Source organism: Triticum urartu, chromosome 7A, assembly GCF_056163025.1.
Source record: "Triticum urartu cultivar PI428250 chromosome 7A, HENAU_Tu73, whole genome shotgun sequence".
Taxonomy (NCBI): Eukaryota; Viridiplantae; Streptophyta; class Magnoliopsida; order Poales; family Poaceae; genus Triticum; species Triticum urartu.
Window position 1 is genome coordinate 683,709,581 of NC_141879.1, and position 69,429 is coordinate 683,779,009.

Here is a 69,429-nt window from a genome sequence, read left to right on the forward strand (position 1 = left end):
TCAGGCCAAAGCTCGAAGGAGAAGGCACCGAAGCCTAAGTATAATTTGCCTCGCACCGTGGAGGTTTGGGCGTGTGAATGGCCTTCCGAGGATTTCTTAAGAGCAACCGGGATTTATGAAGATTTTCATGAGCTGGCTCATACTGCAGGCCTTATCGCTTTTCTCCACGACCAATGCGATCAGTATCTCTTGCTCACAAATACCTTTGTGCAAAAATTTCATTTTCATTCTAAGAACTCACCACCTACGATGGAATTTCATTTATATGATGAGCATAAGGAGATGTCACTTTATGATTTTTGTCGGATTTGTTTAGTCCCTTTTGGGGGCAAGACATAAGAACCACATCGTGATGATGTGGAGGGATTTATTGACACTATCACTGTAGGGGAAACAAGGAAGGTTTCCGATGCACGAATCACTAGCATACATTTTCATGTTTTACGCTACTTTGCATTATTTGCTAGTCGTTGCTTAATTGGTCGTGGAAACTGTGGAAACCTGAGTATCCCTGATATTATTATTTTGCACCACGGCTTATACGGTGATAACTCTTTTAGTATGGGCGGCATTATTGCTAGACGGTTAAGTATGAACCGTACTAAGGGTCCCATCTTTGGAGGCATCTATGCTACACGCCTAGCTGCACATTTTAACATACCTATTAGGCATGCTGAGAAGGAAGAAAAAATGCTGCCTCGTGTTTATCTAGATTATAAAAGTATGGTGACACATGATTTTATTATTAAGAATAGGGCAGGAGAGCTTAAATATCAATTGTTCTTTAATAAACATCATCCTGAGACTATTACCTTGCCTGCTCCTTCTTTGTTTGATTTTACTATAGGCACGTACCTTGTTCCGTTGACGGCTATTCACGCCTACGGGAATCCTGCACCAGCCGAGGAACCAGAACCGGAACCATAATTTGATCCTTCACGACAGTCTAACTATCAGTGGGATCCGGAGATGATTGCCAGCCAGTGACAATCGGAGCCTTCTTCTTCCTCATCACAGTACGATCCCAACAACTATTATTAGGGATATCAGCCAGGCCAGCCGTGGCCATAAACCAACTTAGGCCAAAAGCCTAAGCTTGGGGGAGTACGTATTTCTCACCGACATTACATTTATGTTCACACACACTCATTGCTAGATGTCGGTGCTCATACTTTTTCATTGTGTCATCCATGCTAGTTTATTTCCTTTTATGCTTTCTTCTTGTGTGTTTGATAAACCTTAAGAAAAAACCAAAAAACTGTAGTAGTTTACTTTTCTTGCTGTAGTAATAATTAAAAAGAAAACCCAAAAATATTTCCCGTTTTTCTTTTGCTTGTTGGGAGCTTTCCCGTGTAAATAGTTTTATTTCTTTTCTTTTATTTGAGGGTCAGTAGGAGAAGACCGTGATTAAATTGTTGAAGTGGCTCTTATATGCTTTATTGTTGATTTAACCAAGAGCCCATATTGCTTTGTCTTCTCCTGTTTATTGAATGCTCGCATATTCCAGCTTAGTCCAATGCACTTGCACTCTTATTATTATTCACATCGTTCGGTCGTGCAAGTGAAAGGAAATTATGATGATATATGATGGACTGACTGAGATGAGAAAAGCTGGTACGGACTCGACCTCTTTTGTTTTTGTAAATATGATGAGTTCATCATTCTTGATTCAGCCTGTTATGAATAAACATATTTGCAATGACAATTAGAGATCATAGTTGCTTGTGCCATGCTTGATTAGCTATGAGTTATAATGGTTTACCTTGCGTGCCAACATGCTATTGAGATGGTTATGATGTGGTATGATGGGGTGGTATCCTCCTTTGAATGATTTAAGTGACTTGACTTGGCGCATGTTCACGCATGTAGTTGAAACAAATCAACATAGCCTTCATGATATTTATGTTCATGGTGGATTATATCCTACTCATGCTTGCATCCAATGTTTATTAATTTTAATGCATGTACATGGCTGTTGTCGCTCTCTAGTTGGTCGCTTCCCAGTCTTTTGCTAGCCTTCACCTGTACTAAGAGGGAATACTGCTTGTGCATCCAATCCCTTAAACCCCAAAGTTAGTCTAGATGAGTCCACTATACCTTCCTATATGCAGTATCTACCTGCCGTTCCAAGTAAATTTGTATGTGCCAAACTCTAAACTTTCAAATAATCATCCTGTTTTGTATGCTCGAATAGCTCATGTATCAACTAGGGCTATCTGTATCTTCCATGCTAGACGGGTTATTCTCAAGAGGAGTGGACTCCGCTCCTCACTCACGAGAAAATAGCTAGTCACCGGGATGCCTAGTCCCATGCTTTATGCAAACTAAATCAAAATAATTGCAAAACAAAACTCCCCCTGGGACTGTTGTTAGTTGGAGGCACTCGTTGTTTCGAGCAAGCCATGGATTGATGTTTGTTGGTGGAGGGGGGGGTATAAACTTTACCATTCTGTTTGGGAACCGCCTATAATGTGTGTAGCATGGAAGATATCGCCATCTCTTGGTTGTTATGTTGACAATAAAAGTATAACGCTCAAAATATTATTCACCTCTATGTCAAAACCGAGCTCTGGCACCTCTACAAATCCCTGCTTCCCTCTGCGAAGGGCCTATCTATTTACTTTTATGCTGAGTCATCATCCTCTTATTAAAAAGCACCAGTTGGAGAGCACCACTGTCATTTGCATTCATTACTGTTAATTTATATTGGGTGTGACTATGATTGGATCTCTTTTACCATGAATTACAATGTCTAGTCAGTCCTTGATCTTTAAAGGTGCTCTGCATTTATGTTTTGCGGTCTCAGAAAGGGCTAGCGAGATACCATCTTGTTATATCATATTATGATTGTTTTGAGAAAGTGTTGTCATCCGAGATTTATTATTATGGCTTGCTAGTTGATTATGCTATTGATATGGGTAATCATGAGACCTGAGAATTATTGCAAATATAGTTAGTTATAATCTTTGTTGAAAACTTGAATGCTAGCTTGACATATTTACAACAACAAGAGCAAACAGAGTTTGTAAAAGTTTTTCTTTATTTCTTTCAGTTTGTCAACTGAATTGCTTGAGGACAAGCAAGGGTTTAAGATTGGGGGAGTTGATACATCTCCATCGTATCTACTTTTCCAAACACTTTTGCCCTTGTTTTGAACTCTAACTTGTATGATTTGAATGGAACTAACCCGGACTGACGCTGTTTTCAGCAGAACTGCCATGATGTTGTTTTATGTGCAGAAAACAAAAGTTCTCGGAATGACCTGAAACTCCATGGAATATCTTACAATAAATAATAATAAATCCTTTCCAAAGATGAATACCAGGGGGCCCATACCCTATTCACGAGGGTGGGGGGCGCCCCCCTAGGGCGCTCCCCCTACCTCGTGGCCCCCCTGGAGACCTCCCGACTCCAACTCCAACTCTATATATCTACTTTTGGGGAGAAACAAATAGGAGAGAATATTTCATCACGTTTTACGATACGGAGCCGCCGCCAAGCCCTAAAACTTCTCGGGAGGGCTGATCTGGAGTCCGTTCAGGGCTCCGGAGAAGGGGATTCGTCGCCGTCGTCATCATCAACCATCCTCCATCACCAATTTCACGATGCTCACCGCCGTGCGTGAGTAATTCCATCGTAGGCTTGCTGGACGGTGATGGGTTGGATGAGATTTATCATGTAATCAAGTTAGTTTTGTTAGGGTTTGATCCCTAGTATCCACTATGTTCTGAGATTGATGTTGCTATGACTTTGCTATGCTTAATGCTTGTCACTAGGGCCCGAGTGCCATGATTTCAGATCTGAACCTATTATGTTTTCATCAATATATGAGTGTTCTTGATCCTATCTTGCAAGTCTATAGTCACCTATTATGTGTTATGATCCGTTAACCCCGAAGTGACAATAATCGGGATACTTACCGGTGATGACCGTAGTTTGAGGAGTTCATGTATTCACTATGTGCTAATGCTTTGTTCCGGTTCTCTATTAAAAGGAGGCCTTAATATCCCTTAGTTTCCATTAGGACCCCGCTGCCACGGGAGGGTAGGACAAAAGATGTCATGCAAGTTCTTTTCCATAAGCATGTATGACTATATTCGGAATACATGCCTACATTTTGATGAATTGGAGCTAGTTCCGTGTCACCCTATGTGATGACTGTTACATGATGAACCACATCCGGCATAATTATCCATCACTGATCCGATACCTACGAGTTTTCCATATATTGGTTTACGCTTAGTTACTTTACCGTTGCTATTGTTACAATCACTACAAAATGCCAAAAACATTACTTTGCTTTCGTTACTCTTTTGTTACCGTTACCACCACTATCATATTACTTTGCTACTAAACACTTTGCTGCAGATACTAAGTTTCCAGGTGTGGTTGAATTGACAACTCAGCTGCTAATACTTGAGAATATTCTTTGGCTCCCCTTGTGTCGAATCAATAAATTTGGGTTGAATACTCTACCCTCGAAAGCTGTTGCGATCCCCTATACTTGTGGGTTATCAGTATTCTATTTGGACTTCACGGAACAAATAGACACATGATGAGGAAGGGTACAACCCAATACAGACGATTAAATGGGCCCGAGATGATCTAGCTCTTTTGGAGCTTCCGAAGGACCATCGCTAACTGCGTAATAGCCAAGGGTGAATTCCACCAACTCCGGGCTGGATCAAAATCAACACGGACGGGGCGATTGACATCCAAGCTCGAACTGGAGGTGCAGGGGGGGGGGGTGGAGCGATCACATCTCTCCTTCATGGGTGCTTGGAGTAAACCTCTCCCCGGTGTTACAGATCCCTTCATTGCTGAAGTTTTGGCCATGCGAGAAGGTGTTATATTTGCTCAGTTGAGGGGCTACTCGTGTGTGGTAATGGAGGTTGATTGCCTAGAGGTCGTGAATCTCTCGAACTCGCATCACAATCACAGGTCGATTGTGATGCCTATCTTCGATGAAATCAAGGGAAGAGCCATGGAGTTTGCTTCTTTTTCGGTTCGGCACGTCAATAGGGAAGCCAATGCCAGGGCTGATTTATGTGCTAAACATGCTACTACTTTATTAGTTTCTGATTGTTGGTTGGAGGCTTCTCCCTCCTTCATAGCTGCAAGCCTTATGGCTGATTGTAATAGAATTTCCATTATGCAATAAAGATCCCTATTTCTCATCAAAATAAAAAATAAAATAGCCAATAATCTCTCCTACTTAAACAAGAATAGCGTTTTCGACGCTCCTTCCTTGGCCTGACATCCTTTATCTGATTGCTTGGGACAAACATATCCATGAAGATGTAATTTTCGTCATGGAAGAGTGCACATCTATGACAAAAAACCAAAATTTGTCACTGATGTACATTTTTTTTATGATCGTCATCTATGTACATCTATGAGGCACCTACTAGCACAGTCTGATTTTTTTTGTCACCAAGTGGCGCACAACCCCCTGTTTTTCCCTTTTCCATTTTTTTCTTATTTTTTATAAATTAGTGATTTCTTTCTCAAATCCATGATTTTTTTGAAATATGTGATCATTTTTCAAATTGGTGATTTTTTCAATTTCATGTACATTTTCAAATCCATGAACCTTTTCAAATTCACCAACAATATTGAAATTTATGAACATTTTTCAAGTTCGCAAGCATTTTTTAAATCCATGTAATTCCTTTCAAATTTCTGAACGTTTTTCAATATCTGTGAACCTTTACAAATTCATATTTTTTGTGAAATTTTTTCAGTTTGAAGATTTTTTTCAAATTGTCAATTTTTTTCCAACTTTTGTAAGGTATTTTGAAGTGAGAAGCTGGTGTTGAGAAATGACATCTTTCAGAATTATGATTTTTAAAATTAAAACGATCGACCGGTCAATCGGCCACTGGTCAAGGAGTTGTGCTTCTTGGCGCACAAGGCGCCGAGGAGGAGCTCCCCGGAAAAGAAAAACAACTTTTTTTTAGGGGTGGAAAAGGAAATAACTTTTTTTGAGCAAAAAAACTACTATTTTTGAGACAAGAAAAAACAAACTGGTAGAACCCCCCTGACACGGGCCTTGTCCAGCGGGCTCCCTCATGGCCCCTATTTAACAACGTTGGCCGTGGCGGCCTGGCCCAAAGGCCGAACCCTCGCCTCTGTCGCCAAACCCTCGCCTCCTGATCCCGTACCCTGCCAGCAGAGGTTCAGGCACGGCGTCCGTCCACCTCGTGACGGTTCTAGTGTCTTCAGGTTACCGAGACTAGTGTTCCGGCAAGGTCCGGCGGCGGATTTCAATCCCGTTTCTGAATCTCAGCGATCTCCGTCTAGTGTGTTGGAAAATCGCCAATCTCCATCTCAATTTCTCACCTGTCCCGATCCAGAAACCACCCTTCCCCGAGCCACCTTGAATCGAATAGGTAGACCACTGAAACAGAGCAAGTTCTAGCCAGCCATAATTCCCAAATCCAACACCAAATCCGCCCCTTCTCGCGTCCACACCAAATCTTTCTCTTCTCAAACCTTTTTCTCAGGATTTTTTGTACAGCTAGAACTCACAATCCAGTCAAACCCTAGGCGGGAGGCGGGGAGGAGCAGGCAGCGGTGGTCTCCTATTGCGGCCCTGCAGGGCGGCACCCAGCGGCGGCGTAGGCGGCAGCCTCCACCCATCTAACAAGTCCACACAGGCAATGGAGGGAGTAGAGAGGAAGCTCCATTCCCTTAAACTCTCAGAAGCAGAGAAGAAGGGAATCAAGCTAGGAAGAAGGAATGCAAACCATACGGGAATAGAGAAAATGCAAGCAGTCGGCAAGGTGATGTCTGATAGGCCAGCGAGGGTGGATGCGCTGGTCAGTACTTTGGGAAGGATTTGGGGTTCGTTCAAGGGGATCGAGTGTAAAGATCTTGGTATGAACCGGTTCCTGTTCACCTTCCGAGAGATAACAAGGAGAGATAAAGCTTTGAATAATGGGCCCTGGATGTTCAACAAAAGCTTGCTGGTGATGGAGAAATTCAACCCGGCCAAGGCCCTGGATGAATACGAATTCAGGTACATACCAATATGGGTTAGAGTTTATCATATTGCTATGGGGTGGATGAGTAGAGAATCTGGTGAAGAAATAGGAAAAGAAATAGGCGAAGTACTCGACGTAGATGTCGATGATTGCGGCATGGCCATGGGGGAGTACATGAGAATCAAAGTTCGACTAGACATCAGGAAACCACTGATGAGGGGAATCACGATTTTTGAGGATGATGACGAAGAAGGTGAGGAGGAGGGAAATGACAATATAATTGAAGATGTGCAAGAAGAGAATGAAAAGGAGGGGAAAAAGAAGGGACGTGCGGTTGTTTTTAAGTACGAACACCTACCCGACTTTTGCTACATTTGTGGCATAATTGGCCATAATGACAGAGCTTGCCCAAGTAAACAAAAACTGGGAGCAAAGCAGGAATTTGGGCCTTGGTTGAAGGCTGTTGTGTGGAGAAAATCACCCAGCGATGAAGATAGAGGCAGAGGCTCTCAAGAAAAAGTAGGCTTTTGGAACAGCAACAGCGGAGGAAGCAAAGGAAGTGATGCCACGTCCTGGAGGAAAGACGCCTCTGGAAACAATGAACCAGCAGCCCCCCGAAGCAGTGAAGAGAAAGAAGCTATGAGCCTTATGAGAATACAGGGGGCAGAACAGAAAGTTTGTGCGGAAGGAAAAAAGCCGAGTTCTGATGAAGAGCTAGGGGGCAAAAATAATATTCAGAATAAGGAGAAACCGGATGAATATCTACTGAAAGAATTAAATGCAAGCAAGGCCGACGAGGAGACATCTGGGACACATGAGAGGAAAACGGAGGCAGAAGAAATCAGTGAGCAAACTTCAGGAAAGGAGATAGATGGGCTGATGAAGGAAGGAGAAGTCAAGGTGCACAAAAATAAAGGAAAGGGTGGCACATTCAAACGCTTACAACGCACCAAAACATCTCAAACTAGTAGTGTGAGAGAGCCAGACCCAAAGAGGAGAGGAGCTATTGCCATGGAGATTGAAGAAGAAGCGGACAATGCAAAGAAAGCAAGGATGATAGTGGATAGTGAAGGAGGAAAGGAAATACAAGTGAATAATTCATTGGCGAGCTCCGAAAATTGCCTAGGAACAAAAAATGCAGTTGTAGAACACAAATTTGACATGAAAGCGGGGCTGAAAGATCAGTCCCGCGGGACAAAATGAGAATAACAACATGGAACTGTCGGGGCTTGGGGAATGGCCCGGCAGTTCGTGGCCTTCTGGATCTCCAGAAGCAGGTGGACCCCGACATCCTCTTTCTCTCGGAGACAAAATTGGATGGAAGGAGGATGGAAAGATTCAAATGGATACTTGGCATGAGTAATATGGTGATTAGGGATTGTGATGGAAAAAGCGGTGGCCTGGCCTTGATGTGGAAGAAGGGAATAAACATTGAGCTGCACAATTATTCAAGATATCATATTGATGTCGAAGTGGTGGAAAGTGACGGTTTCAGATGGCGGTTTACTGGTGTTTATGGAGAACCCGCAAGGGATAGAAAGTGGAAAACATGGAAACTTATGAGGATTCTTCGTCAACAACTAAACCTCCCATGGTTGTGCGCAGGTGACTTTAATGAAATCTTATATAGTCATGAAAAAAGAGGAGGGCCACCCCGAGCACATAACCAAATGGAGAACTTTAGAGCAGCACTAGATGACTGTGGGTTGCGAGACTTAGGATATATTGGTGATAGATATACCTGGCGCAACCATAGCCATACAGCAGTCAATTATATTAAGGAAAGGCTAGACCGGCGGTGGCGTCAAGAAGCTGGTGCATGAGGTTTCCTGAGTATAAGGTCCTAAATGGAGATCCTTGTCATTCTGATCATAGGCCGGTTACTGTATTTGTGGAAAAATCAAGCAATGCAACAACAAGGGCAAATAATGCACACGGTTTCAGATTTGAAGCCAAATGGCTACAGGAGGAAGAATGTGAGAAAATTGTAAATGATGCTTGGACATCAGCTTCACTTGGAGGAGGCCGAAGCATCTCACAACTATTAAAAGCAGTGGCTCATGACCTCCAAGATTGGGACTCTAATGTCTTGGGCGACCTTCCGAAAAGAATAAAGGAACTAAAGAAGGATCTGGAAAAGGTGAGAAGACAAGAAATCAATCAACAATCCATAGCTAGAGAGCACTTCCTGAGAGATAAGCTAGACAGGCTGGAACACCAATGGGATACTTTTTGGCGCCAACGGGCTCACGTCAAGTGGCTTCAGTCAGGGGATAAAAATACAGCTTTTTTCCACGCATTTGCATCAGAAAGGAAGAAAAAGAACACACTGAAGAGACTGAAGACAGAGGATGGCCGCTGGATTGAAGGAAACGAGTCTCTAAAGGAGCATATAGCAGACTACTTCTTCAGCATTTTATCCTCTACGGCAAGCCAAAGCAATGGGGTTGTTCTGCAATCTGTCCATCCGAAGATAACTGCAGAAATGAATGAAATATTATGTGCAGATTATTCAGAGGAAGAAGTGAAAGCTGCTCTAAATGATATCAGTGATCTAAAAGCCCCTGGTCCAGACGGGATGCCAGCAGTTTTCTTTAAACGTTTCTGGCATATGGTGGGCGAGCAGGTTACAAAAGAAGTCCTCAATGTTCTAAGAGGAGGAAAAATACCAGAAAACTGGAATGACACATTAGTGGTTCTTATTCTAAAAAATGCCAAGCTAGAGAAGATCAAAGACCTGCGACCCATAAGTCTATGCAACGTGACATATAAGCTAGTATCCAAGGTAATTACCAACCGCCTAAAGTTAATTCTTCCAGACATAATATCGCCAAACCAAAGTGCCTTTGTACCAGGACGACTGATATCAGATAACATCCTCTTGGCATATGAATTAACACATTTCCTGCAGAGAAAGAGAAAGGGGTTGGTGGGCTATGCAACAGTCAAGCTGGACATGAGTAAGGCTTACGACCGTGTAGAGTGGAGTTTCTTGAAGGACATCATGCATAAACTCGGATTTGATAGTGGCTGGATTGAATTAATAATGAAATGCATCACCATTGTAAGATACCGAATTAAGGTAAACAAGGATGTTACAGACATAATAATTCCACAAAGAGGATTGAGGCAGGGGGACCCCCTATCCCCTTATCTTTTCTTACTATGTGCTGAAGGTTTCTCGTCCATGCTATATGCTGCTGAACAAAGTGGAAGACTAAAGGGAGTCAAAATATGCAATGGAGCACCTAGCATCAGCCATCTCCTGTTTGCCGACGACTCGTTACTTTTGATGGAAGCGAATGCTAGAAATGCCCAAGAAGTGAATCACATTCTGGAGACATATGAAGCTTGTTCAGGACAGATGATCAACGAAGACAAATCATCAATCCTCTATAGCAAGAATACAAAACCATGGCATAAAGAGGAAGTGAGGCAGATGTTACATATATCAAGGGAAGGATTATCCTCAAAATATTTGGGACTCCCAACCTATGTTGGTAAATCAAAAACAAAAACATTTGAATATATAAAAGAGAAGGTGTGGAAGAAGATACAAGGATGGAAGGAAAAGATGTTGTCAAAGGCAGGAAAAGAAATACTAATAAAAGCAGTAGCACAGGCAATCCCAGTGTATACAATGGCTTGCTTTGACATTACAAAGTCCCTATGTGATGATCTGAGTTCCATGATAGGGCGTTATTGGTGGAGCCAAATGGATAAACAGAAAAAGATACACTGGGTGTCATGGGATAAACTTTCGAAGCCAAAGAAGGATGGAGGATTAGGCTTTAGGGACTTGCACTCATTCAATTTAGCTGTGCTAGCTAGACAGGCATGGAGACTGCTACAAAACCCAACGTCATTATGTGCCAAAGTCTTATCTGCAAGATATTATCCAGGGAAATCAATATTGGAAGCCACCCCCAACAAAGGTATCTCCTATGTATGGCGTAGTATATTGAAAGGTTTGCAATTACTGAAAAAGGCATCATATGGAGGATCGGGGATGGGGAAAATATCAAGATTTGGATTGATTCTTGGATACCAAGGGAAAGCACCAGGAAAGTTATCACGAAAAAAGGACACAATATCATAACTAAGGTGGCAGAACTAATTGATTTCAGCACAAACACATGGGATGTGCAGCTGGTTTAGCAAACATTTATTCCAGAAGATGCTACCATAATTCTGCAAATCCCTATTCAGGAACATGCAGAGGACGTCGTCGCTTGGCACTTCGATAAAAAAGGTATTTTCTCTGTGAAATCTGCCTACAAGGTAGCAGTCGATGCTAGAGACCGTGAGTCTTGTTCAGGTCTAACATCTTCTTCCAGTGCAGCTGCTGAAGAAGGTGATTTTAAGTGGAGAAGACTGTGGGAGCTTCCTCATCTCAATAAGATACTACACTTTCTATGGCGGGTGACGACATACATCCTACCTCTACAAACGAAGCTTCGAAGCAGAGGTATGGAAGTGGACACCCGATGCCCTGTATGCGCTAGATTAGATGAAGATGGAGGCCATTGTTTCCTTAAATGCAAAAGAGTGAAGGCCATATGGAGGCAAACCCAACTTGAACATGTTAGGCTCCAACTCTTAGCTTGCCCAGACTCCTTTAAATTCATGGAGGAAGTGCTCAATCTAAAGGAGGAGGAAAAATTAAAAACTTGTTTGCTCCTATGGTTTTGGTGGCATCAGAGAAATAAATGCAATGCTGGAGATGCTATGAAAACAAATGATGAAATCTCCTTTTCAATTAATCATCAGCTTGCTAATGCAATCAATTCTATGCAGCAAAAAGACAGTGCAAAACTCAAATGTACCTCAAAGTGGGCTCCACCTCCTGCTGATATCCTGAAGATCAACATAGACGGGGCCTTCCACGAAGAATTTCATTCAGGAGGCTGGGGGTTGACTATAAGGAACAACAAAGGCGAGCTTTTGGCAGCGGGAGCAGGTAATTTGGAACATGTGACTGAGCCTCTACATTCAGAAGCATTGGCGATGCTCCATGCCGTAAATGCAGCAATTCAGCTGGGATGTGATCGAGTAATCTTTGAAACCGATTCGTTGGTGCTGAAGCAGGCTATCACATCTGAAGATTATAACCTCTCTGCCTTAGGTGTGGTGTTTAGGGAGATCAAATTTCAATTACAGATTGGCCTATCTGATGTATGTATTAAACATGTTTCAAGGTCGTGTAACCAAGCCGCGCACACCCTTGCTGCGTACGGCACAGTCATGAATGTAGGCACTTTTGAGTGCTGGCTTGATCAGTTTCCAGATTTTGTAAATGACTGTGTAGCTGGCGATTTGTCCAGCAATCTTATGTAATGGAATGCATCAGTGTTCCTTTCAAAAAAAAGAGGTTCAGGCACGGCGGCACCGGCGCCTCCCACCTTCCGGAGTCCACGGTCGCTCTGTCTCTAAGGGCACGTCGTCGACCCGGCCGCCCCCGACTCCGCCGCCGCCGCCGCCGAGGTTGGGTCCAGCCTCCGCCGCCACCCCCTGCTTCCCCCTCCTATTCGGTTTGAAAGCCTGATGTCCTCTCTGTTTCGTGCCTGGATTACTACGTGTTTACATGTGGATTGTAGGAGGTGTTCCATCTATTGTCCTAGTATATAATATTCTCATCACCCTGATCGCAGAATGCCGTTGTTACATTGCTCTGTTTGCTATTGGGTGGAGTATCCGGTCTATGCCTCCCCACCTGCAAATTAAATAATTAATCATGGATACACTTATGGAAATACATAGAGACGAATAGACCGATCACATGAATTATGAATGGTCTCATTGGTTGCATATGAATCAAATAGCCCTGACACAACCTCTCGAGACAAGTAGCTGGTATGTAAGGGGACAACGCTGTATGGTCTCATTCTGAGTTAATGGAACCGGGGAGAGGCCTCCCTGTTCATCGAAAAAATAGCCCTGACACTTGGTTTTGAGTGTCAGCGAAGCCGATTGTTATCCTAGTATTTCTATTGCTCATCGGAGCTATATACTATGCTTATGCCATCTGCTGAAACAAGCTGACTATTACTTTAATGTTCTGACATTAAGTGCCCCGGGTCCTAGCTTCGTCCCGCCCCTCCCGAAATCTCTAGACCTGCCCTGCGTCATGGGCGCCGGTGGCAAGGGATATAAGGCCCCGACCCTGCAGCTGGAGAAGCTGCTGGCGCTCGGCCTCGACCAGCGCACGACGGAGAACGCGCTTGTCAATAGCAAGGTCACCGCCAACCTAGGCGCCGTAATAGCCGAGGTAAAACTATTGCTGCAAGTTAAATCAGTGCCATTTATCTCTTCAAAGCATACAATGTTTCCCCTTAGGACCCTCGCATGTCTCTCGCCCTCGCTCTCGCGACGCTGCACCTCCCGCCCGCCATAGCCGCCGCCGCCCCCGCAGATCCGGCACCGCAGCATGCCTCCGCGTCGCCGGGAGGCGCGGACGCCGACCGCACCCACACCTCCCCTACCCCAGCCACTTTCCCCCGCCACCTACGAGAGATTCCCCGAGGTTTTGTGGCTAATCTCTCCGATACCGCAAGCAGTGCTCATGGCGACTCGAGCGGCGGGGTGGAGGGAGCGCGCAACCAGGATTCGGGATGCCACCTTCGAGTGGATCCGGTGCGTGCAGGAGTGGAAGGCGGCGGACCAGGCGGTGGCGACGGCAACCGAGCCGGTGGCGAGATCTGCAACTGTGAAGGTCGCGGAGATCTGTCAGAAGAGGGCAGAATTGGAGCAGAGGAAGCTGGCGCGGTGCATCTTCGAAGAGGCCACACTGGAGGAGAGAACAAGGATGCCCCCATTTCCGCACTCGCCGCCGGCGGAGTTCGTGATTTGGGCACAGGCAGAGGCGAAATCAAGCGATCAATGACGGGCGCTCTGGTGGGAATGCATCCTAGGCGTGCTGCCACCGAGCGATTGAGGACTACGGTGAGGAGCGGGGGCCGCACCAACCCCCCGCCGTGCCACGGCGCCCTCGAGCCGCCGTGGTTTGGTGACCGCGGCGAGGTTCCTTCTGGCGCTCGTTCAAGGTCATGCGAGGGGATTTGTATCCCTGGGAACCAGATGACTGCTGTGATTCATCGAATTGAAAGACAGGCGACTGCTGGGCGGAGCTTGTGCTCAGAGAAACAAGGGCTCTCGCCAGCGGTGACGCAAGGGCCACCGGAGTTGGGGGAATTTTCCCCTGTAATTCAAACAGGCCTGGCCCTGCGGAGTGGCGTGGGCCCTATTGCCACGTCGCTTCCACCAATCAAGTGCAGACGGGTGAAAACGCCTTTGGAGTTTACGCATTCTGCTTAGGGAGACACGGATGAGGCTATATCTAGGGTTTTCGGACAGCTTTGGTCCATTCCCTCCCCTCCCCGCCGCCACCCCCATCCTCGTCCCCCAAGTCGAGCTGCATCTACCCTGGGATGGCTCAGGAAGGATTTAGTTCGTGCTGGTTGTTTCTCCTCGTCTGATTTGTTCTCGATCAAGAATCTCCGGCTCTTTGATCCTCCACCGATACAACTCAAGATCGTCAGAGAAGGGATTGGAGGTGGTTCCAAATCCTTTGCTCAGGTGGTTGCCATGGCGGACAAGGGTGCGCCAAGCGGAGTGCAGAAGCAACATGCTCCACCCCCGCAGAAGAACCCAGCTCGTCGTCAAGGGACCGGTGGGGCGCGTCCCAATCCCGCTGCCCCTCCCCCCAAAGGCGCTGCCCCTCCCCAACAAGCTCTGGTAGCGCCTCCGCCGCCGGCTCCACCTGCCCCGCTCGTCCAGATCCTCGACGAGCGGTACAAAGACATGGTATGTTTCAATTGTGGCGGCCCTGGTCATTACGTGGGTAACTGCATTCAGAAAAAGATCTGCTTCATCTGCGGGCTGGAAGGCCACAACGTGAACAATTGCGCTGCCTGGGCTCAACCCCATCTAGTGGCCACTTTCTTTGGAAGCTCGGCCCTGGGGTTGGGGTTCTACCATATCGATGCACCAGTGGGACGTGAGGCAAACTGGCTCAACTTCAGGAATTGTGGAGAGGTCTGGGTGATGAAAGGTGAGATCAACAGAGCAGATCTGATCAAGAACCTGTCGGGCATCTTTTGCAAGAACAAGAACTGGTCCTGGCAAGTCAGACAGCTAGCAGATAAAAAGTTTCTGGTCAGGTTTCCCCCCTGGAAGGATGTAGATGAGCTAATTGAGTTTCCAGCCTTTGAGCTGCCCATTGATGGAGTTTCAGTGTCTGTGGAGAAGTGGACTGGGGCGATCGACCCTTTCAACGAACTGACTGAAGCTTGGGTGATTGTAGAAGGCCTGTCTTCCAAATGGTGCACGTGAAAAGTTCTATCACAGATTGCTTCATGCTTTGGGATCCTGGTGGACGTGGACTGGAATGGTCTGATGAAAAGTTTCTATGAGAAAGTGAGGATTAAGATCGCTTGTAGAAACCCAGCAAAAATTCCCTTTGAGCGAATCATGGAAATGAGGAAGAAGTTGTACATTCTGTCTTTCACTGTGGAAGGGTTCGAGCAAATTGGTGCTGATGGTCCCAATGATGACAATGGTCCAACTGATATAAATGTGGATGAGGATAACAAGGATTTTGAAGATGAGGAAACTGACAGGGATATCCTTGACGATGATGAAGAACCTATCGATGACCTGGACCTGGCCAACAGGACTAACAAAGTGAAATCTCCAGTTGGGAAACAGAAGAACGATGAGGGTAGTGCTTCCTTCCATCCTGCTATCTTGGCTGAAGCTTGCATTTCTCCTGTGAAAGTGGACAAAGTGACAGATGAAACACCACAAGTACAAAACGATTGCTCTGTGATACCTTTCTCTGATGCTATCAAGGTCTTAAGTGTTCCCAGCGCTGAGGGTCGTGACAAATCTGCTCCCTCTGCAGTCCAGGAGTGTTGTGTAACTCCCTCGATGTCCAGCCAGAAAAAGTACTGCTCAGAGTTACCGAAAGAGTTAGATGATGTTGATTCTGACACTACTAGCGAAGCTGCTGATTCTGAAGAGGAGATGGGCACTTTGGATGCTTCTGTGGTCGATGGCCCGAAACTTATGGCCCTGGTGGAAAAACTGCCCCTTCCCAATGAGCAACCTGCTAACAAAAATAAGTGGGGCCCAGTGATTGCTACAAGGCCAAGTACCAGAACTCACAACAGACAAAATATCATGGAGAAGGCTGCTGCCTACAAAATGAAAAAGAACCTGGAGGTCCCCAACACTTTCAAAAGTAAGTCTTTTACTTCCGAATCTACATCTAGTTTAGGAGCTTATGCTTCTGCTGTGAACATAAAAATTGGGGATACTGATAGTGAAAAAGATCAGATCATTGATGACTTGATTAGAGGTGAAACTAAAAGGTGTTTAGTTTTTGCTTCTCAAAACCCTGAGATATCTTTGCCTGACAATTTAGACACTGACATCTATGGGGAAAATGGAGTTTGTACTCCTGTCAGTAGCATTCCAGACAAAAACACATTAGGGGGCACTTCTGATGCTGTTTTTGACTCTGGGAATGCAGTAAGAGGTGGACTTTTTAGTCTGACACACCCCTTTAAAATACCATGATTGGTGTCTTTTGGAATATTAGAGGTTTAGGGCAAAAAGGTAAACTCCAATGCCTGTCTGATTTGGTTAGTAAATATAAACCTAATTTTTTAGGTTTTCAGGAAATTAAGAGAGAGACTTTGTCAGACGCCTTCCTTAACACTTTAGCTGGTTCCACTGCTTATGAGTGGCATATACTCCTTGCAGTGGGCACTGCTGGTGGTATCCTTGTGGGTACAAATTCTAATTTCTTTGAGGTCCTAGATGTAAATATGAAAAAATATTGTATTAGTGTCACCTTGAAGAATAAGAATGATGGCTTCTGTTGGCACCTGGTGGCAGTATATGGGACAACATATGCTGTGGATAAAGTAGATTTTATTGCAGAATTGCATGAGAGCATGGAGGGCTTATGCTATCCAGTTTTATTTGGGGGAGACTTTAATCTAATTAGGGAGGCCAAGGAAAAAACCTCAGGCAATATCAATAACTCTTGGGCTTTTCTGTTCAATGATTGGATCAACAAATGGGGGTTAATGGAGTATAAACTGTCAAATAGGGTTTTTACCTGGAGTAATAACCAAGATAACCCAATTTTTGCTACTATTGACAGAGTTTTCTCTGCTACTAGCTGGGATAGCCATTTCCCTCTTACTTCTCTGTGTGCCCTGCCAAGGGTTGGGAGTGACCATGCTCCCATCCTGTTAGACTCTGGGGTAGGTGCACACCAGCTAGGCCTTTTAAATTTGAGAAATAGTGGATTGGCAGCCTGATTTTCAAGCTCTAGTTGAAAAAATATGGGCTACACCTTCCCCTTTTACATCTGCCATTGAGACCTGGCAGTTTAAAACTAAGCTTTTTAGGAAACAAGTTAAAGGTTGGAGCATTAATATTGAGGCTGCTATGAAAAAGAAGAAAAAGGAGCTTCTCCAGGAGTTTGATATTTTAGACATTTTCTCTGAAAAAAACAGAATTAATAGTGAGGATATCCTTAGAATGAAACAAATCAAGGAAGAGCTTCATGAGATTTGGAGGAAAGAAGAAACTGCCATGTGGCAGAGATCTAGGGATAGGAAAATCAAAGAGGGAGATAGGAATACATCATACTTCCATGCTGTGGCTAATCAAAGAAGGAGGAAGAATCAGCTGTCCATCTTAGAAGGCCCTGATGGACCTGTATACTCTACCAAAGATATTCTGGAAGTGGCAACTAACTTCTATAAAAACCTTTTTGGGTTTGAACCTAAACCTAACATTCACCTGGATGATCATTTTTGGTCTGAAGAGGAACGAGTGACTATAGCTGAGAATGAGATATTAGAAAGGCCTTTTTCAGAAGAAGAAATTAAGGAAGCTATTATGGGCTCATATGCCAATGGAGCCCCTGGGCCTGATGGTTTATCCTTTATTTTTTACCAACATTTTTGGGATATTATTAAAGGAGACTTTATGGCTCTTGTGAGGGATTTTGAGAGTGGGTCTCTGGATATCCAGAGGTTAAATTACTCTATAGTCACTCTCATTCCTAAAGAACCAGATGCTAAGAATATGAAAAAAATTCGGCCTATTTGTTTAAGCAACTGCTCTGTGAAGATTTTCAGCAAAGCCATGACAAATAGGGTTTCCCCTATAGGACATAGGCTGCTGGCCCCCTGCCAGTCTGCTTTTGTGCGAGGTAGATTTATACTCGAAAGTGTGGTGTCTGCCCATGAGGCTATTCATGAAGTTCATAAATCTAAAGAGCCTGGGATTGTTCTCAAGTTAGATTATGAAAAAGCATACGATCGTGTCAACTGGGATTTCCTAGTGGAGATGTTAACTTCCAGAGGTTTTGGCCCTAAGTGGATTAGGTGGAACTTGTCAATTCTTAAACAAAGGTCTTTCTGTGTTAAAATTAACGATGTTCTAGGTCCTTATTTTGTGGGGGGAAAGGGCTAAAACAAGGAGACCCTAGTTCCCCTATGCTATTCAATTTGGTGGCAGATGTATTCTCCCGAATGCTGATGAAGGCGGTCAATAACAATATAATATTTGGGATTGTTCCCCATATTATCCCACGTGGTCTTATCTGCTTGCAATATGCAGATGACACGATATTGTTTCTCAACCCTAAAACTGAGTATGTAAAAAACTTAAAGTGGTTGCTTGCCTGTTTCAAAAACCTTTCTGGGTTGAAAATCAACTATGATAAGTGTGAAGTAGTGCCAATTAATATGAATACTGATGAGGCTAAATTGTTATCCCAAATTTTCTACTGTAAGATGGGAGATTTCCCTCTCAAATATTTGGGGGTTCCTCTCCACTACCTTAAACTAAGAAGGGAGGATATACAATACATTATAGATAAAATCATCAAACGGATTTGCGGTTGGAAGGGGAGGTTACTCAGTTATGAGGCAAAACTTGTACTGCTTAAAGCATGTATCACTAGCATTCCAATGTACTTGATGTCTGTGATAAAATTTCCTAAATGGGCTATAAATGCTATTACATCTCAGATGACTCACTTCTTCTGGGGTGACCAGGGAGATGAGCACAAATATCATCTTGCTAAATGGGGAATGATTGCTCAGAAAAAAGAGTTTGGAGGTCTGGGGATTCCCAACTTAAGAGAGTTCAACATGGCCTTGCTAGCCTCTTGGGCAAAAAGATACTTCATAAACCATGATAATGATTGGGGGAGACTAATTGATTATAAATATAGAACTGATAAACCCAATTTACTTTGGGCCAAACAGGGTGTAGGGTCGCCCTTTTGGAAAGGGGTTACCTGGGCTTTTGAGGGTATTAGACCTTTTTTCAGATGGAACTTGGGAAAAGGGGACAAAATCAGTTTCTGGGACGACACTTGGGCTGGGGATTCTTCCCTGAAAACTCAATTTTGGGAGGTATATGAAATTTGTCAGCAACAGAAATGTGTAGTAGCTGAGGTGTGGGATGGTACTAATTTGAAACTCACGTTCAGTAGATGTGTGGATTCTGGCTTTATGAGTAAATGGCATGACCTGATTCAGGTAATCTCTACTAAGACCTTAACTGATGAGGAGGACCAGCCTGTCTGGCTTTTGGAACCATCTGGGAATTATTCTGTTAAATCCTTCTACAACATGATAAACTGGGGAGGGGTGTCTACCCCAATTTGGAAAAACTTCTGGAAAATTGTTGTTCCCAACAGATACTTGGTCTTTTTGTGGTTAACATATAATAACAAAATTCTTACCAGAGACAATTTAAGCAAAAGAAGGGTGGTTGATAACTTGTGTTGTTTGTTTTGTAATGAGAATGAAACTGTTCAGCATTTATTCTTTGATTGTGTAGTGGCTAAGAAAATTTGGCTTGATGTAGCTGATACTTTTAGTATTAATATCCCAAAAGATATGGCTGAACTATCTTCCTTTTGGAAACTGAACAGCAAAACATCTGTGATTAAAATTGCTTGTGTTGCCTCCATCTGGGGGATTTGGACTATGCGTAACAACATGTGTTTTCAGGGGATATCATGGACAAGTACCCGGGCGGTGTTGGGACAGATCAGCTCATCTCTACACCAATGGAAGATCCTATGCAAAGGCGACCAATCGGTGCTGCTCCAACGCTGCCTCCTACTCCTGGACCGACGAAGAGGCGAGCTACTCAGGATCGCCTGGGCTGGGGGCTGAGAGCGTGCTCAAAAAGGCCCCGGGGCGGGGATGTGCTGAAGGCTCATTCGGGGTGACTGGGATCATCCTGTCCCCCGTGTGTGCGCCGATGAACTTCTAGAGTGTGTGAGTTTTGAGCTGCCCTGCATGGCGCGATTGAGATCTACTGTTATAGTTTGTGGTGTGGGGTGTTGCGTAAAATACTGTCTGGTTTGCTGCTTCTGGTGAACCCGAATGCTGTTAACAGTCTGGGTCTGTGCTATGCCCCGTTTTTAATAAAAAGTGGGGTGGGGGGAAACCCCTTTCGATAAAAAAAAATTGTTTCCCCTTTTAACTGGATTTGCCTATGAACAGGCTGGTATCACTTGTTGTGACAAGTCAGTAGGGAATCTCCTGTATGCCGTAAGTATTTTTATTAATTTTTTCTCTACTTTATACAGTTGAGATTTTTGATGTGTGACTTATGAGGATGCACTTGCTCGTGGATGAAATAGGTTGCCACTAAATACCCAAACAATGCACTTGTCCATCGTCCTGCTCTCATCGACTATATTGTGTCCATGAAGGTAATATCTGCCACCTTTTTCATTCTTCTTTTTACATTTTCGGGAGTGCGCATGAAGAATGGACACTTTGTTTCAGAGCTCATTTGTCTTAGTTTTGTTAATCTGAAGTATTTCATTATGTCACTATTTTTCAGATAAAGAACCCTGCACAGCTAGACGCTGCTCTGTCATTTCTTACTAATGTTGGTCCTGATCCTTTGGATACTGGGAAGTTTGAAGAAGCCTGTGGTGTAGGTATGTTGTGCGCAACAACAATATATACGCTTCTAACAATTTTAACCAATGCATGTCACATTCACGGACAGGACACTAAGATCATGTACAGTGCAAGTGCTTAGAGAGATGTCCAGAAAGATAAACCATTTTTTTACTTGCAACGTAGGATAGTCTTCGTGCTTACGTTGATGGATGAGTGCTTGATTAGGCACCAATGTTTAGGAGGTGCTTATTAGTTTAACTAGTACTGTTAATATTATATAATAAATATCTGGAGTAGATGTAATTCACATATTTGCTTAATGATGTGGCAGCCATTCTGCTGCTTGGCCATGGCAGCTGCTCTTTAGTCGCCAGGAGAGTTAAACCCGGTCAGGGCTATAGTTGGGGAGGGCTGTCCCTGGATGGCCCTCCTGGGTAGTGCGCTGCGGCCTGCAGTTTATGGCCTTGCTGTAATCTGGGTGGCCATCGCCGCTTTGTAAAATCTCTCTTCCTATCTTAATAAAGATTGGCTTCGGCCTTTCGATGTGGCAACATTCTCTGTATGAACTCACACACCTTTCAGTCTACATACCCTAAGAAAGTCTATGATGGTGACTCGATAATGTGGTTGTTTGGATGCTACAATAATATAGGACAAGTTTGCATTTTGATGATCAGATATGAAAGGAACACCTTTCTCTGAAGCAGCATATTCAGTCAATTCTTTCAATTGGCCGCCTTATTGATTGGAGTGCAATGTGTAACTGCAGGCGTGGTTGTTTCAATTGAAGAGATTCATTCAACTGTCACCAAGGTTCTACATGAAAATATGGAAGCTATATTGGAGCAGCGTTATCATATAAATGGTTGTCTTCCAATTCACCTTTGTATTACACATTTTTTTGATTTGTTACTTGAGGGAACTGATCCTTCATCCTGTGTTATCCTTCTTCCAGTTGGTAACCTATGCGGACAGGTTAGGAAGAGACACCCCTGGGGTGATGCTAAGGCGACAAAGGTGCAAAACAGTGCTATAGATAAAGCACTTGCTTATTTGGGTTGTATTAACTTCAGTTTAACCTCTTCATATTTTGCTCATACAGGAGGAGATCGAGAAAAGGCTTGCAGAGATATTGGGTCCAAAGACGGAAGCTGACAATGTAAAACCAGTAAAAACAAAGAAAGGAAAACCAGCAAAACCTGAGGTTGGTGCGCTGAAGTAGAGCCTTTGGGTTTAATAAAGTAGGGCGATTTAATTATTAATTAGCTACCTGTGCTTTCTTTGAAATCCAGGAGAAAAAGGTTGCAGTAGCTACTGTTGCCCCACCATCTGAGGACCTGAATCCATACTCGCATTTTCCTGAGCCGGCAGAAAACAACAAGGTATCATGAACTGTTGAGTTAAATCAATTAAATGTCTGTTATTGTTATGCATATAAATTCTGCAAGTACTGTTCTCTGATATCCCCATATGTTAGTATTGTTCTTCTAAGCGCTATCATTGGCTGTTCTGTTGGTTGTCACTTGTAAAGAATGCATGAACTTAAGTGGTTTTGATTTCTTTGCACGAGCTAGGTTCATACAGAAATATTCTTCAGCAATGGGAACATATGGAGGGCACATAACACAAAGGAGATTTTAGAGAAACATCTTATGGCAACTGGTGGAAAAGTGACGACTCGTTTCCCTCCAGAACCTAATGGATATCTTCATATCGGTCATGCCAAGGTTTTTATAATCTTCATGAAAAGCATTTCCATATATACCACTTCCATGGAAAGTGGAATAGTATGCTTACATTCTTCATCTGATGCAGGCTATGTTTATTGATTTTGGACTGGCTAAAGAGCGGAATGGCTATTGTTACCTTCGGTAATAACATTTGTTTTTTTTTTTTCATTTGGAACAATCTTTTCCTGCTTGCCATGCTATCCTTTCCTGGCTATGTTTACTGATTTTGAACCGACTACTTATTTTAGTTGGGTCTGTCCTGACCGAATACTGCTTCAATTTATGTTTCTTCTCTTACATTATATACTGCATCTATTTAATTATATATTTCCATATTCGATCTGGAGTTCTGATTATTTTTGCTTGGTCTGAAAGTGCTTACATAGAATTCTTGCTGCTTTAGTTCTTCCGCATTCTCATTCATGACAAAATGAACTGCTGTCTATCTGAAAAACAGGTTTGATGACACAAACCCTGAAGCTGAAAAGAAGGAATATATAGACCATATCCAGGAGATAGTTCATTGGCTGGGATGGGAGCCCTATAAAGTTACATATACAAGTGATTATTTTCAAGCTTTGTATGAGCACGCAGTTGAGTTAATACGGAAAGGGCTGGCCTATGTAGATCACCAGGTTCTTTCTCTCCTCCTTTCTTTATCATGGTACAAAAATTTAAAAGGAGGAAATGAGCATGCATATCGAATCCTTGAGAAATAATATGTGCAAATGCTGACTGGTATATGATTTCCAGACTGCAGAACAGATCAAGGAAGGCAGGGAAAATAACTTGCATAGTCCATGGAGGGATAGACCTATTGAAGAGTCACTAAAGTTATTTGAAGACATGCGGCGTGGGTTAATTGCTGAGGGCGCAGCAACTCTGCGAATGAAGCAGGACATGCAGAATGATACCAGAAACATGTACGACTTGATTGCATACAGAATAAAAGTAAGTTGCAAAACTCGTTTTGTGAATTGAATGGCCATATCTTATCAATACATAACTAATCCTTTATGCCATATAGTTCACCCCCCATCCACATGCTGGTGACAAATGGTGTATATATCCAAGCTACGATTATGCCCATTGCATGGTGGATTCACTTGAAAACATTACTCATTCGGTAATTTTCCCTTTTCAAAATAGCTTTGGCTTGTTTAAACTATAACACGACTAACTGAGTGTGGTTATTCATTAGCTGTGCACGCTTGAGTTTGACATACAACGTCCGTCGTACTACTGGGTACTTGTTGCCTTGGGCTTGTACCAGCCATATGTTTGGGAGTATTCAAGGCTGAACATATCACATAATGTTATGTCTAAAAGAAAGGTATGTTAATAATTGAGAAACCAGCGTTACCACCCTGTTTGATCTATATTTATGGATATTCATTGTCCTTGTTCTGTTGCAGTTGAATCGGCTTGTGACAGAGAAGTGGGTAGATGGGTGGGATGATCCTCGTTTGTTAACACTGGCAGGACTGCGGCGACGGGGAGTGTCAGCAGCTGCAATTAATTCATTTATCCGTGGAATGGGGATAACAAGAAGGTAAATGAACAAATGATATTTAACAAATGGCTTTTCATGAACTGTGCTTTGTGCCAGGCGCACAATCGCAAAATCTCTGTTTCTGCTACTGATTGCCCTTGGTATTCTTTATGTCCAGTGACAATAGCTTAATTCCTTTCGAACGTCTTGAATATCACATCAGAGAAGAACTTAACAAAAACTTTTGTTTTTAATTATAGGCCGTATGCATCTTTCTGATGCAGAGGCCGGGGTAATACCCCTTTTCTAAAAAAAAAAAAAAACTTAACAAAACAGCTTCTCAAGCCATGGTTGTTGTGCATCCTCTAAAGGTATGGCATCTGGTTCCTGCTGCAAATCACTCCATGTCTTCAGCCTTTAGAAGTCCCTAACATATTCATGGTGCCTCCTTTTGCTAAATTAGGTTGTAATAACAAACTTGGAAGATGGAGAAGTCATAGACCTTGATGGAAAGAAGTGGCCTGATGCTCCAGCTGATGAAGCTTCGTCCTACTACAAGGTGCCTCTCTTGTTCAGTATATGATGCGAAGAATAGGTTTTGTTGCTACGGCACAACTTTGTTTAAAATTCTGTTTGGAGAATGCAGTAACGGAAATATTATAAGTTCACTTTATCTTTGGTGCTTTATACGTTTTACCTTATGTTCATGCTTCGTAATTTATTATTCGCTATCTTTTGACAGGTTCCGTTCTCAAGAATTGTCTACATTGAAAAAACTGATTTTCGCCTCGAGGACTCGAAAGACTATTATGGGCTAGCTCCTGGTAAATCCGCCCTGCTAAGGTAAGTGATTCAGAACTACTGTTCTTTTGTGGAGAAAGTTGATCTGGATTTACTTTACTATTCATAGTTCACCTACTCTGTATCGGCACAAATTTACAGTATGGTACTTGTCAATTTAATTGCTAGGTATGCATTCCCGATAAAATGCACAGAGGTAACTGGTCACTTAAAATGCACAGTTACCTAAGGTAACTGTGCATTTTATCGATAAAATGCACAGATGAGATTGTTGAGATTCGAGCTGAGTATGACCCCTCAAAGACCTCTAAACCTAAGGTAACTGGTCACTTAAATCCTTACATTCAAATCTGAAAATCCTATAGTTAGTGAGTTGAGGGAAGCCATAAAGAGATGCTGACTTATTTCGCGGTTCGTTCAGGGTGTTCTGCACTGGGTTGCCGAGCCAGCGCCTGGAGTCGAGCCTGTTGTCATTACAACAGACTTGTGTAGGACAGGGAAGTCACTTCCTTGTGAATGCATTTCTTGCCCTCGTAGAATCCTGCCGGGCTTGAGGATAAAGAGCCGGATAATAATGCCTGGCTGCGCGATCTCAACCCGCACTCGAAGGAGGTCATGAAGGGTGCGTGCGGTTGTGGGCGACAAGTTCCAGTTTGAGCGGCTCGGTAAGAAATCTTCTGAACCTATCTCTCTGTGATTGCCAGTGCTGTATCCATTGATTCATGCGGCTGACTGACTGACCATGCTGGAATGAATGTGATGTGAATCTCAGGCTACTTTGCCGTTGACACGGACTCGACGCCCCAGGAGCTCGTGTTCAACAGGACCGTCACGCTGCGCGACTCCTATTGCAAGGCCGGGGGACCCAGATGACTGCTGATTTAGTGAGAGGGTTTTGGTTTTGCTTGGTTACATAGAGTACAGAGTACAGAAGCGGTGCTAACTGCAGACAAGAGGCCTTTTTGTTTTTGCATATACTGGCCTTTTTCTTTTGGGTGAGCACTTGTTTCATTCATGTTTCCTCCAGTGCTCACTTTGCCTCCCACCACAACAACATTATTGTGTTGCACCAAAAACAGCTCGCTTGTCAAGTATTTGTATGTTTATATTTAGTGTGTTCCGGAGATACCATGAGCTAGTTTTTATTACCAGATACACAAAATGGAAGATTTATTCAATTTCCGCAGCACATGGTTAACCACATGCTGTGTTGATTTATTCATTTTCTCAATGTATGTTTGAGAACGATTTGATTGTGCTCAGAAATACCAACTACTCCCTCCGTAAACTAATATAAGAGCGTTTAGATCACTAAAGCAGTAATCTAAACGCGTTTATATTAGTTTACAGAGGGAGTACTCCCCAAGCAATAGAAACGTGTGCCTCATTGAAGGCGTAATGTCATGTCGAAGTTCTTGGACTCCAGTTTCCGGTGGCCTGTGGTGGTATTTGGTGTTTTTAGAAAAAATGCTAGATATGTTCTCCACACGTCGCATTGAGGGGAAGTGTCCATGGACGTGGATTTTTGGAACCTGCATGCAACCCAAAAAATGGGCAAATAATACTAAAGAAAATGAAAAAAAAAAATCTTAACTTCATACTCGCAAGTCTTGCAAGGAAATGACATCTGTGATATTCCGAGCAAAAAGATAAAATCAGCGCTATAAAATAAACCATGCTTGAATCAATTTAGAGGCTCATTTTTGTTTTCTTCGCCAAGAATACCACAGATGTTGTTACCTCGCGAAACTTCACATGTGAGTGTACCCCCCTTCCCAAAAAGAACTTCACATGTGAGTGGAACGTTCACCATTTTTGCGGCATGTTCACCTTTGTGTTCTTGTATTTTCGAAATTTAAATCCCTACGAAAATGATGACAGCAACACGCTGCCTTCCGGGCCCACCCTCATAAACCCTCTGTGCTCCGGCCCACATTATCCATCACCCATATCCCCAGGCTCAAATCCATCCACGTAGCACCACTCACGTCCCCCCACGTGGCACCCCTCCCCGCTCTTCCCTCCACCTTCCTCCCGCCTCCATCTTCCACCCACCCCCCTCAACTCTCAAAAACCTCACCTCCCAGTCCAGAAAAATGCTTCACCACCACCACCACCTCCTCTCCTCCTCCGCCTCCTCCTTCCCTCCCGCCGCCGCGCAATCCCTCCTCCTCCTCCCGCGACAGCCGACCGCCAGCCTGCGCGCCCTCCTCTCCATGGCCGACGCCGCCTCAACCTTCAGCTCGTTCCGCCCCCCGCGCGCCGTGCTGGCGGCGGCGGTGCCGTCCCTGGGCGCCGAGGAGACCGCCGCGGCGGCCGACGAGGCATTCCGGAGGCACACCTCGACGGGCCTTCGGAGGGGAGGTGGCGGCGTGGCCGTCGTGTGGTTCAGGAGCGACCTCCGGGTGCTCGACAACGAGGCGCTGGCGCGCGCGTGGGCGGCCTCCGGCGCCGTCCTCCCCGTCTACTGCGTCGACCCCCGCGTCCTCGCCGGCGCCACCCACCGCTTCGGCTTCCCCAAGACCGGAGGCGAGGCACACCACACCACAGCAAATTTCCACGGCATCGACGACACTGAAGCTCGATTGATCCGACTGACTGACTGATCGATCGTTGCAGCACTGAGGGCGCAGTTCCTGATAGAGTGCCTGGGAGACCTGAAGCAGAATCTCCAGAAGCGCGGCCTCGACCTGCTCGTCCGGCACGGCAAGCCCGAAGACATCCTCCCTGCGATCGCCAAGGCCGTCAGCGCACACACAGTAAGCTAGCCCGTCTGCACAAATCTCACATCCACCGAGCCGGTTGATTGCTCCAGCTTGATACTGAATCTCCGGGTCGATCTCCAGGTCTATGCCCACAAGGAGACCTGCAGCGAGGAGCTTCTGGTCGAGCGCCTCGTGCGCAGAGGCCTGGAGCAGGTGGCCGTCCCTCAAGGACAAGGAGGAGCTTCTGGCCGGAGTAATAAGCCTCTCAGCCCGAAGCTTCAGCTCGTCTGGGGGGCGACGATGTACCACATCGACGATCTCCCGTTCCCTGTCAGCGACCTGCCGGACGTGTACACGCAGTTCAGAAAGGTAGGAGCTCTCCATTCATCCTGACTGCTCTGCAAACTGTGGTAAGGCTGTTGCTGGCTGTTGTTCGTGAAATGTGATGCTTCTGCCGTGCAGGCGGTCGAGTCGAAGTCCTCGGTCCGGAGCTGCGGCAAGCTGCCGCCTTCGCTCGGGCCGGCCCCGGGTTCCGGCCTGGACGAGATCGGAGGGTGGGGCTCGATACCTACTCTGGAGTCATTGGGTCTGAGTGTGACAAAGGCAGGTTCAGTTAACTGTATTCTATTGATCTTCAGTACCCCACTGTAGTACCCTTTGTGGACATGATTCTGGAATTTCAGTTACAGTTCGTACTGTTTGCCCCTCTATGTAGTCAGAGAAGGGAATGCGTTTCGTCGGAGGAGAGAGCGCGGCGCTGGGAAGGGTCCATGAGTACTTCTGGAAGAATGATCAGGTGAAAGTGTACAAAGAGACCAGGAACGGCATGCTTGGGCCGGACTACTCCACCAAGTTCTCCCCTTGGCTTGCTTCGGGCAGTCTTTCGCCGCGCTATGTTTGCGAAGAGGTGGATATTTAACGTTTTTCTGCAGACATTATCAGCTCCTTCTCTCCTGTGCTAAATGTTTGGTGATAATGCAGGTTAAGAGATACGAGAAGCAGAGAATAGCAAATGATTCCACATACTGGTTAGTCAGTGTGCATTTCTGGCCTAAATTTCATGTTGAAGGTCTTGTAAGGAATGCTCAGATTCACTGTCTGGTATGCCGTTCCTGACACGGCGATGGTTTCAGGGTTTTATTTGAGCTGATATGGAGAGACTACTTCAGATTCCTTTCAGCAAAATATGGGAACTCCATTTTCCACTTGGGTAAGGATACAATTGTCTCTCATCGTAAGAAAATGTATCATTCTGAATTCTTGCTTTCCCAGTTTATTACGAAAATAATGCGCAAATGTTTTATCTGGAGAAAAGGTCACGGCCAGCAAAAGAGCATAATCCTTTTGTGAATGCTGTAGGGGGTCCGAGAAAAGTGGCGTCCAAGTGGAGCCAAGATCAGGCATTGTTCGAATCTTGGAAAGATGGTCGGACCGGGTACGGCATACTCCAAGTTGTTCCATCTTTTTGCTGCTTGCCATACCTTCTGAGTTCTGAATCTGGTCATGGTGAATTTCAGGTACCCTCTTATTGATGCCAACATGAAGGAGCTCTTAGCTACAGGTTTCATGTCCAACCGTGGCCGGCAGGTAACTTTCGACATAGTGCTGATCATCAGCATGACTGCGCATTAGAGTTTAATGCAGGCCATCCTTTTGCATATGCCAATCGTTCAATGATCTTCTATGCAGATTGTCTGCTCTTTTTTGGTCCGGGACATGGGCATCGATTGGCGAATGGGAGCTGAATGGTTTGAAACATGCCTTCTGGATTATGACCCTGCTTCAAATTATGGTAATTGGACATATGGAGCAGGTCAGTGTTTCCTTGTGTCTCATTACTATCTTGGTAGTTCATACTAGATAGCATATAATTAGGAGCTCATGCACACATTCAACTGAATTTTGCTGAAATATTAACAGGAGTTGGCAATGATCCACGAGAAGATCGATACTTCAGCATCCCCAAGCAAGTAAGCAGCAAGACTAAATATCACTAATATCTGAATACTTGTTTTTACCAGATGAACTTCAGTTAATCATGCTACCATAAACCATCAGCATATATTAATAAGCAAGTGAGCATCGCGACATAAGAACACCGCAAAATTATACTAGGTTTTATGAGCATCAGCTTATCGCCTCATAACCATAACCATAAGATGATGATGTCAGAGCATGGTGATCTGCACTACTCATATCTTCAACAACCTGACCATGAGTGAACATTCCTCTGTAGGCCAAGACATACGATCCTGATGGCGAATATGTCGCGTACTGGTTACCAGAGCTTCGTTCACTCGCAAAGGAAAGGAGGAACTTCCCAGGGGCCTCATACATCAAGCAGGTAGTTCCACTGAAATTTGATGGTGGGCATCAGAGAAAAGATCAGCAATTCAACAGGCAGACAAGGCCAAAGAATATTTACAGAAGACAAAAGTAATACAGTGTATGTGTTGATTACCATGGATGAAGAGTCAGTAGGAGATGGGGCAAATGTTACAATAGTTGGTTCAAAAGCAAATGAGAGGTGAAGTATCACAAAGCTTCTGTGAAATGTATGTATCAGTGACAAGGTGAGCTCAGAAGTACAAAACCTGATCCTGATCTTGCTGTACTGACCAACAGTCAAAAGATATGCTGATGGTTTATCGTGACGAAAAAGCAGCTCATAACAGCCAATAACACATCCAGCACAGATTAACATGGCAATTATATAGAAACTAAAGAAATGCTGTCATTTCCATTAAACCTGAACAAAAACCTCAATTCTCAACAACAGAGTTTGACAAATTTATTTGCCAAAACTAGCCTCGCTGCCCGCAAAACTGAACGAAAAGATATATACACATAACTACCGATGACATGCCACAAAGAACCTCGAAAACGGGAAGCTTCCGAAGGTGATGACTTCCTATGTACAATTTTCCCTTGTTACAACTACAACTTCACAGCGAGGTCATGAAACTGATAAATGTAGCTTCAATCCTCTGTAGCAGCCCCTCCCCTTTTGTTGTAGCCAACGCGGTAGCCCCTGGTTGGTATAGGAATGCCGAGTGACTCATCAACGCTTTGTACTTTCCAAGCACAGAACTGCCTGTCATTGACAAGGGGATTGCTTGCACGAACTGGTGGAGATCCCATGAAGTATGGAGGAGAAGCCTGCAGATTGTCAAACCAACTGTTATTAAGAGGGACTTGGTTAAATAACAAGAAAATGTCAGACTGTTTGTTTAGCTGTGCTAACAATTTACTCCAGCACAGCTCAAAAGATAAAAAATGAAAAGAAAGTTCAATCCAAAATGAAATAGCCTATGACTGGAAAGTGCAAGCACATTTCACAAACATCAGAGAGGGAGAGAGAGGGAGAGAGAGAGAGAGAGACTAACCTTGCTCACCATAAAATCAGAGAGATCTTGTGCACTTTTAAAATCATACTCCCTGTACGGTCTGAATAAAGAAGAAGAAAAATCATGAGTCTTTTAATAAAGATCAAAATGTCAAAACTCAAAAGAAAAATCTGATCAACTTTGCAGATGTTTAAAAGCCCAATTAATTATGAAAATGTCATATCAGAGCAGAGTGTGTACTAGCTGTAAAATCATTGCATATTGTTTATATCCATCTAAAATACAAATGAGAAAAATCCTGATTGGGACAACTCTAGATGATCCAAATGATTTCAGGCAACAATATGCATTCAAAATAGTTAAATTTGGTAATTTCTTAGAAACATACAAGATGCAGAGTGTGAACCGTAGTAAAATCTAGTTGACCAAAGAATTGAAAAAACACCTGCTGCTTTTGCATGGAATTGGACATCTGATCACTCCATCCCTGCTTTCTGTGTTTTGGTAGGCTTCCATCATTTTTTCTGTCCTCTGCTTCTGTAGCTCTTTCTTTTCCTCCATCGTCCCATCACCACGGCGTTCGAGACCTCTTTGTAAGATGTAACCTATGCACAAACAGTCAGTCAGTCGCAGTTTGCTGTGCACAGAAACTATATTGGCAGATGGAAACCTTTGGTGGCTAACCTGATGAAGGATTCACGACACTCATCAGATGCTCCATCCCCATGTCAGAAAAAGGAAGGAAGATGCTTCACTCAACAAGGACCTGCACATTGATTGAAGTATTCCCCAATCATGAGTAGGAGTACATCAATCTTAAATAAAGATAAAGTATCTCTGCACAGTTTCATGCTTGCATTGAATGGCGAGAGCCCATCAAAGATCTCCCTAGTACTCATTTTACACGCCACTAGAAAAAACAAGTAATGAAATTCTTTGAGCATGTTGTGCACAATCGAGTTCTGATTCAGTAATTATGCTTCAATTATTCTGCAATAGAATAATAATTAATTGTGCCTCAGTTATTCTGCTTAAATTGTTCTGCATAACTACAACTGGTTCTGCCTCAGTTATTCTGCATAACTACAATTAGTTCCGCTTCAGCGAGCCAGCACAACAATCTCAGACTTTTCTTGTTGATAATAATATATCTGGTCTTGCCACAATCCATGTCGACATGCCACAGAGTCGTAAAATTCAACCGTCTTTTTCCCGGAAAGACTGGGAATTTTCATCGACTGATACGCATCTTAGCAAACATCTTCAGAAAGCAAGAAGTCTCGCAGCAAACCTTCCCCGCAGAGACAGATTTAAACCCCCTATTATCGCCTAGCCGCCATCCCTACGGCGGAGCGGCCCAATCTCACGACGGCGGCGCAGCAAGCACGGCCACGACGGCGGAGAAGGGCACAATCTCGCTTCCTCCAAAGAACCCGCTAACCAGAGGCACGAGAGACGAAACCAAGAAGGAGAAGGAGGCGGGAGGAGGATAAGGGCCAAGAACTCACCTGAGCGCGTAGGCGGGGGCGAGACGTGGAGAACCGGCAGCGTCAGGCGGGCTGGCGGGCGGGCGCGAGCGGAGGGGAGGGGTCCGAGGGGAAAGCGACGGCCGCCGGAGAGGAGAGGAGGGCTTGGGTTCGGCTCGCTCGGGCCGAGGTATTTATCTGCCCCGAGGCGCACGGGACGGATGGACGGCTGGGATGCGAGGGCGGGGGATTTTTTTGCGGGGAGGGGAAGGGAAAGCCGCGGCGGTTTGGGTTTGGGCTGCGTTGCATCATGTGACGGTTGTTCGCGTCATGTGGCGCGCACGCGCCCCGAGGGTGGCGGCCGGTGCACGCGCCCCGAGGGAGGAGTGATGGGGTGCTCCGCGCCGAGCGCCACGTGCGTCTAACTTTTTTCCCCCTTGTGTGTGATATTTATATATACGTGCAATGAAGAAGGATCTATCTGCACCCTCCTGACGAAAAAACCAAAATAAATACTAAAAATTCTAATTTTTTTGTGTGTGGTAGATAAGTTTATGCATGAGGTACGCTCCAAATTTCAACTCATTTGGACATCTGAGTAACTCCCAGCAAAAAAGAAAAATTCAGGGTCTGTAAAAAGGTTTACTGTTCACACACTGTTCTGATCCGATTTTTTTTTTGCTGGGAGCTACTCAAACGTCTAAATAAGTTGAAATTTGGAGCGAACCTCACGCACAATTTTTTTTGGATTTTTTTGAACGGGTGCAGATGAGCCTGGGCACCGAATTGGGTTTTCGATCTAAATATTCATGATTTGAACTGGGTTAACGGTGTTTAATTTTGGATTTGCTTCATGATTTGAACTAGGTCAACGGCTTTTCGGAATCAATTCTAAGGTGTTTAATATTGAGTTTGGTTTGTAATTTTGACTGGATCGACGATTTCTCAAATTAATCCACAACGACCAACCTAAAACACACCGGTCCCCATGTCCTCTCGCCACATAGAAAAAGAAAAGGAACACCAATATATGACACCGTAGCACCAACACGATACCTGCGGTCACCAGTGCAGTGCAAGAGACTTTCACATATAAGTATGAGTTGGTTGGTGAATACCATAGAATCGCACTATCAATAAAGTCCACCAAAACACGATATCACAAAAAGAACAAAGACACAGAGGCCATCTTCCCCACGTGTGAACACCAAAAAACAAACAAACATTATGAAATCCAACGACACCGACGACGCAATGAAGCGCGCTCAACCTTCTACTTTTAATCAAATGTACTATCTCACCGTGCTTCATAGGAAGTTTAAATCTATTCAAACATCTCGAAATAATACTATGTTTTTTCAACAATGGAGTAGTAGGCATGACATCCAACTTGTTGTTTCTCTTGTTCGCACGTTTTTAGAACCATATATCGATACCTAATAATAAATGGGCTATTGCTCCTGGCGGTACGTCTCAGAAATTACCCTTAAAGTTGCAAAATATCGCCTACAACTGTCACCTATAAGTTTTTTTGGGAGACACAATGCCTCCTATAAGTGATAAAAAATGTTTTTATACAGACGAATACCCCGCCCGGGCCGGCCAATGCAGTAGGGACCTCATATATCGCGCTCTGCGCGCTGGAGAAGACGTAGCGCCTGTTTGGGCCGACCCATGTCCGTGCAGCATTTTTACAAATTTCGTTTTTTATTTTTCTTTTATATTTTATTTTTTCTACTTTTAATAATTTGGGACTTCAAAAAAGTTTTGAAAATTAAAATATGAGATTTTTGAAATAAAATATTTAATAAACCATGAAATATCGGTGGATTCAAAAAGTCTTCACGATATTATAAAAAAATTTGCTTATTAAAAATGTTCAAAAATTTAAAACAAATATTTGGGAAATCAAAAAATATTCATGATTTTCTGAAACTTTGTGTATTAAAAAATGTTAATGAAGTTAAAGCAAAATTTTGCCAATTCAAAAAATGTTCACGAATGGGAAAATATTCAAAAAATTCAAAAACTGTTTGTGACTTACAAAATAGTTTAATCATTCATAAAATGTTCACTGATTCATTCTATATCTTTACCTAATAATAAAGCCCTTATCGCTTCTAGCGGTCCGTCCGAAAATATATTCCGGAAGTTGCTATAAATTACCCACTATGCCATCCATAATTGAAGAAAGTGATTCAATTTTTCAGATCAAAAGTCGCCGTCCAGCTTCGTTGTTTTATAGAGGTGAGATCGATATAAACCACACACCCACAAGCAGCAGAGTGGTTGATGCATAGCTCCTTTAACACATGTCCTCCCCCACGTATGCGTTCATGGGCCGGCTCATGGGCGGGGCTTCACTCCCCTATTTTTATTTCATTTCATTTTTTGTCTTTTCTTTTCTCATTTTGTTTTCTTTCTTCTTTAAATTAATTTGGGATTTTCAAATTTTAAAAGTTATGAGTTTTCAAAAAAAAGTTCGAGAACTCATAAAATATACGGAAATTCAAAATGTTTAGGAAATCATAAAAAATTTGAATATTCAAAAAATGTTGCTGGTTTTGCAAAACTGTTCGCAAATTATAAAAAATCATGATTTGGAAAAAATGGTTGAGAAATAAAATCATGTTCATGGTTTTGAAAAAATGATCGTGTATTCAAAACATATTCGGGAATCTGAAAAAAATGTCCATGAAATTTTAGAAAATGTTCACAAAAATAAATATTAAAAAAAATGTTTCTGCACAGGCATATTTGCTAATCTAATAATAAAGAGGCTATTCCTTATGGCGGTATATCATGAAAATTACCCCAGAAGTTGCAAAATATTGCCCACCAATGCCATGTATAAGTGATAAAACACGTTTTACAAGGGAGAATCCCCTGTCTGGGCCGGTCCATGCAGTAAGGACCTCCTATACCGCGCTTTGCGCGTTGGGAGAAGACGCAGATCGCCTGTTTGGGCCGGCCCATGTCCTACAGCCTGCTTTTTTAATTTTATTTTTCATTTTTCATTTTTCTTTTCCGATTTATTTTTTCTACTTTAAATAATTTGAGACTTGAAATAATTTAAGAATTTTTAAAAAGTGATTTTATAAATAAAGTATTGAATAAATCATAATTTTATTGTGGATTAAAAGATGTTCCTGACTTTGTAAAAATGTTTTCTTATTAAAAAATGTTCAAATATTTCTAAAAAAATATTTGGGAAACAAAACATATTTATGATTTATTAAAATATTGTGTATTAAAAATGTTAATCAAATTGAATAAAATTTTAACAATTCAAAAAATATTCGTGAATGGAAAAATATCCTAAAAATTCAAAATCTGTTTGTGACTTACGAAATAGTTTATTCATTAATAAAATGTTCGTGCATTCAAAAAATGATCATGCATTTTAAAAAATATTCGTTAAATCAAAAAATGTTTGTGAATCAAGAAATTTGTTTAAGAAAATGTTCAAAATTTAAAAAATGTTTGCAAATAGTATAAAATGTTCATAAATTCAAAAAAATGTTCTTGATTTTAGAAAATGTTTGGTTTTTTAATAGTGTTCACAAATTTAAAAATATTTAAATTTCAAAGTTCATTAGTTTAAAATTGTTCATGATTTCATGAAATTTAGAGTGATAGTGTATCTCGGTGCTGCAACAAAATATGGTCATGGCCGTTGGAGATTGTGTTTATTCCCGTTGCAACGCACGTGTCCTTTGCTAGTCAATCAAATAGGCCTAGAATTAGCGAAATCACATCTAGACAAAAATAGTACTATTTTCTAAGTCTAAGCAACTTTCTTTTGTATAGTTGCTTAGAACCATAGTTTCATATATGTGTGTGGACAACATGTATCCGAAGTGAGTACTAAACAATAAACATGCATGTTGTGCCAAATTTTAAGGGTTCCAAAGCTTCGTGTCACCTGGGTTGTGTATTATGACACTATAGCTCCGTAGGAATGATAGACTACTCATATTAACAAAGGTGCAACTTCATTGCCTTATTAACTAGTACTCATCATCTTGTCATTGCTGCCGGTCCACCGCTTGTTCGCGTGGATCTACTTGGGGCACTTGCTCCTCAAGTACTTGCACTCCACCCTATCACCAAGTAGCCCTACCACCGGACTTGGAGCCTTCACTGGTTTATGGACGCGTCATGCGCACCAACGAGGCACGCAGTCGATGATCTTGACGGCGAGCTCATCGGCAAAGTGTCGCGGGACATGCATTGCCCCCGCCCCCTCGATTATGGTTTGGTGGTAGAGAGGTGTTCATGTCTAGCAACCATGGTAGGGCAGGGGCACTCCCCTACCCCTCACGACACCAGTGATTGTTTACATTGGAGTAATATATAGTATGTGGAAATTTTGTGAAGCGTCTCAACTCTCCCTTAGGAGAGCCCGCACGTATATATTAATATAACGAGGATTATCTTGTGAGAGCATACAAGCGCATGACTAGGAACATGACAGTTGGCGATTACCTTGGAGAGATAAGAGAGAATAAGAGATCTTCCTAACTGCTGCTAACTCCTTAACAGAATGACATATATGTGTGGGTGCACACCAAGATGTCTAACATCGTCCTTAATCACAACTTCATCAAGTCATCAAGTTGATGTTACACTTGAATTCTTGAAAGTTTCTCATGGGCGACGCTTTTGTAAAGCCATATGCAAGATGATGCTTTAAAGGAATAAATCTGATTTCTAACTATTTATTTGCAACTCATTCTCTGACAAAGTAAAAGTCTATTTCAATATGCTTAGTACGAGCATGAAAAACTGGATTAGCATACATGTAAGCTGCACCAAGATTATCGCACCAGAGACAAGGAGGTTGAGCTTGTGACACTCCAAGTTCTTTGAGTATAGGGCAAACCTCTATGCTTGACCTGAAAACAGTGGCTTGTTTCTTCGCACATCATTAAATTAAATTTGGTCCATAGAAGATGGCAAACCCACTTGTTGACTTTCTATCATCCAAGTAACCAGCACAATCTGCATCTGAAAAGGCAATAATGCGACTAGACGAAGATTTATTGAACGTCAAACCAACACATGAGGTGTTCTTCACATACCTTAGAATACATTTTGATGTTGTCCACTCAGCAATAGTGGGTGCATGAAGAAACTGACAAACTTTATCTACCGCAAAGGAAACATCAGAGTTAAATACTGAAGTGCACCAACTATACTTCTGTAACTGGTATTATCTTCCAGATCCAGGAGTTCTCCTTCTGTCAAAGACAACAATATAGTCATTGTTTGTAGCACATAATCACATTTGCATGTTGCTCGAGACCTTATTTGGTAATACAAATTATGTTCTTGATGTTTATGTCACTGTATGCACCAAACAAGCAGAACAATCCAATGGAAGAAGACATAATATTAATGGTTCGGCGCATTACATCCCTTTGAGCATGTCATGGAAATGTAGCACTATATACCAAGCAAATCCTAACGGTAGTAGTCCAAGAGAACCAATATATATGGTTCTTCCAATTCTAATCCCATCTTTGAGAGAAAACTACAAGTTTACACATATCCTAATTTTGATCCTATCTTTAGTATACCTGACTTCAATAGATAATTCAACATCAGCATCACAAGGGAGCGTGCCACCCTTTTGCATTTAAATCGGTTGAAACAATTGAACCTCTCCACAAACAAAATCTGCAAAGCACATTCAAACATTCTAGAGCATGCTCGCAATATAGAGCAATAAATGAACCGAAAGACGATAATAAAGGCCCTAACTTCGCACAATCTAAAAAATGCTCAATTCAATTTCTTGATACAAGTATGTTTGAATTAGAAGTTTCTATTATAACCAAGTCTGCAGCTCAAACAAAAATATTTTAGCATTACTGACCACTGTGTTTTTTACGTTCTGTAAGGTGTAGATCTGACTGAAGATACGCACCATGATTAGTACATAGTAGTAATTTTAAGTCCATCCATGCATAATGGATATTAAAGAGTTATCCTTTTCTAAATAGCGCGTATGCCACTACGCACACTGGATTTCATGGTACTAAATATTCAGAAAATAAATATATCATGACAGTCATAGTAACTAACTTAATGCAATGAATGTTGCAAAAGGAGAAAATGCTTCCTGCAGAATTTTAAATAGTCATATTAACTAATATATTTAAATTTCAAGAAGTGAACAACAATACCTCTTAGAATGACCGAACCTTAAAACTTTAACCCTAACCTTATCATTGCAAGATTAACATTATGCGCGATGAGAAAGAGCGGCACTTGCAATTAAGAAAACCAAATCAATTTTTGTGGCACCATAAAACTTGATTGACCTCAATTAAATCAACAACTAGTACAACACAATCTAAGCAGCGGAAATATTGTTTCCCTAAGGATTAGTGTCAAATTGATTTTCCCAAGGGTCGGAGGAGGCGCAAGCGGGGTGGAGAGGGGTGAATCGAGGGGATTTTATCACCGTATGTGCACGTTAGGGTTTCACCACGATGATGCTGCCCTTTTTATGTGTTGCGAACTGAAGTCTCCAAACTACCCCCAGCAAAGCACATGAATAATCCACCAATGCAATTGAAATTGAGCTTTTATCAGACGACGATCGACCCCAAGATCTAACGGCTCGAACGAAATCAGCCCGAGGTCCAACGGCTGGCATCACAGAGAATCTTTGATCGGACGGCCGACTGTCCCTGGGCTCTACGAGGCATCCCTTTCTTGCAGGTGTTTACTCCTGGGATATGCATCAGGTCATCGCGTCGATGGAGTAATGGATCTAAAAACAATGCAAGCGGAGTGATGCTTATAGTTATTTTTTTGGAACCAGATGCTTATAGGTAATTAACTGTATGGATTTGGTCGGATAATGGATGAAACATGCAATGCATAGTGCGCTGCTTCGCTTCACTTGAGATTGGACTCAGAGTGGGAGTACATGTCCGCGGACAGGACACCCCCAATGCCACTTCACTTAGCATAAAACCGCGACACTTATTATGGATCGGAGGAAGTATCCTTTATCTATCCTTCATTTGCGTGCTCAAACCATCGACGCATTTGATTGAACATATGACGCGCGACGACGGGCGGCGACCCTGGCCGGCCCTGAACAGAACAGCAGCGGCAGCACACGCCGAAAGCACGCACGAGGGCCAAACAAGCACGCAACACTCCCACACACAAGCCCGCATCACACACAGCGGCAGCACACTGAAGCATCCACGTACGACACACACACACACGCTCGTCCAGGAGCGCCGGGCAGCAGGCCGCACGGACACAGACTGCCCCATCTGGCAGTAATCCGCGAGGGCGTTGGCCGTGCCGCACGCACGTGAGGGCGGCGGGGTACACACACGGCCGGAGGGAGATCTCTGTTCGCGTGTCAACCCTGGCGTGGCTCCATGGCGTCAAATATGTGTTGAATATCCAAAGACGTGTTGAATATCCTAAGAACATCTCCAACAGCCGCGCAACGCGTCGCGCGCTAAAAACTCATTTGCCGCGCGTCCTTCGTCTGATTTGACGCGGCCGGCAGCACTGGCTTCAGCAGCCGCGCTAAAACTGAGCGCGCGCGTAGCTTCAGCGGCCGCGCTAAAATGCAGCGCACGCTAAACATTGCTTACATTTTTTTAATAAAACGATAAATAAAATTCATAGATCAAAACGACACATAGATATTTTACATAGTTCCATAGTATAGATCGATAAAAAACTACGGTGCAACGATTTTTTTTAAAAAACTACTCCCTCCGTCTCATAATGTAAGACGCTTTTTGACACTACACTAATGTCAAAAAATGTGTACTAAATAGTGCAACTACAGCCTACTCCCAGTCGTCATCATCATCTTCATCATCCTCGCTGGTCTGGTCCGAGGTATCGAGCCACATGTCTTCCCAACGGTCATCATTAGACGAAAAGATCGACCGCCCACCATTTTCAACGATTTCGCATTGCGATAACGCCAGGGCCTTCCGCCGACGCCTGTCCAACCGCTCTGCGCGGCGCCTTGCCATCTCCTCGCGACGCCTTGCCCAGAAGGCTTCCTCGTTGGCGACGTCCTCCGGGTGGCGTCGGCGCCACTCCACCATGGCCCACTCGTCCTCCTCGGAGACGAGGAGGCGGCGCTGCCGCCGAGCGTACTTCGCACGGTCCTGGTCCGTGATAAGACGAGGCGGAGGGGCGACGTCCTGCGTCTGCTAGCGCGTTTGGACATCCTGGAAGTTCATCTGCTGGCGCGGCCTGTCTAGGCGCCACGCCACCGCGTCGTAGGCGCGTGCGGCCTCGTGCGAGATCTGGAATGTACCGAGGCCGAGCCGGACGTCGCCGGACCGAATCTCGGCAGAGTACCAGCAGCCCGACGCTCCTCGGCGGCGCGGCGGAATGGTGGCGCGTCGGTGGGCGAGGTGCTGGAGCGGCGAGGAGAGGAAACGGTGGACGCGCTGGAGCGGTGAAGAAGCTACGAGGCGCGCGTGACGCGTGACGAGCGACGCAATTTATAGGCACGCCGGAAGCGGCGCGCCAAAAATAGCGCGCGAGCTGCCGCCCTTTCCCGCGCGCACTTGTTTCCCACCATCGCTGAAGCGCGCGAAACCGTCCAGCGCGCGCTAAAAATCAAATTTACCGCGCGCGTCTTCTGACACGGCTGTTGGAGATGCTCTAAGCTCTACCACCTGCCTAAGATGCAGCAATGCGATGGAGGATCGTGATCACTTGTTCTTCACCTGTCCGGCAGCTCGCAGGATTTGGCGTGCAACGGGTATTAAACCACGATTCAACCCTACGGCTGATCTCTTCACCACCATGCTACCGGCGGCATTACCTTCTTCTGTTCGTTCCTTTATGCTTCTTCTCATTCTTTGGAAAATCTGGGAAGCTAGGAACAAGAAGGTTTTCCAAAGTTTGGAATTTGATGTCAAAACCTCTGTAAAAGCTATTCTTCAGGACCTTATTTTGTGGACTCACCGTCTCAAGACGGAAACTTTAAAGGAACACGCCGGGCTATGGCGTAGACTTCCTCTCCTAACGTATTAGGTGATCCCTGTAAACTCTAACCCTTTTTGAAATGAAATATACAAAAATGTGTTGAATATGTGATATATGACATCAAAATTATATCATTGGATTCGTATACGGATGACGTCTCTTATGTACGTATCAATTGTTTGATTCCTAGAATTGAATTCTATATATAAATAGTTTTAAATGTTTTCTACTTACAAAGTACGAGGATTTACATCCAACCAAACATCTTGGAAATAATTTTTTATTTGATGCAATTAAAGTAACAAAAATCATGTAGTATAAATTGTAGTAGGCACGACGACAAAAATCATGCAACATATTAAATTCGAGGACATTTCACTTTTTGACACCTCAAACGTTGTACTTACAACAATACTAGACAATCATATTAGATAAAAAAACTAGAATATCACACTCTACATGTAAACTTTGGTTAGGATACTTGTTAGAATAATAATTGTACCTCTACTAAGATATTTTAAGATAAGAAAGTAGATACAAACACATATAAATATAGTATAATACATCAAAGTGGCACAAAATATTCCGGGGATGAATGAGATTTTGTCGTCCTTTTATGATTACCTTTGATTTAAATGGAATTTAGTATGTTAAAATGTTTCAAACTAAATATATAAAAAATAACACCGTTCTCAAGAGAAAATACATTTCTACTAAGATTCTTGTGCTCATTTAGCAAATCATTGTTCTATTTTTAATGATTCGGTTGTATAACACTGAAACTGGAACCACAACATTCCATGTGTTATTTGATATTGTTATTATACATTGTGTGCTAAATGCTATATAAGAAAATATATTCAGATTTCTTATCATAATAATTTAAAAAGTAAAAATAATTAGTATAAACATGCGCCATACTATTTATGTTAGTCCATTGAGAAATGATTTATCGGTAAACATGAACAAACATAGCGCTTAAACATTATCTGTTACTGATGTTATTCTCTAATTGTATTAAGTGGGTTTTTATAAGCTGGATAAGAGACTAGTTAACTCAAATTCAATATACATGAATGTTGGCAGTGATGAATTAGGACAATGAGAGGTATAATGACAGCGGTGAATTAGGGCAGAGAAATATGGGAAGAAGCACCTGAATGAATTCATGTCTGGTTCTACAACATTTTTTTTGAATTTATAATGTTAATAAGTTAAATAATTTTAAATTATTTGTTTTGAACTTTGAAATTGAGTATGATTTTAAACTGTTGAAACTATATATGAATTCTCAATATTTATATTTGCCTTCATTTTGAGTTCTTATTAAAATTTTGAAATACTGAAAATAATTTTTCAATTAAAATATGGGAGAAGATAATACGACTTATTCAAAATAATAGATATTGGAAATGATTTAATACTATTGGAATATTTTTCTGGAGTTGAAGAATATTTTGAGAGTTAATTGAAGTCTAAAAGTTTTAACACCCAAAGTAACTTTAAGATAATAAAATAAATTTATAAAATATAGTTTGGCTTGGAAATACTTTTATTAGGCCCTAAGTAAGTATTTCATTTTCTCTAGTTTTCTGATATTTTTAGAAATTCTTTTGGACTAGTTTTGAACAAAGCAATCGCCAATGTCCAATCTATTCTGTTGACCATGAAACTTCCTAAGCCCTTTTTCTCCTTACCTAGGTCGAACATAATGCACCACATTCACATGAACCCTTCTCCCTCGTAACAGCGCTGTGACATTAATTGTTGGAGAACATTGCATGGAAAACAAAAAATCTACACACACGCAAGATCTATCCATGAAGATGCATAGCTACGAGAAGGGAAGAGCATCTACATACCCTTATAGATCGCTAAGCGAAAGCGTTTATCAACATCGTTGATGTAGTTTTACACCTTCTCGATCCGTCCCGATCAAGTACCGAACGTACGACACCTCTACGTTCAGCGCACGTTCAGCTCGATGACATCCTCGCCTTTTCGATCCAGCAAAAGAGGCGAAGTAGTAGATGAGTTCCGGCAGTTGTACTTCTTGAGCTTGCGTTGATTCTTTCCTTAAAGAGGAAAGAGTGATGCAGCAAAGTAGAGATAAATATTTTACTCAGTTAAGAACCAATGTATCAATCCACTAGGAGGCACAAACAAGTCTCCAATATATGCACCTGCACAAACTAACAAACACTTGCACACAACGCGAAAAATGGGTTGTCAATCCCTTCACGGTCACGAACAAAACTGAGATCGAATAGAGATAGATATAAAAGATAAATAAAAGAGAAAATTAAAGTAAATATAAATAAATTGCAGCAAGGTGTTTTTGAGTTTTTTTGGTTTATAGATATGAAAATATATGATGGAAAATAGACCCGAGGGTCATAGGTTTCACTAGAGGCTTCTCTCTTGAAAATAACATACGGTGGATAAATAAATTACTGTCGAGCAATTGATAGAAAAGCGCATAATTATGACGACATCTAAGGCAATAATCATGAATACATGCATCACGTCCGTGACAAGTAAACCGACTTCTGCCTGCATCTACTACTATTACTCCACACACCGACCGCTATCCAACATGCATATAGAGTGTTAAGTTTATAAAAACGGAGTAACGCCTTAACTAAGATGACATGATGTAGAGGGATAAACTCAAGCAATATGATATAAACCCCAACTTTTTATCCTTGATGGCAACAATACAATACGTGCCTCGCTACCCCTTCTGTCACTGGGTGAGGACACCGCAAGATTGAACCCAAAACTAAGCACCTCTCCCATCGCAAGAAAAACCATTCTAGCTGGCCAAACTAAACCGATAGTTCGAAGAGAAATACAAAGATATCTTAATCATGCATAAAAGAGTTCAGAGAAGACTCAAATAATATTCATAGATAATTTGATCATAAATCCACAATTCATCGGAGCTCAACAAACGCACCGCAAAAGAACATCGAGGAGAACATTGTATTGAAGATCAAAGAGAGAGAAGAAGTCATATAGTTACTAGCTATGGACCCTTAGGTTCATGGTGAACTACTCACGCTTCATCGGGAGGGAGGCAAGGTCGATGTAGAGTCCCTCCGTGACCGAATCCCCCTTCGGGAGAGTGCCAAAAAATTCTCCAAGATGGGATCTCACGGGAACAGAAGCTTGCGGCGGCGGAGAAGTATTTTTGGTGTGCCCTCTGGTATAGAGGTAATATTTGAGGATTTATAGTGGAAGAATTAGGCCAGGAAGGTCCACAAGGGGCCCACAAGCCAGGGGGTCCCCCCCCACGGCTTGTGGCCGTCTCGTGGGTCTTCTAGCCTCCTCTCCAAGTCTCATGGGTTTCTTCTGGTCCAAGAAAAATCACCGTAAAGTTTTATTCCGTATGGACTCCGTTTGATATTTCTTTTCTGTAAAAGTCAAAAATAAGGAAAAAACAGAAACTTGCACTGGGCTCTAAGTTAATCGGTTAGTCCCAAAAATAATATAAAATAGCATATTAATCCATATAAAACATCCAAAACAGATAATATAATAGCATGGAACAATAAAAAATTATAGATACGTTGGAGACACATCAGGCAGCATGACGGCGTGGTGAAACTTCTCCGTAGGGGTCCGCTAAGCAGAACGGACGTGGACAGGGGAGGAACTAGAACTGGAGGGAGAGGGGGCGCCGCACACGGCTTGGGGATCGTGGTGTGTGTTGCCTCCTCCCCTCCTCTCATATATATAGGTGGAGGGGGAGGGAGGCAGCCTAGGGCACCCCCAAGGGGGCCGGCGGCCAGCCCTAGGCGCCCCCTTTCCTTCCTAGGGGGGGGGGGGTGGAGGAGATGGCAGTAGGGGGACCGGCGGCTCCCTGCCTTAGGCGCCCCCTTTCCTTCCCTAGAGAGCCGGCGGTCAGGAGGTGGGCGTGCCAGCCCCTTGTGGGCTGGGGTGCTCCCTTCCTTGGGTCGTTTGGCCCAATAACTCCCCGTAGGTCTCCCGGAACCCCTTCTGATGATCCGATAAATACCCGATGCATTTCAAAACCTTTCCGGAGACCAAACAATATCGTCCTATATATAAATCTTTACCCCCGGGCATTTCAGAGCTCTTCGTCATGTCCGTGATCTCATCCGAGACTCCGAACAACATCCGGTCACCAACTCACATAACTCATATAATACTATATCTCATCAACGAACGTTAAGCATGCGGACCCTGCGTGTTCGAGAATGATGTAGACATGACCGAGACACTTCTCCAGTCAATAACCAATAGCGGGACCTGGATGCCCATATTAGTTCAAAGATATTCTATGATGATCTTTACTGGTCGAACCTTTATGACAACATACGTAGTTCCCTTTCTCTGTCGGTGTGTTACTTGCCCGAGATTGGATCTTCGGTATCTCCATACCTAGTTCAATCTCGTTACCGGCAAGTCTCTTTACTCGTTCCGTAATACATCATCTCGTAACTAACTCCTTAGTCACTTTGCTTGCAAGCTTGTTGTGATGTTGTATCACCGATAGGGCCCAGAGATATCTTTCCGTCATACGGAGTGACAAATCCCAATCTCGATTCACGCCAACTCAACAGACACCTTCGGAGATACCTGTAGAGCATCTTTATGATCACCCAGTTATGTTGTGACGTTTGATAGCACACAAGGTATTCCTTCGGTACCCGGGAGTTGCATGATCTCATGGTCGAAGGAATATGTATTTGACATTAAGAAAGCAGTAGCAATAAACTAAACGATCATATGCTAAGTTAACAGATGGATCTTGTCCATCACATCATTCTCCTAATGATGTGATCCCGTTATCAAATGACAACTCATGTCTATGGTCAGGAAACCTTAACTATCTTTTGATCAATGAGCTAGTCTAGTAGAGGCTTACTAGGGACACGGTATTTGTTTATGTATCCACACATGTATTTAAGTTTCCGGTCAATACAATTCTAACATGAATAATAAACCTTTATCATGATTAAGAAAATATAATAATAATCACTTTATTATTGCCTCTAGGGCATATTTCCAACATGAATTCCAAGCCACACCTGAGAAGTTCGACATTGCCCGAGCTCTACTCGAGCAAGACACCACCAGGAGAAAGCCGCCTCGTTGCAGTTGGGGATTGAGCCATTTTGTCGTGTTGCACCGCAAACATGAAGTCACTAGAGCCCAAGGACCACTGAAACATCATCGCCATCAACTTCCCGAAAGCTTGTGTCACCTACTTCCATGTTGCTGTCCACCTGTCGGTGACAAATCACCGCCCGCTCAAAACCCTAATCCATTTTTGCTCTCGATTCTCATATCTTCATAAAATCTACTGGCCAACATTAAGTCTGATGAAATTGAACCGGCACGACTCAATCTTAGTTGTTAGCTTTCACTCAAATCAAAAGGTTCCTGTTTTATTCAACACCTAAGTGGTATCGCTCCACCCAGGCATGCTACATTTGTCGTTCCATCCTTGTTTTCTGTGTTTTGGTAGGCTTCAATCATCTTCATGTTCTCTGGTTTTGTATCTCTTTAATATCCTCCATCGTCCCATCATCACGATGCTTGATGCCTCTTTGTAATATGGAACCTATGTACAAATGGTCAATCAAGGTTCGTCGTCCCCGGAAACTATATATTCAGAGCCTCTCTAGCCGATCCACTACTAGAAAAAACCTTAGTAGTGCGAGGGATAAAAGCATAGCAGTAGTGTGGGCCTTGCGCTACTGCTAGCGCACTGCAGTACTACTTTTCTTAGCAGTAGCACATGCTAGGCCCCACACTACTACTAACAATCAGTAGCGCGGGCTCGTACTCCGCGCCACTACTATACCTGCGTATTTTATTTCTACATATTTATGTTGTATTTATACACCCTTACACAAATTTTTATACAATAACAATGATATAACAACTCATCATCATCGTAGTAATATAACAATCTCATCATTATGATCATCATAAGTCAACCACTATTAGCTAAGTGTTATCATCCTAGGTAAATAACTTCCTAGCACATGACAAGTACTAGGACCTACTACTCTCTCTTAGGTAAAATAAAATTAAACAGAAAAAACCCCTGCTTCTCCATTATGAAGCATAGAGATCCACCGGTCTCCATTTTGTGGCCTGCGCTCATTCACTATTTTTCTCCATCCTTTGATTTTGGGACCCTCATCTAATTGAGAAATTGAGTATGCACATTCGGAAGTCTTCATCCATGGGTGTAGCTACCAATTGTCATCTCACCTTCGACATACATTAGTAGATGCACAACATCATTCGGGAGATTATGTTGAAGAACATAATAGTAACATAGTTAGAATGTGGTTTACTTCAGAATACTGTATGAAAAAGATGGACTAGTAACACAATAATAAAAAAATCTTAGCATGATACCACCGCTCAACTCGTGGTATAGTGGCACATATCCACTATAATTTTGGCCAACCCCATAAATGTTCTTAAAATTCAGAACATCATTAACAAATGAGACAAGGTAATTCTTTTCCTCCTAAGTTAGCTCTGAGCCATAACTGTAGTAGGTCTCGTCTATCATCTTTCCTGTATCTTTGGAAGAAAGGAAATAAGTTATCAATTATAAAAAAAACAAGTTTAGTAGGGATGAATAAAACTATTTTTAGATAAGCAATATAGATTATTTAACAAATTTGTTAACAAACGCACACGGAGATAGAATTGAAATCATGCCCAGATCCACCCAAATGTCTTTATCTTGAGGAATGCCAATATCGAAGGTTATTTTCATACCCTCCTCAAATCCGTAGGCCTTGCATAATCCTTTCCAATTTGAGCTCTAAGGCATATATGATGGGCACTCCCTCTCTGATATTTCGACCGTCGGTGATGGTTGCTCCTCCCTTCTTTCCCGAGTGCATTACCTAAAGGTCTAGCACAAGGGAAAGAAGAAGTGACCTCCATGACAACAGTCGGGATTCTCCCTCACTGATATTTCAACCGTATATGATGGTCTATATACATCCGTATGTAGTCCGCATTGAAATATCTAAAAAGACTTATATTTAAGAACGGATGGAGTAGATGTTTCTTTATTAAACCAATAAACATTGCTGCTAATTGATTTTATGCATTTCCTATTTAAATTTATTAGTTGGTTGATCTATTTTCAGTGTAATATTTTACAATTGAGTTTTTAGAGTCTATACATAAAGATAATTGTTAAGGAGGTTGCTTATAGTGGCTCGCCGGCTGCAAAAATTTATATTTTCAACTTGCCTCTATGTCCAATTCCTGTCTCCTCCCCTGCGGGCGAGGTTTCCGGAGCCGCGGCCAAGGTGCCGCCCGCCGGCGTAGTGGTTGCCGGCATGGCGTACCCAGTGCTCTTGGTGGCCACCGTGGCCGGAGTGGCCGGCAGCGGGTTCGCCGCGCGAGGTCACCTATCACCCCCAGCACCTAAGTTGTGTGCACCAAACTGCTCACCAGTTTTCATTATTAAGAACGTTTTTGTCACTCAATCAAAAGGCTATGCTCACAAAAATTCAGCAGTGCCTTGCGATAGAGGAACATGGAAGAATAGACGGGATTAAAATTTAGCCAGTTGAATTAGCTTCCCAACACATACACGGAATTGTGAAGGAAAAAACAGAACACAACAGACATAGCGAGAAGCTTCTACATCACCAGCCATTTGGGAGTTCTCCCACTACAGATGCAGGGCTCTTCGGTTGGGTCCTGGAGAGCATTTGAAATCAAAAGTCAAATTTATGTAAAGAAGAGAATTTATTGAAAGAATTTCTTATTAACACAATCTTGAATTTCGTTTTCTTAATTATTTGACACTGAATTTTTTTTCTTCCCTATCTGGTATCGAGTCTAAAATTTATGCCTGACTCTTTTAATACTGTCATAAATTGCACACAAAAAACACTTTTACCCCTTGTATAATATGAACCGGCCATCTGTCCCAAATCGCCCGCTCCTGATCCATCCCCGCCGGCCACTAACAGCATGACCTGGCCACTAACTACTTCTTAACTACAAGCACGGCCACTAACAGCACTTTCATAGCATTGCCTCAACGGCCACACAAATACATACTTCCTCCGTAAAGAAATATATGTACAAATCCATCGCTAATATTCGCTATCCAAACAACCCCTAAGAGCGTCTAACAACTCCTGTGCATGCATGCAAGCACGCACTAACAAACTAACTGATTCTCTAAGTTCCAACTTGATCCGTCCAGCCGACCGGTTTGGCTCAGCCTGCACGCGTCACGCAGCTAGCTAGCAGCCGAACCGGCGGGATACACACATACAGCTAGAGATCTGCATGCAGCTAGTCAGCTATATATGTAGCCACATACAGCAATCTTAGACAGTAGATGCCGTGCGTGCTTATTGTAAGCCAAGGGCTTTTCCGGACCACTTGACTTATAGACTGCCATAAGCCGTGTGTTTTGTAGTTGCCGGGTGTTTTTTTCCTGTAGACTCAGTTTAGAGGAACATAAGCCGAATACCCGAAAAAAAGCTCTCGGCTTATAGTCTTTCACACGGCAAAACGTGATTTTCCTGTAGTGACAGCTGCGCATGTATTTTTTTAGACTTGGTGTTATATATGAAAAAAATAATTTTTCGATGTCAAATAGAGAAAAAAAATAACACAACGTTAAATAAGGAACTCTCTAATTTGTTACAGCTAGGTGATCAGAACTCTTCCTGATCTAGCAACAAGTCTGTCTGACCTAACTCTGTCCTCAGGCCTGATGAAGATGATCAGAACATGGTCATTGCAGATCTAGGAATAAATGTAACTCTAACCTGCGCAACTCACTCACCCGGGGCACATTAGGCGAGCGTGGAGGCGGAGCAACAGCATCATGACGATGCAGCAGCACAAGGCCTCTTCATCCCCTTCTTTTTGGTCCCTCGGCTAGGACGGCGAAAGCGGAGGTGAAACGGCCGAGACAGAGGCTGAGCAGCAGCAGTAGGATGTTGTCGTCCCATCCTCCATGGTCGGCCGGGCAGAAGGGCCACAACAGGTTACACACACACACACACACATTCAGGCCACTCAACAGCATGTCACTCACCTGTTAAAAAAAAAAGCATGTCACTCACATATGTAAAGTAACGTATGGGGCAACCCAGTCATGCAGGTTGCCTGCCAAGTTGAGTGTCTATATAAGTTTGCCCCCGCCGGGATTGCATGAGAACACCAAGCAGGCAGGCAGGCGTACCAGGCTAGCGTTGCCTGATCAGCAGCTGCACATATAGTCAGGCGAGTCGAGTCGAATCGAGGCAGTATAGTTTAGCTGGAGCTTGAGAGGGTCAGATCATGGAGCTCGTCGGGAGTTGGAGGAAGGTGATGCCTTACATGGCCATGGTCTTCCTGCAGTTCGGCTACGCCGGGCTCTTCCTCCTCTCCGTCGCGTCGCTGCGCCAGGGCATGAGCCACTACGTCCTCGTCGTCTACCGGAACGCCATCGCCGCCGCTGCCATGGCTCCCTTCGCGCTATGGTTTGAGAGGTTCATATTACGGATCTGTGAATCATCCCTAATCGTCGTTTAATATGTCTAGACGTTTATACTAGCTAGCTGGCTTCGTGTAGAATGTATTTTGTTCGTGGTCAGCCGTGCTCATGTCAGGGTGGCGCCCGGCCCGCCGTTGCACCGTCAGAAAACCTGTGGCCATGTCAAATTGGTCACTCGTTTCGTTGTACCTTTAAGAGTTCAGTTTTTGAAGTAGTATGAAAATTCATGCTCTAAGTTGTGTATGGTAACTTTTTTTTTTGCGAGATGTGTATAGTAATGAACTTGGTAAGTAGGTGTGGCAATTTATCAATTGATTGTTGAGCTACATTCATATTCTTATGTCCTCAAATGGGACAAGTTCTAGGTTTAAGATTAGCTTGTTATTTGTTTTCACGGAATTAAAGGAAACAACAATACGTTTCCTGAAATGTAATCCACATAGTTACATTATTTTGCTGTCTTCTCATATTCCTTTTAGCAGATATGTTTGTCGTCATCACCTAATTCATGTTTACAATTTTTATTACACTGGGCCTTCAAATAACTAACGGAGATCTGTAACAAGATAAAGAAAAAGGTTCATGTTCATTTTATGCATTATCTTTTTGTAGTCTTTTGGTGCTACCTTATGAGTTAATAAGATCTTTCTTGATCGAAAAACTGAGCAACCGCTGCTGAGCATTCAGAAACGTCTGAAATAACGCTAGCACTTCTCTTTGCCCGTTGTCGTCAAGTTTTTCCTTGATAAACCAAGTAAGGAAAGCGACTTCATGTCTACTCTTCATTTGGCGTGACAGGAAAACAAGGCGCAAAATGACCCTCTCCCTGTTCTACAAGATCGTTGCTCTGGCACTACTCGAGTAAGGATCCAACACACACTTGTTGCATGATAGTAGTATTTTTGTGATTTCATTATTTGATGCATTCTTACATTTATACTTGTTAAAATTATTCAAGGCCAGTCCTTGACCAGAACTTCTTCTACATAGGAGCCCGTAACACGTCGGCGAGCTTCTCTTCGGCACTCACCAACGTATTGCCTGCCGTAACATTTGTAAATGCCATCCTGATCAGGTGAAGCTCCGACCCAAACCGATATATTATTAACAGTAGAGCGATCCTCTCTTTTACATTTTTCGTGTTTGAAGAGCTTCTATTTTATTAAGTAGGTAATGAAATAAATTGGTCAACAATGTAGGATGGAGAGAATAAACATCAAGGAGCGGCGGAGCCAGGCGAAGATCGCCGGCACGGTGATCACAGTCGGCGGAGCGCTGCTCATGGTACTCTTCCGCGGCCCTGTCCTCAACTTCCCATGGACCAAGCATGCCGGAAGCCACGTCGTTGCCGACACGGCCAACCACAGCAGCGGTTGCTGGCTCTTGGGCATCGTCATGATCCTGTTGAGCAGCTTCTGCTGGTCCGCCTTCTTCATACTCCAGGTGAGTTCACACTCTTCTTAAATTAGTTTCTGTTCCAACTGCATCCCGATGTATTTGTGGTGACCATCGATTTTGTTTGCGATCTTCAGTCGCACACGTTGAGGAGTTACCCGTCCGAGCTCTCCCTGACCACGATGATATGCGTCATGGGCGTCGTGCAGAGCGGCGTGGTTGCGCTGGTGATGGAGCGTGACACCAAGGCTTGGGCAATTGGATTCGACATGAGGCTCGTCACGGCCGCCTACTCCGTAATTAGTTGTGACCAATTTGAAATCAGACTTGCTTCCGTGGATGGTTCCAATGACTAACTCGCTGCTTAACTAATTTCATTTCAGGGCATAATGTGTTCAGGGGTTGCTTATTATTTGCAAGGGATAGTTATCCAAGAACGGGGGCCAGTGTTTGTCACTGCCTTTTGCCCTCTCTGCATGATCATAGTGACTGTGCTAGGCTCCTTCATTCTTTCCGAGGTGATCACATTGGGAAGGTATGTATATGCTTCACTTGCGAAACATATATTCTCCTGCATCCGCATCAATTGGTGGCTGCACGTCCACTAAAACCGCGACGCTTATTTTGGATCGGAGGTTGTATCTGTTATTCATCCATTCACAAATTTGTTTCCATGTAGGATCACCGGTGCAATGATTATTGTTGTTGGTCTCTATGCTCTCATCTGGGGCAAGAGCAAAGACCATGTGAATCAAGTTGAGCGCAATGACAATTTTGAAAAGCACAACTCTTTTGAGCTACCGTTTACTACCACCACCATTACCAAAGCAAGCAACCTTGATATGACAATCACCGTGGCTGCATGCAGCAAGGAAAGCCCCATGGAGAATCAACTTACAAAGTGATGACTTGAGCTCATCGATCTTCCGATGTTTCCTTGGACTAGTAAATGCGTACGTGCATTGCACGTTGTTATTATGTAGTATATTAATCGCACGCTGATATTAGGTAGGATATTATTTGCGTGTTAATTATGAAATTAGCATGGCATTGATATTTGGTATGATATTAACCGCATGCTAAATGTGTTGAGGCTCACCATTGGAGCAGTCAGAGTCGTTGGATTGAACTGGTTTGATAGCCGGGATTTGTTGGATCTGCACCTTTAGGCATTTTTATATTTGTATAGATGTATAGATATAGATATATTTCTTGTGTCACTACTGTACCAAGATGTAACTCTAGGTTGAGATTCTCATATCCACGGAACTGTCAAATAAAGCGTATGTTTTGTTGAGTGCCTCATTATCAAGGTGTCGTGAATGTGTGAGCATCTCCAGCGGTTGTCCTAAAATAGGGCATTGAAGACACCAAAAGGTGAGTTTTAGGGCATCAGATTTTATCTCTCATACAGTGACCTAAAATAGGGCACTACAATGATATTCTTAAAATTCCAATAAACTTGACGGGCGGTCCAGATTTTGTGCACTGGCCTTTCACTAGGTTCGGTGAATATATTGTCCGTTCCGCTTATAACATGGCAAGGACGAACCAATTCTTGTCTGATCGGAGTGGAAATGGTGGGGGGCAACACTCCAGTTAGTCTTTGGAAGAAAAGTTATGGAAGAAGCTTTGGAATATTAAGGCTCCAAATAAGATGAAAGTGATGCTTTGGCGTTTTGCTCATAATTGTCTACCCTCGGGAGAGCAACTTCTCCGCCGCCAGGTGCCAACGAGGACTGACTGTTATTCCTGTGGCGGATCGGAAGGTATTGAGCATGCTTTGCTTTTTTGTGGACATGCCCGTGCTATCTGGGAGGAGATTAAGGATGTTTTTGGGATCAAGCTATATCGTTCATCCTTTACATCTCCAAAGCAATGGCTTTTCAATTTCCTATCCTATGGTTCTGATCGAGATGTCTCTATTCTGACTATCACTCTTTGGCACATTTGGGAGGCTCGGAATTTTGCTCGTAATGAACCTGTTGCTCCTCTCCCGAAGCATACGGCTGCGAAGGCGCGTGCTTACATTGATTTGATCTTCCAACATCTGTTCAAAACTCATGCGGCTAGACGTGAGACCCCTGCTTCTAGCTCTCATTGGTCTCCGCCACCGCATGGTTCTTTGTTGATGTCTTCAGACGCATCTGTTTCTTTGGACCGGGGCTCCTCAGCAATTGACGTGGTGATTCAAGACCATTCGGGCAGTGTGTTGCCGCTGCTTCAGAACCCTTGCCGGGTGTTTCATCCTCAGAAGTGGCAGAGGCGATGGCTCTTCGTCGTGCAGTTTATTTGGCTCGCCAAGAGAACTATATGCATGTGATTTTCCAATCCGATTGTCTCTAGGTGGTGCAAAGGCTGCACTCTTCTGCACGAGACCGCTCCATTGTGGGTTCTATAATCGCTGATATCAAGACGACGTGTGGGGCTCTGTCTTCTGTGACTTTCAAGCATGTTCGTCGGCAATGTAATGTTTTAGCTCATGTTTTAGCTAGATCTAGTTTGAACTCTGTAAGTCTTTATATTTTCCATTCTGCTTCGGATTGTATCCGGGAGACTCTATGTAACTTTGTTGCTTGATCAATAAAGACCGACGTTCTCTCAAAAAATAGGGCACTACAACTGAAATTTAACACAAATAATATAAACATGACATCAGATTCATCAATCCACAACATCAAATTATTACTATTTCATCAATCCACGTCATACATAAAAACTCATCACACATGACATGAAACATAGGGATAAAACTAGTGGTCTTTTTGCCCATGCCATGCTCACCACTCCTCGACGAGAACTCCACCTTCTAGGCAAATCCTCGAACACCTAGTGTGCAAGGAGGAAACCGGCCGAACGTGCGTCTGAACCAAGGTGATTGCCGTCCCGGCCCAGAATGGCCTCACAGACGCCTCAGAGGGCCTCGTAGATACCCAGAGGTTGAGCTTGCTAATCGAAACAATAAAACAAAAAAAATAGTTTAAATATACCCAAGATTGATCTTGTTCTGAAGGTGTTCTCACTACGAATTCAAATACATATAAAAAGTTTTAAAATGAAGATTTGGTTCAAAAGACATCAGTCATTCAAATTATGACAATGAATGAAATTAGGGAATGCTTTAGATCCCCCCGTATTTCTGAGGATCTGTCCAGATTGTCCAATGATAGATTTAAGAAAATTACAATTTCAAAATTCCAACTCCTCTAGTGCTGGAAGATTCCACATTTCTAGTTGGATGGATGTGGGACGGCTCCATGACAAAAAAAGAGTAGGTGACGGAGCAACAGTTGATATTGTCTCCGAGATTGCCACGACCAAGATCAACACTCCTCGTACTCAGCACAAGCCTCTTGAGAGAAGGTGCAACCAAACCTTGGGAATATATTTTTGGACATCGCTGCATTGTCAGTTCTTCAAGGCAACTGAGATCCACAGATCTTTCAGCTGGTACTGAAACTAAGTTCTTGCAATTTGTAATTGTGATTTTCTTGATGGCCGGTACATGTTTAACATGTTTGAGGCATGATAGATTTGGGCAGTTATCAATCACTAGGTCTGCCAGGGACGAGAAAACACCAGCGTTATCATTTTTCCTTACCTCAGCTATCTCACTTTGGTTTATACGCTCTGAGATATTGGATGCTTTTGAACTCTCGCGTCCATCGCAAATTATAAACGAAGGTGACATTAAGCTTGACGGAAACAACACACATGGATAACAATGGAGGGGCAAAGACTTGAGGCAGGTGGGAGGTTGTAGAACTTGAAGCTGTTAGATGTGTATAATTTATTGTGTTCATCCTCATTGTATAAGGGGCTTTTCTGTACTTTAGCACATCTGTATATGTACTGGTCATGGGCCCTCAGTAAAGCTAGTTGCTCATTATCTAATATGGTATCAGATGCTAGGTTAGCCTCCCTCTCCCGCACGCCGCAGCTCCGTGCATCCTGTATCTAGCCTCCGCCTGCCGCCGGCCATCTCTGCCCGTCTCCTCCTTGGCCCCGCCCGGCCACGCCGCCCAGCCGCCTAATTCCGCTCCCGCCGGCCTTCCTCTCTGGCCAAGTCCTCCTCTCCGGCCGTCGCGCTCCACTCCGTCCTCTCCCTGTCCGACTGCCGTTGATCCAGGCTAGTCCGGTTGTCGTCGTCCCCGGTCCGCTGCTGCTCCCGGTCCGAACGGCTGCAGCCGTCAGCTGCTCGCCTGGCTGGCCGGTTCAGGCCACCGGCTGCCCCGGTCCTGCTTCCCGCTCGGGAGCCTGGCTGGTCTCGGCCAGGAGCCGCCAGCGACTCTGCCCAGTCCTCGCCAATGCTGCTCTCTGCTCGCGCGGGCTACACTTCCTGCTCGGGCGCCTAGCTTGAGCGCCTAGCTCGAGCGCGTTCTTGCCCGATCCTGATCTGGTCTTCTGCATCGGTTGACCAAAAAAAACCGAGGAAAGCAGAGGAGCAGTAGGAAGACTTCTTCATGTTTTCTTCGGGCTATGTCGCTGTTCCTCGGTGCTCGGTGATCTTCGATGGCACCAACTATGCTGAGTTTGTGGGCTTCATGCGTATCCATATGCGTGGTCTTCTTCTGTGGGGTGTTCTCTCTGGCGAGGTCCCCTGTCCGTCATGCCCGGTTGCGCCAGTGGCCCCAATCCCACGAGTGCCGCCGGTTCTTGCTGCTGATGCTTCTCAGGCTGACCGGGATGCTGCCAAGGCTCTGGATGATGCTGCGGTTGATGCTTATGATCAGCAGGTATCCGCTTATTCCGATGCTCTCTCTGTGTACCGGGATGATCTAGCAGCTTACACTCAGTGGTGCAATGATGATGCTCGTGCTGCTGCTGTTCTTACTGCCAGTGTCCTCCCTCAGTTTGCTTCGGAGTTCATGGGACTTGGCACAGTTGCAGCGATGTGGTCTTATCTTTGTCAGCGCTATCAGCCCTCTGGTGATGCTCTTTATCTCTCTGTGGTGCGTCAGGAGCACGCCCTTCAGCAAAGTGATTCCTCTGTTGATGAGTTCTATTCACAGTGCTCTGCCATCTGGTGTCAGCTTGACTCTCTTTGGACAGTTGTTTGTGGCACCTGTCGTTGCTGTCAGACTACTCGGTCTGATCTGGAGTTTCAGCGGGTATATGAGTTCTTATCTCGTCTCCGCTCTGAATTTGAGCCCAAATGTGCTCACTTGCTTGCTCGTGGTCGTGTTCCAATCTCAGAGGTGCTTGCTGAGCTTCGTGCTGAGGAGACCCGTCTTCGCTCTGCTGGTTTGCTGGTGGTCCCGTTTGTGTTGGCTGCTCGGGCTCCTATGTCATCTGCTCGGCTCACCGCTCCACCGCTCCTCCCCACACCTTCAGGGGGGTGAGTCGTCCTACTTATACTGAGAGGGGCCGGTCGCGCCGTGACACCTTCTGTGGCTACTGCTCTCGGCCCGGTCACCCAGAGTCTAATTGCCGTGAGAAGAAGCGAGACCAGCGGCGCTCCTCTTCCAGTGGGACTCCTGAATCCTCCTCGACTTCGTCACTCACTGACCAGGACATTGTGAGTCTCAAACGCCTCCTGGCTTCCTCAAGCTCTTCGTCGACTGGCTCAGTTGCTACTGTGACTGCAGCCATTTCTCCACAACCGCAGGCATCTACACAGTCAGGTACATCTTCGTGGGTTTTGGATTCTAGAGCCTCCTTCCATATGTCTTCAGATTCTTCTATGTTGTCTTCTCTCCGACCTCTTACTTCGCCTGTTAATGTTCTTACCGCCGATGGCACACCTCTTCCTGTTGCTAGTCATGGTCTTCTTTCCATTCCCTCTTTTTCTGTTCCCAGTGTTTCACATGTTCCTCGTCTTACCATGAATCTGTTTTCCGCTGCCCAACTTACTGATTCTGGTTGTCGTGTCATCCTTGATACCGACTCTTGCTCCATTCAGGATCGACGCACCAAGGCTTTGGTTGGTGCTGGCCCCCGGCGCCATGAGTCAGAGGGCCTTTGGGAGGTTGACTGGCTTCGTGTTCCTTCCGCTGCCATCACTCCTGCCAGCTCCCATGCTCTTGCTACCTCTTCGTCTGCGTCCTTCCAGCAGTGGCATCATCGCCTTGGTCACATCTGTGGCTCTCGCTTGTCTTCCTTAGTTCGTCAGGGCCTTTTGGGGTCTGTATCTGGAGATGTTTCTTTACATTGTAATGGTTGCAGACTTGGCAAACAGACCCAGTTGCCTTATCCTACCAGTGAGTCGGTATCTCAGCGTCCCTTTGACTTAGTTCATTCTGATGTTTGGGGTCCTGCCCCCTTTGATTCGAAAGGTGGTCATCGCTATTATATCTTGTTTATTGATTATTTCTCTCGCTACACCTGGCTCTACTTCATGAAATCTCGTAGCGAGGTTCTCTCTATGTACAAACGTTTTGCTGCCATGGTTCACACCCAGTTTTCCACGCCCATTCGTACCTTTCGTGCTGACTCCACTGGTGAGTTTATCTCTCAGCTGTTGCGTGGTTTTCTTGCGGAACAGGGTACTCTTGCCCAGTTCTCATGTCCTGGTGCTCATGCTCAGAACGGCGTTGTTGAACGTAAGCATCGTCATCTACTTGAAACGGCTCGCGCGCTGATGATTGCCGCTTCCCTTCCGCCTCACTTTTGGGCTGAGGCTGTTTCTGCATCCACTTATCTCATCCACTTTTGCAGGGTGGTATTCCTATGGAGTGTCTCACTGGACGTTCCCCTGACTACTCCGCTCTTCGGATGTTTGGATGTGTGTGTTATGTCCTTCTTGCTCCACGAGAACGCACCAAACTGACTGCTCAGTCGGTTGAGTGTGTCTTTCTTGGCTACAGTGATGAGCACAAGGGCTATCGAAGTTGGGATCCTGTGGGTCGTCGCTTGCGCATCTCGCGTGATGTGACTTTTGACGAGTCTCGTTCTTACTACCCACGTTCTTCTTCCTCGAGTTTCTCTGTGGACGACATTTCATTCATGCTCCTTCCTGACACACCCGGCTATGTGCCTCATGTGTCACCTCTTCCTCCGGCACCTCTCATTCCTTCTCATTCCCCATCGACACCGTCTTCTCCATACTCCTCCTCCACCTCTCCACCTTCATCTCCAGTCCGTCGCCCTCTCTCACCATTTCCTCTCCACTATACTCGACGATCTCGTACTGAGGATGTCTCCTCTGACGCGCCTTCCACCTCTGGTGCACCTCCTCTCACGCCTTCCCCGGTTCACAACCTTCGTGCTCGGCCTCGCCCCCCGCCTGATCGCTACTCCCCTGATCGGTATGGTCTCTCTGCTATTGCTGAGCCAACTTCCTACCGAACTGCCATGACTCAGCCTGAATGGCAACTTGCGATGGCCGAAGAGCTTGCTGCTCTTGAGCGCTCTGGCACATGGGATCTGGTTCCCCTTCCTTCCGGTGTCCGTCCCATCACCTGCAAGTGGGTCTACAAGGTTAAGACTCGCTCCGATGGTTCTCTTGAGCGCTACAAAGCTCGTCTTGTGGCCCGTGGTTTTCAGCAGGAGGAGGGGCACGATTATGATGAGACATTCGCTCCTGTGGCCCACATGACCACTGTTTGCACTCTTCTTGCAGTGGCTTCTGTTCGCCAGTGGTCTATCTCTCAGCTTGATGTTCAGAACGCTTTTCTCAATGGCGAGTTGCGTGAGAAGGTTTATATGCAGCCACCACCGGGGGACTACGCTCCTGATGGTACGGTCTGTCGACTTCGCCGCTCCCTCTATGGTCTTAAACATGCCCCTCGCGCCTGGTTTGAGCGCTTCTCCTCTGTGGTGACTGCAACAGGTTTCTTACTCAGTGATCATGATCCCGCGTTGTTTGTTCACACGACTCCTCGTGGTCGGACTCTTCTCCTCCTCTATGTTGATGACATGATCATCACTGGTGACGACCTTGACTATATTGCCTTTGTTAAGGCTCGCCTTCGCGATCAGTTTCTCATGACTGATCTTAGTCCACTTCGCTACTTTCTTGGGATTGAGATCTCCTCGACCTCTGATGGCTTTTACATCTCCCAAGAAAAATATATTCAGGATCTTCTTGCTCGCGCTGCTCTTGGTGATGAGCGTACAGTTGTGACTCCTATGGAGCTCAATGTTCAGCTTCGTGCCTCTGATGGTGACCCTCTTCCTAATCCCACTCGCTATCGTCACCTTGTTGGCAGTCTTGTCTATCTTGCCGTTACGCGTCCTGACATTTCCTATCCTGTCCATATCCTGAGTCAGTTTGTTTCGGCCCCCACCTCTGTCCACTATAGTCATCTCCTCCGTGTTCTACGATATCTTCGTGGCACGATCTTTCAGCGCTTTTTCTTTCCCTGCTCCAGCTCTCTTGAGCTCCAGGCCTACTCTGATGCTACCTGGGCCAGTGATCCCTCTGATCGACGCTCACTGTCTGCTTACTGTGTCTTTCTTGGTGGCACTGTTATTGCCTGGAAGACAAAGAAGCAGACTGCAGTTTCTCGCTCGAGCACAGAGGCTGAGTTGCGAGCCATGGCTATGTTGACTGCTGAGGTGATCTGGTTACGGTGGTTACTTGAGGATTTTGGTGTGTCTGCTACTACCTCCACTCCTCTACTTTCTGACAGCACCGGTGCTATCAGTATTGTGCGTGACTCGGTGAAGCATGAGCTCACCAAACACATCGGTGTGGATGCCCACTTTATGCGCGCTGCTGTGCAGGATCAGACTCTCGCCCTTCACTATGTGCCCTCGGAGTTACAGTTGGCTGCCTTCTTCACGAAGGCACAAACTCGAGCACAGCATGGATTTTTCCTCTCCAAACTCAGTGTTGTTGATCCACCATGAGTTTGAGGGGGTGTGTGTTAGATGTGTATAGTTCATTGTACTCATCCCCATTGTATAAGGGGCTTTTCTGCACTTTAGCACATCTGTATATGTACTGGCCATGGGCCCTCAGTAAAGCTAGTTGCTCATTATCTAACAGAAGCACCTCTATGTCATTGCATTGTCCTCTGGAGATGAATTCAACCTAGACCATGACAGGTTAAGCATATCAAGATAATGCTTATTCTGTAGTTGGGCTTCTACTGCATGATCCTTGATTCCTTGCTTAGCTTGCTGATATTATTTATCTTCAAGTGACCAAGGTTGTTCATATTCTTCATCAACCTAAATCCTCGCCCCTGCTCATCAGCGGCTAGATCAACAGTCGCTTCATAATAAAGTTCTTCTTCCCGAAAACTTCTAGACCTTGAATTGCATTGAAATCCATCTGATTCAAATCTCTGTAAGCATATCAGACTACTTAAGTCATCTGGCAAGCTTTCTAGAATGCATTTCTGTAGACGTAGAATCTGCAGATTATAGAGCCGACAGAACTCGGCGGGGAGACTCTTGAAAGGTGAAGCTCTCGAGATTTGAAGGCACCGAAGATGCTTCAAGTTGCCAATAGCAGCAGGTAACTCATTACTAGAGACACAAACAATCACACGCACACACAGGAGTTGACTCACCAATTTTCTTTGAGTTCCGCTTCGGTACAACCCTCTCATAAAACGTATAAAGGGTACTATGGACTTTTGACAATTTGTATCTACTTTTATATGTACGTATACGCTCACTTGGGTCGGCCCATTTGCGGTACATGTGATGACAAATATATCGAAAAAAGGATAGAACGATCTGGGAGTCGAACCCGTGACCACCTAAAACATAAACTATTGTCCACAATCACTGGAATAACAAGCCTTCGGTGAAAAATGTAAAGCCAGACGCTTTAAGTAACAGAAGGGTTAGGAATTTTAAAAAGGTTTTAGGAACACTTTGTGAACCGGTTCCTTTTTCCATAGTTTTTTTCCTGTTACATTTCTTCTTTATTTTTCAAAAAATGGTTGCGCTTTCAAAATGCTGTTCAAATTTTCAAAACGTTTTTTATTTCCAAATTTGGTTCATAAATTAAAAAATATTTGCATTTTCGAAAATTGCAATGTAACTTCAAAAAATATTCGTGTGTTTAAAAAATTGTTCAGAATATCAAAACATGAATAGTTTTTGGAAAAGCACGAACAAAATTGTGAAGACAAACATTTGAACAGGAATACAAATTTAAATTCCAAAAGATTTTTCAGAAATGCAAACAACACATGATGTCAAAAAAGTGTTGTAAATTTTCCCGAATATTTTTTCAACTTGGGAACAATATTTATTTAAAATAGATTCATTTTTTAATTATGAACAAATTCCAATAGGCGCCCGACCGGAGGATGACGTCGCTTAGTTGGGCAAGGCCTAAGATTTCATTTTCTTTTCTTAAAAAAATTGAAATGCCAAAATAACAGTTTTAAGTAGCTACTTTAAATTATGTTTCCTATGCTTTAGGAAAGCATTTACTGTTTTCAGTTCTATAATTTTGTATTTATTAGTTATGTTAAAAACTTAAAATAAGAGTTTTAAGTACATATATAAATTATGATTTTAAATATCCTTTTCCATCGAACCTGGCATGGATGCCTACTTAGACATGCTATGCGGGACATGGTGTTTTTTTGGACATTCTTGAAATGACCCTAACTTTTGCCAGCAGGTGGCATGCCCATCGTAGGCATCCATGCCCCCAATTTTTTTTTCATGGTCTTGTATAACCAATTCAAAGCACCAAGCCGAGTTGCTTGGGTTTTTTTGACAAGTTTTGTATTTTTCTTGAAATGACCCCATTTTTTCATGGGCTTGTATGACCAATATTCAAGGCACCATGCAAAATTGTTTGTGTTTTCAATCAGTTTTGCATTTTCTGAAGTTTTTTTTGGTTAAAAAGGACGATAAATGGCCGGACGTGTTACCGAAAATCATCCGAACTAGGTATGTGCCTACCTTCTTGCAAAAGTGGGGTTCATTTCAAAGATGCCAAAAAAGACTATGTTCAACGGAGGGTGTTCGCTTAGGCCAGAAGGGTCTTTTTGAAAGCTCGTTGTTTTTCGATATCCATTAAATGACAAATGTATTCCACCAGCTTCTACAACCAATTTAAGGCACCATGCCAAGTTATTTACATTTTTGAAAAGTTTTGCATTTTCTGGAGTTTTCTCGGTGAAACTAGGCCCATAAATGGTCAAACGCGCCACAACATGTAAATAGTGTCGGAAGTTGTTCGAACGTAGCATGGATGCCTCATATGCATGTGCCTGGATGTTACAAGAAGCTGGGATCATTTATCCATGGCCTTACAAGTTTAGATGAGTGTATTTGTAATTTATGTCATTTACAATCAACACAAAAAAATTTCTTTTGTCCTAGAAATTTCTTGAAATTTATCAACAATTTTGGAATTACAAAGTGTGTATGACAATGTTACAAACTAGAAAAAAAATTCCAAAATTGTTAAGATATTACGAAAATCTGATGGAAATTTCAAACAAAATGGCAAACCACATACTTTAAAAAAAATAACAACTTTTCTGAAACACATACATTTATTAAATTTGTGAACAAAACAATTCAAAAACTGAACATTTTATGAAATTTCCGAACCTTTTTTGAAATTAAAAATAATATTTTATGTTATACCAAACAATTTTTCAAATTTTTGAACAAGTTCACAAAGAATAATAAAGTTCAAAAGTAGAAAAATGAATTAACAAAAAGAGAGGAAAATGGAAAAAATCGAAAATAAAAAATGCTTAGCCCCTAGAAATTGAAAATTGTTTTCAGATAATGTTAGTATAGTTGAAAAATATTCATAAATTTGAGAAAATGTTTGCGTTTTCGAATAAAGCTCACAAATTTGAAAAAGTAGTGGCATTTTGAAAAGAAATGTTCGAAAATTTAAAAATTGTTCGTGTTTTCAAGAAAATATTCATACGTTTGATAATTTATTGTAATTTTGGAAAACATATGTTTGCAGTTTTACAAGAATGTTTACAATTCTGAAAAGAATGTTCTTAAATTTGGAAAATATTCATAAAATCAAATTATTTTTCATAAAAAATCGCACATTTGAAAGAAAAACCCACGTTTCCCTAAGAAGTTCAAATTTTGGAAAATGTTTCATTTTTAAAAAATATTCATGTTTTAAAAAAATTCCAAAAGATTAAAAACACATTACTTTTTGTTGAGCTATAAAAAACGATTTAGCTACAATGCCCCGTGTTGGTCGCTACAGTGTCCATCCAGGTTGTACAGTATCAATTTGTTCTGTGACAGTATTTCTAAGAGAAAAACTCCTATAATATGTCCAGTTAGGTCATAAGAAACTGCGCTGCAATTGTATCAGCAAATCGTGTTTGTTCTGGTGGTATTAGCAAGGTCACCTCCACCTGAGGTCCTGAGTTCGAAGCCTAACAGGTAGAAGATTATTTTTGGATTTTCGAACCTTGCTACAGTACATACTCACTAATGGGCCGGCCCAAGGCGGACTCAGAAATATCTTCACGAGTATTTTCTGGAAAGACCATCCTACCCTTTATTATGAAGGGGTATTAACAGATCTCATCCATTGATGTATTTAGGGGGGTTGTACCGAAGAAGAAGTGGTTCATTAATGTACCATGACAAACAATTTCAAAATGACCCTTCTGGCGATTTAGAAATACTCCCTCCGTCCGCGAATAAGTGTATTTCTACCTTTTGTCTTAAGTTAAAGTTTTAATATTTTGATCAAGTTTATAGAAAGCACTAGTAGCATATATGACACCAAATTGATATATCATGAAAGCCTAACAGGTAGAAGATTATTTTTGGATTTTCGAACCTTGCTACAGTACATACTCACTAATGGGCCGGCCCAAGGCGGACTCAGAAATATCTTCACGAGTATTTTCTGGAAAGACCATCCTACCCTTTATTATGAAGGGGTATTAACAGATCTCATCCATTGATGTATTTAGGGGGGTTGTACCGAAGAAGAAGTGGTTCATTAATGTACCATGACAAACAATTTCAAAATGACCCTTCTGGCGATTTAGAAATACTCCCTCCGTCCGCGAATAAGTGTATTTCTACCTTTTGTCTTAAGTTAAAGTTTTAATATTTTGATCAAGTTTATAGAAAGCACTAGTAGCATATATGACACCAAATTGATATATCATGAAAGCACATTTCAACTCGAATCTAGTGATACTAATTTAGTGCCATAAATGCTGCTATTTTTGTCTATAAAGTTGGTCAAAATTTTAAAACTTTGACTTGAGACAAAAGCTAGATGTACACTTATTCGCGGACGGAGGGAGTAGTCATCTGCTTTGAAAATATATAGCGCAGCTGGAGAAATATTTGTAATGGACCACTATGTTAGTATATGTATAGGACTAGAGATAGACTAGGATTCTACATATCATCTTGTACTCCAAGTCATAGGCTTCTTGCCCTCTAAGTCTTGTACACCTATATAATCCCCATGAGGGTCACGTCAATACAACACACAAATATTAGCATCCTATATTATTAGTATGGTATTAGAGCGGTTAGTCTCACGACGCCGATCCTAGGCCTTCCCATCACTTCCGCAGCGTGCCGTCCCCGGGGAGATTAATCTCCTCTCCCCCGAGGCGCGACACCCGATCAATTAAAGATTAGATCAGTCTCATAAATTAGATCAATTCCGATTTTCCAATTTTCTTAGTAGATTAATCTTCTTTAGCCACCAAATAGATTCTATAGCCCTCATGTTCCGGTGAAAATCAGTGAAAGATTTGGCGGCGATCAGGTGCCACGATTGTCTCGATCACGCGCCGACGCCGCTGCATGTGGCCGGCTTCAAGATCGAAACTGCACCAGCGAGCGCCATCGAGAACTCCATCGACAAAAAAAAAAAAGCAACGACAGATCGATGAGGCACAGGCATGGCCGGGCGCTGCAGCAGCCGGCCGATGCAATCGCTCGGTAGGCGTGGCCCCGGCAGTCCGGTGGAGCGGCGCCACGCGCTCAGGCAGCCAAGCCCTGGACACCAATGCTCCACCGCCACGCGCTCACGCAGCCAAGCCCTGGACACCAATCACGCCGTCTTCAATTCCGATCGATCGCCTCAAACACAACGGCACGCTGTGATTGTGGGAGGAATCCGATTTTCCCGCATGGTTCCACGCAGATCCGGCCATGTCAACACATGGATACGGGCCTCCATCTAGGCAGGGCCACGACGTGTCGGCGGCCCGTGCACATCATCTGCTTCGGGCTCACACATCTACGCCAAGACACCGACAAGCACCTACGCCCACACGCTCCTATCTACATCGACCCGATCGATGTCGATGACTTCGATCACACGCGCAACTTCGGTCCGACCTGCTGCTTCATCGACCATCGTGGGCAGGTGCAGCCTCGCAGCCTGCCCATCTACACCGAGCCGACCTGCACTACACCGCCGATCTACGCCGAGCAAACTGCATTGCTCCACGCCATCAAGCTGTACGACTACATCACATCTAAGGAAAAAAAATCGACATCGAACATGCGAGAAACGACTTCGACGTGCATCATCCACATGCCAGGCCGGTGTGGACAGAGATGCAATCTTCCTCGACTTCTTCGGCAGACACAGCATCGACACTTCATCATCGACACGCTGCTGCAACGCCATTGCCGATACTTCATCGCCAAGGTCTTTATCAACATGGTCTTCATCAACATCTTCGTCAACACACCGCGGCCGCCTCGTCTATAAAATGGACACCTAGCGTCCTTTGACAGATTTTTCTGCAAGACGCAACCTCGACGACGACAATGATCGCGTCACGAAGACGGCATCGACCGCGTCATCCACGACGACACGACTGCATCGACACGGCGTCACTATAATGACGCGCCCCTACACGGCCACACGGTTCTGGCAAAACCGATGTGTGCTCGATGGGCTTCCCCCGTTCCTTGCAAAACTGATGGACTCATCGTCGACGGCACTCTCTGACATCTGCAAGATGCATCGTTCACGTTTACAGCCCCGTCATCAGGCCCGTCGACGAGAGGGGCCAAAGTAGCCGACCGCATAGGGCCCCCAAAATTGTGGGGCCCCGATTTGAAGAAAAACGTGAAGTAACTACGTGTGCATGCAGCGCCCGCTACAGCTTCAGCCCTAGGGCCGTGACCCTCCCCAGCCCCCCACTCGCGCACGCGCGCCGCCTCTCTCGTAATCTCCCATGCCCCCATGCAATGAATCAACCAGTGTTGGTCTGCTGCAGATCGCCGGCGGCGACCGCTCCACCTACTAGCTGATCCGTGCTTGCACTAGCGGCAGTGATTCCCGTCCTCCACCTGGTCGCCGGGCGCTCGCCTTTTCTCCGCTACACCGAAAACTTGCAGCCCCTCCAAAGCCGAGAAACACAGGGGCTGCTCGTCGCCTCAGCCACTAATCAATGAGTAATTTACTGATTTCTTGGGCTGAGAGAGGCAAACAACAATAGTAGAAGATGCATTGGAAGTTTGAACTGATGACATGCTGTATGTGTTGATTTATAAACTGATGTCTTTGAACAATTAACCACGGAGTAATTTAGAACTAAAAAAATGTGTGCATGTATGGATGAAACCCAAATCGATGCATTTTTATATCAATTTTATTTCATGCTATAGAAAAATAAGATGATGACATATTTTCATTGGCGACCTGCAACAACAGGAGTTTCTACACATATGGGGGGAATGGATGAAGCAAACTATTTATTTGGTATTCTTTTGTACCCCTTATTATTATTTGTATTTCTTTGTCTTGTTTAATCTATTTGGTTCGATTGTTAATCATCGAGTTTCAGTTCTACATATATTATGCAGTCGACCAAATTTATATATATGCTTTGGCATGAGGTTTTCCTTGGATAGCCAGGAGGTATTATTTGGCCACTGCAATATGAGATATTCCTTGGATACTTCTTTAGTTATACGAACTTTAAAATTTTAGGACCCCATTTTGTATTTCGTCCCGGGCCCCCAAAATTCCTGGAGACGGCCCTGTCCGTCATAGCGCATTTTTTTGCGCCTCCGGCTTTGTGCAGCTTCATCATCCACGACGACTACATCATCGACCACGACTACCTCGGCCACGGCTACATCATGATCGGCTACCTCGACATCGACATATAGGGCTACGTCTACAACTCATCGGCAACAACTCCAGTCAACAGCGTCCGCGTCGTCACTAGCGTCCACGCCACTCCCGCTGTGACTGCGGGAGGGAATAGAGGAGAGACAAGGAAGGCACCAGAAGGGGACGCAGTCACCGCCCTAGGTGCCGACACATCAGAGACGCAGTTGATGACGGCGCAACGAAGAAGACGACAGAAGCGCAAGACTTCAAATTCAGTCGCAATCGTCCGCTTCACGCCCGCTACGACTGAGGGGGGATGTTAGAATACGTATAGGACTAGAGATAGACTAGGATTCTACATATCATCTTGTACTCCAACTCATAGGCTTCTTGCCCTCTAAAGGCCTGTTCTAGAACTCTCCCAGCTCCACCAAATCCACGATTTCAGCTTCTGGAGCGAGCTCCTCACTTCACCCAGCGATCAAAAAAAGTTCTGGAGGGACGCTGGCATCTCCCTTCGCTGCAGCCCAGCTGGGAGGCAAAAAGCCTGTTAGGCTCCCCATTGGGCTGGCTGGAGGCAGCCCAGATGTGCAGCAGAGTTTTTTTTTTTCTGTCATGCCTTGGACTAGCTAGGCTGTCCGTGGTGATACACATATTTGGCGTGTTAAAAAAAGATATACATATGGCTGGGCGGGGCTGTACGTGGTGCCTTGGGCTTATAGCATGCAAAGTTCTTGTTAATATAGTAGCTACTGCAGCTACTTTTGCTGTACAGGAACATGTACAGAGAGATCTACATGGAGCAACATGGAGCAACAAATATACAACAATCATGTAATATTTGAAAGATCCCAAATCTTCGGAGCTAACATAGGTCATAATTTAGCAGAAATACTTGTTCATGCCACAAAAGTTTCATTTGCCAATAAGTTTGCAAATCAATATGGTCACGCATAGAAAATCATGAACATGATTTCTTCACCAACTAAGAGCAATGGCTGTAGCTAGTTCATGCCTAAACAAATCCATGTTAGGACCGCTTTCTGCCGTTGTTGAAGCATCCGATGCATT

At 43.8% G+C, this 69,429-nt stretch overlaps 3 protein-coding genes and 3 pseudogenes across 3 annotated transcripts; 5 read left to right on the forward strand and 1 right to left on the reverse strand.

Moving 5' to 3' along the window:
- The first annotated feature begins 9,942 nt into the window (after window positions 1–9,942).
- On the forward strand, window positions 9,943–12,323 carry LOC147961465 (uncharacterized; annotated as a pseudogene).
- A 790-nt stretch (window positions 12,324–13,113) lies between these two features.
- Window positions 13,114–25,843, forward strand: LOC125522548 (glutamine--tRNA ligase-like; annotated as a pseudogene).
- Window positions 25,844–27,034: 1,191 nt separating this feature from the next.
- Window positions 27,035–30,336, forward strand: CRY3 (cryptochrome 3). The gene is made up of 12 exons (XM_087534524.1): window positions 27,035–27,499; window positions 27,590–27,729; window positions 27,817–28,044; window positions 28,138–28,282; window positions 28,395–28,582; window positions 28,657–28,703; window positions 28,809–28,885; window positions 29,035–29,110; window positions 29,193–29,262; window positions 29,365–29,488; window positions 29,596–29,645; window positions 29,912–30,336. Exons 1-12 carry the CDS (start codon window positions 27,067–27,069, stop codon window positions 30,113–30,115), a joined length of 1,782 nt encoding a protein of 593 aa, XP_087390650.1. The 5' UTR covers window positions 27,035–27,066; the 3' UTR covers window positions 30,116–30,336.
- Window positions 30,337–30,384: 48 nt separating this feature from the next.
- On the reverse strand, window positions 30,385–32,686 carry LOC125518975 (uncharacterized). The gene is made up of 5 exons (XM_048683866.2): window positions 32,531–32,686; window positions 31,707–31,788; window positions 31,468–31,627; window positions 31,062–31,122; window positions 30,385–30,834 (listed from the first exon to the last, which is right to left on the reverse strand). Exons 2-5 carry the CDS (start codon window positions 31,747–31,749, stop codon window positions 30,655–30,657), a joined length of 444 nt encoding a protein of 147 aa, XP_048539823.1. The 5' UTR covers window positions 31,750–31,788; window positions 32,531–32,686; the 3' UTR covers window positions 30,385–30,654.
- Window positions 32,687–50,806: 18,120 nt separating this feature from the next.
- On the forward strand, window positions 50,807–53,302 carry LOC125519331 (WAT1-related protein At1g44800-like). Its single transcript, XM_048684175.1, has 7 exons — window positions 50,807–50,997; window positions 51,801–51,863; window positions 51,961–52,077; window positions 52,202–52,445; window positions 52,535–52,693; window positions 52,781–52,932; window positions 53,077–53,302. The coding sequence occupies exons 1-7, from the start codon at window positions 50,807–50,809 to the stop codon at window positions 53,300–53,302; spliced, it is 1,152 nt and encodes a 383-aa protein (XP_048540132.1).
- Window positions 53,303–56,860: 3,558 nt separating this feature from the next.
- LOC147961466 (uncharacterized) lies at window positions 56,861–59,095 on the forward strand (annotated as a pseudogene).
- The last annotated feature ends 10,334 nt before the right edge of the window (window positions 59,096–69,429 follow it).

Excerpts from the sequence above, each read along its gene's own strand:
- CRY3 (XM_087534524.1), top strand. The coding sequence starts at position 27,067 with ATGCTTCACCACCACCACCACCTCCTCTCCTCCTCCGCCTCCTCCTTC. Across the intron at positions 27,730-27,816 it reads AGGCCGTCAGCGCACACACA|GTCTATGCCCACAAGGAGAC; the intron begins GTAAGCTAGCCC and ends GTCGATCTCCAG. Across the intron at positions 29,489-29,595 it reads TAATTGGACATATGGAGCAG|GAGTTGGCAATGATCCACGA; the intron begins GTCAGTGTTTCC and ends AAATATTAACAG.
- LOC125518975 (XM_048683866.2), bottom strand. The coding sequence starts at position 31,749 with ATGGGGATGGAGCATCTGATGAGTGTCGTGAATCCTTCATCAG. Across the intron at positions 31,123-31,467 it reads ATTCCATGCAAAAGCAGCAG|ACCGTACAGGGAGTATGATT; the intron begins GTGTTTTTTCAA and ends TTCTTTATTCAG. Across the intron at positions 30,835-31,061 it reads CTGATTTTATGGTGAGCAAG|GCTTCTCCTCCATACTTCAT; the intron begins GTTAGTCTCTCT and ends GACAATCTGCAG.
- LOC125519331 (XM_048684175.1), top strand. The coding sequence starts at position 50,807 with ATGGAGCTCGTCGGGAGTTGGAGGAAGGTGATGCCTTACATGGCCATG. Across the intron at positions 51,864-51,960 it reads GTTGCTCTGGCACTACTCGA|GCCAGTCCTTGACCAGAACT; the intron begins GTAAGGATCCAA and ends AAATTATTCAAG. Across the intron at positions 52,694-52,780 it reads TCGTCACGGCCGCCTACTCC|GGCATAATGTGTTCAGGGGT; the intron begins GTAATTAGTTGT and ends ATTTCATTTCAG.